The sequence below is a fragment of the Idiotropiscis lumnitzeri genome, chromosome 7 (genome assembly GCF_059441095.1).
Source record: "Idiotropiscis lumnitzeri isolate Australia: NSW breed Sydney's pygmy pipehorse chromosome 7, RoL_Ilum_1.0, whole genome shotgun sequence".
Taxonomy (NCBI): Eukaryota; Metazoa; Chordata; class Actinopteri; order Syngnathiformes; family Syngnathidae; genus Idiotropiscis; species Idiotropiscis lumnitzeri.
The window spans coordinates 9206274-9276709 of NC_142397.1; the positions used below are offsets into that span (position 1 = coordinate 9206274).

At 41.4% G+C, this 70436-nt stretch overlaps 5 protein-coding genes and 1 long non-coding RNA gene across 10 annotated transcripts; 2 read left to right on the top strand and 4 right to left on the bottom strand.

Moving 5' to 3' along the window:
* Positions 1-1957: 1957 nt before the first annotated feature.
* On the bottom strand, positions 1958-19117 carry eml2 (EMAP like 2). Its single transcript, XM_088300994.1, has 22 exons — positions 18325-19117; positions 13530-13757; positions 12609-12726; positions 12432-12536; positions 9387-9415; positions 9144-9273; positions 8388-8537; positions 8016-8085; positions 7635-7745; positions 7465-7560; positions 7251-7385; positions 6436-6535; positions 6201-6355; positions 5977-6102; positions 5543-5674; positions 5387-5454; positions 5159-5247; positions 4990-5087; positions 4354-4441; positions 4175-4270; positions 3726-3856; positions 1958-3175 (listed from the first exon to the last, which is right to left on the bottom strand). Exons 1-22 carry the CDS (start codon positions 18422-18424, stop codon positions 3050-3052), a joined length of 2481 nt encoding a protein of 826 aa, XP_088157120.1. The 5' UTR covers positions 18425-19117; the 3' UTR covers positions 1958-3049.
* A 1028-nt stretch (positions 19118-20145) lies between these two features.
* On the bottom strand, positions 20146-36780 carry pak4 (p21 protein (Cdc42/Rac)-activated kinase 4). The gene is made up of 11 exons (XM_088301213.1): positions 36618-36780; positions 27469-27706; positions 26587-26759; positions 26108-26318; positions 25271-25504; positions 24638-25087; positions 24031-24164; positions 23507-23633; positions 23275-23400; positions 23039-23173; positions 20146-22870 (listed from the first exon to the last, which is right to left on the bottom strand). The coding sequence occupies exons 2-11, from the start codon at positions 27667-27669 to the stop codon at positions 22715-22717; spliced, it is 1947 nt and encodes a 648-aa protein (XP_088157339.1). The 5' UTR covers positions 27670-27706; positions 36618-36780; the 3' UTR covers positions 20146-22714.
* On the top strand, positions 30902-33562 carry LOC148333448 (uncharacterized). Of its 2 annotated transcripts, XR_015844198.1 has the most exons (3): positions 30902-30961; positions 33137-33294; positions 33450-33562. It is a non-coding gene; the product is annotated as an uncharacterized LOC148333448 (long non-coding RNA). The 2 variants fall into 2 exon arrangements; XR_015844197.1 differs by lacking the exon at positions 33450-33562 and having other exon boundaries at positions 33137-33437.
* Positions 36781-40306: 3526 nt separating the features above from the next.
* On the bottom strand, positions 40307-40950 carry LOC148333449 (putative transmembrane protein INAFM2). The gene has a single exon (XM_088301037.1). The coding sequence runs from the start codon at positions 40686-40688 to the stop codon at positions 40383-40385; it is 306 nt and encodes a 101-aa protein (XP_088157163.1). The 5' UTR covers positions 40689-40950; the 3' UTR covers positions 40307-40382.
* A 1051-nt stretch (positions 40951-42001) lies between these two features.
* Positions 42002-57467, bottom strand: ccdc9 (coiled-coil domain containing 9). 4 transcript variants are annotated; one of them, XM_088301034.1, is made up of 16 exons: positions 57380-57467; positions 55834-55879; positions 55016-55120; positions 54147-54305; positions 52417-52749; positions 52265-52348; positions 51459-51629; positions 50886-51067; positions 50740-50801; positions 50232-50276; positions 47912-48020; positions 47673-47778; positions 47167-47599; positions 45762-45959; positions 45350-45526; positions 42002-42716 (listed from the first exon to the last, which is right to left on the bottom strand). In XM_088301034.1, exons 2-16 carry the CDS (start codon positions 55834-55836, stop codon positions 42712-42714), a joined length of 2172 nt encoding a protein of 723 aa, XP_088157160.1. In that variant the 5' UTR covers positions 55837-55879; positions 57380-57467; the 3' UTR covers positions 42002-42711. The 4 variants fall into 4 exon arrangements, with proteins under 4 accessions (XP_088157160.1, XP_088157159.1, XP_088157162.1 ...); XM_088301033.1 differs by having other exon boundaries at positions 47912-48023; XM_088301036.1 differs by lacking the exon at positions 50232-50276.
* Positions 57468-63343: 5876 nt separating this feature from the next.
* Positions 63344-70324, top strand: bbc3 (BCL2 binding component 3). Its single transcript, XM_088300851.1, has 4 exons — positions 63344-63609; positions 64697-64928; positions 67518-67714; positions 69177-70324. Exons 2-4 carry the CDS (start codon positions 64709-64711, stop codon positions 69270-69272), a joined length of 513 nt encoding a protein of 170 aa, XP_088156977.1. The 5' UTR covers positions 63344-63609; positions 64697-64708; the 3' UTR covers positions 69273-70324.
* The last annotated feature ends 112 nt before the right edge of the window (positions 70325-70436 follow it).

Here is a 70436-nt window from a genome sequence, read left to right on the forward strand (position 1 = left end):
TGGAGATCATGACTTGAAGAAGTCAACAGTAGCACATCTGCAAAAAGCAACGCCTCGGCCACGCCTGGAAATTCTGCCCATAAAAGTTATGAACAGAATCGGTGACAAAGGGCAGCCTTGGCGGAGTCCAACCCTCCCTGGAAAATAATATATATTTGTCGATGCGTGTGCCTTGTAACCATGACAACAGCTCGCGGTGAAAACGAGGCGGACAATTTAATTCGTCAATCGTTTTTCTTTTGAGTGGGTGTCCAAACCCTGGCTTGTAATGATTTTCAGAAGGCTAAAGAAGCCTTTTCTCTCCCCGACTATTACAAGCATCAATGACATGCATAAGATATGACCAACGGCAAATGACGCCACGTTAGCAGGCTTCACGATAAATATGTGCGGCAATGCATTTTGGGTAATCCGAAGAGCTCCAAGCACCTTATTGAATGAACACATGATTATCGCCCACATCCTATTTCCGTAACAACGCGCGTCTTCCTTGACTGCCACTATCTTTTTGTGGACTAAAAATAGTCATATGATGCAACATATTGTATGGGAAGCCTCAAAACGTGATCCCGGCAATCTGCAATTTGCCATACAATGCATACACAACCATCGTCGTGTGCAAGGGGTGAGAATGGTTAATTGTTTTTTTCAAGCCACATAACACGTCCATCTATATTGTAAATTCTTAATCATTATGGTCGTGCATGGACAAATTGGTACAGAACAACATGCATGATGCAGTGAACACGCTCATGCAAATACAACACTCAATCCGCTCTTGTGAAAGAGCTATACAAATAAAGATGGATTGTATTGGGCAAAAATATCGAGATATGACATTTTGGATATACCGCACAGCTGTACAAGATAACGCCAATGGAAAGAATTAAAGTATTTGAAAATTGTAATCTAATACAAAATTGAATTGATTGCCATGTCGATTTGAATTTGATTGCTAAGCAAACAGCGTCGACCTAAACACATGTAGCCAATATGTGTGTGTGTAGGTGTGTGTGTTTGCGTGCGTAAAAAATATTGTCTGAGCCTCGGGCAATTGCCATATTCAAATTAAATGAAATTAAATGTTTCAGAACATTTGCTGTTCCCACGACCTCTTGTTGTCATCCTGAGAAAACCATTTGCATAAACACACAATGAACAAAAGTAATGGGACACTTACAGGACGTCAGAAGTTTTCTAAACACGCAATTGTCCAGAGCCAAGTGACCTCAGGCAGCTGAGAAAATTCAGAAGCGACAGAGAATTAGTAACATTTATGCTTGACATCTAAGTTTACCACTGTAGATATTTAATTTCATACATTCCAAAAAATAAAACTTAAGATTAATGTGTTAAAGAAACACTCCTTTACAAATAAATCACGCTACCAATGAAGTTGTGATGAACATCGGCGCGTTTGCAAGTGCTGTTATTTTGTTGAAGTTGGATATGCTTTTTCAGTCATTATTCATCATGAGTATGCGCTTTTATAAATCTAATTCCATTATGAACGGCCATATTTGAGAATCATGCATGCACACATCAGTGAGGGCCTATGGTCAGAAATAAGCTAATTGAGGCTACAATCAAATCTTGCTAGCCGTTTTAACTCTCTTGACACCCCCTTTCGCATGTCAATGCTGAAAAGGCTCTGTCGCCCTCTAGTGTTACAGACACTAACTGCAAGATATTTGCACTTCAGTCAGAAAAAAATGTACGTAGCTTATCAAAAGTCAATACACAGTTGACAAGGTCTTTGACATTTTGAATTTTTTTGTATCCACTCCAAAAAAAAAAGTGAAAGAAGCTAAATTGCACTTATTGTAACAATATTACAAAGGAGTAAACAGCATCACAGGTTTTGGAAGCAAGGAAAAATATAAATACCTCTTTCAATAATTATTTTTTTTAGTTTTGATTTTGTTGACGAGAAGACAAAAACACAGAACAAATGTCATAATTGGCTAAAAATTTTATTAAATAAGAAGGCCAAACACACAGTTAAGAGTCAGTCAATCACTACGTTTGACACGCCCACATCAGACATGTTCCATGAATATATTATACACTTCAATATTAAAATAGCACGGCCACTCGGGTACACTGCAATACACGTAAATGAATATTTATCATTTGTATATAGTGCATATATTAAATCTATTGACCACTTTAGAAGCAACTAGCTCAAGCACTTGTTGCACTGTAGCGCCACCTGGTGCACATTTTGCACTTACTTATATGAACAGCATTACAGCAGGTTGTGACATCTAGACAATCATCATTGGACCTGAAGGAGAAGGGGGGGAAAGGAGGAGAAAGAAGAGGAGGAGCGGGAGGAAGAGAAGGTGGTGCGGGAGAAGAAGGAAAAAGAGGGTGAAGGAGAACGGATGGAGGAGGAAAGGTCTTCCTCTTCCGTCTTCTCTCATCCTCACCCTTCACCTCCTCTTCCATCTCCTCCTTGACCTCTTGATCTTTCTCCTCCGCTTCCACTTCTTATCCTCCTCCATCCCCACATTCTCCTCAAGGAAAATGGAGGAAATGGAAAACAGGGATATGCAGGAAAAGGAGTGGAAAGACGAGGAGGGAAAGGAAAGAAGAGGGGAAGGAGAAGAGAAGAAGCATATCTCCGTGGAGACGAGGCAGCCGGGCCAATCTTAAAGGGACATGACGCTGTTTGTGTTGTTTACATTCAAAATTTTGTGTGTGACATCTGCGAGGTCCAGCTTTAAGCACAACATTAGCATCTACAATGTGTCAAATGGAGCCCAGCACAACCAGCAATCACATATCTTCATCTCCTCATAGTGACAAAGAAACAAAGTCCACATTTGGATCTTACACTTAATATACGTCATCCAGGCACAGCGCGCTAATGCTGTCTTTTTTGGTTACTTTTCACATCCTGAAGCTCTATTAAACACTAAACACAAGTTAATGCACTGTAGTAAACATTCATTTCATCCAGCGTATGCGTGTTAACGTGCAGGCACGTAAGGAAAGAAAAGAGCGATGCCCCCCAGTGGACAGGAGGCCACTGAACAGACATTATTTAAGCGACCAACCACTGAAGGATGCTTGCGTCCTTTCCTCCGGTGGAAATGAGGCGGCTGTCATCGTGCAGGAATGCCACACTGGTCACATGACTGCTGTGGCCACCATACTCGTGGCCCGGTGCCTGGAAGATGCCATTTATAGCAAGGCTTCAAAGGTGAGCTTAGCACTTGGCAAAAGTTGAACGCAGGCAACTGGTCTGTCTCTTCTTGGTTGATGTTTGAAGGAAGGTGCCTTCTTTTTGAAATGCAAATTAACTGCTGACTCTGGACCCGGAGAAACTGCTCTTCTATGTAGCATGTGTAGGGGTTGCTTGGTCTCATCAATGTAGAGGTTACTGTACCCCTCGCTATGTTGTACATATTTTCCCCAAGACCTCACTAATCTGCATTTTAATCGTTTTCAACGGATTTTGCAGCTTTTCATATAACTACCGTACAATATTGAAACCATGGTTGAAATCAATGTTTGAAGTGCATAACAGGACCACACCTAAAATTTCAAACTGAAGATGCCTTTTGGATTAAAGCTGAAACATCGTCAACAACCAAGAAAAGTCTGATTGCCTCAGTTCAACTTTGTCAAATTACCAAAAACTGGATGACTGAGAATCGGCAAGGATGTCAGCGTATCATCAAGTTAGCATGGAAAATTATGGAGAGGGGGCAACTGACCCTGGGCTGAGAGCACGGGTACGAGAGCAAGTGCACTTTGCCAAAGTCGTCAGCCGACGCCAGTAGGGAGTCGTGGTGTGACCGGCACACACCGTTGATGTCTGTGCCATCCGCGCCATCTGGCCAAATTCCTGAAAAACACAATATGGAAAATTGTAAGCGGAATCCAGATTTTGGAGGACAGCAAGTAACATTCAATTATTTTCAACAAAAAACTAGGCTGTGTTGAAGTACTTACTGTTTCAATCTTTCAAATTTTCAGCCTCAAACTAATTAAGCGCGCTGCCACCTAGTGGTCAAGAGTAAAACTACAGCAAGATCTAAATGAGACTGAAATAAGGCTGTTAACTGTACAAAAAAAATATCGGCGGGACTACAAATCTGAAAGTCGCAATCGACTCGGGTCAACTGGATATCGATAATTGTGAATACAACATGGTCTAACTTGCCAAAGGTGTTGAAGCTCAGAGTGCAGGTGGACGTGGCCCACGTGAGGTTTCGCACGGTGTCCATGTTGGTCACGTGTTTGCCGCTGGGCGCCTCCCCTGAAACATGCAACACTTTGAGTGTGTATTCACGTACACACAATACACAAACATTGGAAGTGGTGGAGGAGGAGACAACGCACAGAAGAGGATCTCATAGTCGCCTGAGTTGGTGACCAGGTAGCGGCTGTCACTGGACCAATCCACATGTGTCACGAAGCTGGAGTGACCCTGAGGAACACGTTCGTTCAAACAAATCATAAAAATAATCATCACAATAAGCAAACCGGTTAAAAAGCTATTAACACTTTTGACAAAAGTATTTCCTGGTCACGTGACGTATTTTCTACTTGTTAAGTTGAATTTGTCCCTGCAAGACCCTACAAAAAAGGTCATAACGGTTTTGAAAGAATTAGTTTTCAGAACACAGCAATGCGTTATGGAGGTTGCCACTGATGGTTAGACAGCACGAGCAGAATTACAACATAGATCCATTTGCTCGTCCACGACAAGATCATTCGTATATCGAAAATAGTACATAAAGAGGTCATTTTTATGCAAAAAATTTGTATGGAACTCAAATTTGACGTAAAAAGGAGCTTTCATAACAAGGCTCCACGGTGCAGAACACAGATTTCCTCACATAATGTTTTTTCTATGAATTTTGTGTCTCTGAAACCAGTAAAAAACAAATTCCAAAGAAAAAAAAAAGTATTTCCTGATCAAATATTGCATTTGTTCATTGTTGCTAGGCAGATTTTTTTTTTTTTTATACTCACAGTACATTTTCCCATGCGGCTGTACTTGCGTCCGTTCTCCATCACGGCGTAGATGTAAATGAAGTTGTCGTGGGAAGACACCGCCAGGAAGTTGCCGTCTGACACACGCCCACAGACATTGTGGTTAGCATCAAAAGCTAACAATCACAAAGTTTTGTTGGTGTCTCACCTGGAGAATATTTGACATTGGAGATGATCTCATTGCCGTCTGTGTGCACAGAAACAAGGTCACGAGTGTCTGTGTCCAACACTAGCCATCTGAAAAACACACACACATGCACACAAGGAAACACACAAATAATACTACTTTTTTTTTTAACTATTTAACATGACCACTAATTAATTTAAAACTTTAAAGTGTGCCTTATGCTTGTTAACATATGTTAAGTTTGCATACCTTCCAGTCATTGTGCCGACGGCGAGAACTTCTCCGTTTGGATGAAAATTTGCACATCTTCCAGGATCCTGCGAGCAACAAAAAATAACTACTTTGTGAAGTCAAGGAGACATTTTTAATACCCCTTTTTAATAGTATAAACTTTTTTTTAATGACCTCAATGCTCTTGCTCCAGATGGGCTGGTGGGAGTTGGTATCCCACAGGTGTACTTGTTTATCCTGACAACAGGTGACAAACTGATCCAGACGTGAATGCGCAGCCAGACCCCAAAGCTCGTCCGTGTGACCCTGCACGCAGAACACACAACAACACAATATTTAGCGGCACTGTAAATACATCCCCAGGTCAGCAAATCAGTAAACAAGTGGCATGTTAGCTGCTAGCATTTTAGCCAATTGTGCCATTTAGCCAAAAAGGTAGTTAGCATGTTAGCTGTCAAATAGTCAGTTTAGCAGGTTAGCTACAACCATGCTAGCCAAATTATCTTTTTAGCATTTAGCAAGTTCACCACATAGATTGGCATTTTGTCAAAATATACAGTTTAACTTGTTAGCATTTTCTATTGTCATGATGTTAAGGATGGCTTTACCTGTACGATAGGTGTCAGTGTGTCAGGGAAGGCTGCTCTCAGGATGGCGTTCTTGGTGGTTCCGATGAAGAGTTCACCCCCCTTGCCTTCTGCGATGGCCCGAACTGGACCGAACGTGTCACCCACCTGACAGAGTAACACAGTTCATGATTCAAACCACCGCTATATAGAATGAATCAAGTGATAAACGGGGCTTGCCACTGTAATCTTAAACTCATGCTAACCTCCATGTCCACCTGCTTGCGGTATTCGCGGTCCCACAGCGCCACTTTGCGGTCCTTTCCTCCTCCAGACACCATGGTGCCATCTTTTAGGACACAGATGGAGAAGATGCCGCCCTCATGGGCCCCCGGTAACACCTGGCTGATGCGATTACCGCCTGTTTGTCCATCACAATGGAACTGATGACACTTTGCTCAAGATAGTACACGTGCTGCATGGATATATATTGTGGTGTACCTTTGGCCCAAACGGAGATGTTTCCACTGGAGTCTCCGGTGATGGCATCTCCGTTCTCGGCAAACGCCACGCATAACACATACTTGGGTTTCTCATGTTTCTGTATTGAAAAGCATTTATATAAATACATATTATTTTAGTATTCACTTTTTATTCAAGCTGACCACAGCTAAAATGAGAAAAATATAAGTGAGCTAATACATGAGGAGTACGACAAGGCTCAGTACTTGACATTTTTACCATTCATCTTGAATTTTAAGTCATTAAGTAGACTACATCAAAACAACTTACTACACAGCTGAAAGCTCAAACCACTTTCATTTTCAATTCACATTAAAAGCCAAAAATTAATTGACAAACAACTTGCCATTGTACTGATAAGATCTAGAATAAGAAAAAAAAAACTGAGTAAGTCCTGCAGTGTTCCTTAATCAGAATCAGAAATCCCTTTATTGTCATTGTACTCAAGTGTGCAACGAGATTAGAGAGCTCCCCTCTCCAGTGCAATACAACAATAATTCAGATAAATATATAAAGGGTCAACTCTGTCGCTGAAGCCACTTTGATTCTTCATATTCCACGTTTTAAATTTGTTTTATTTATTTTTTTTTTCCATCAGTTTTCATCTTCTACTGTCAACTGAAAGAATTCAAAACATGACGAATCGATGACAAAAAAAAACAAAACATACATGGAGTACCTCAAAGCTGAATACACACAGTACCAGCAACATTTCACTTCTTTTTAAAATAAATGCCAAAAATAAATATGATATCATATATTATTTGCTGCAATAAAAACAACAGCAATGTTACCTCAAAGAGACCTTGTTTCTTGGCCAGCGTGTTTCCCTCCAGGCTCCAGAAGTTGATGTGCGACTTGCCACAGGTGACAATCAGGTTAGCGTCCATCGGGTGGAAGACAGCTGCCAGCACTGAGTCGTTAGAGCACTGTGAAGACATCAGAACCCAGTCAGCATTCCGGGGAAAAAAAAAAAAACAATATCAAGATGGACGATTAGACACTAACCTTGACGTCGGCCAGTTGCTTCTCCTTCTGCCAGTTCCACACCGACAGGATGTGGTCGTTGGCATCATCGACAGCACACAGGAAGCTGCCGCCGTTCTGAATCGTCATGATACATCACACTTCGGAACTTGTGACCAAAGGGAAGTCGAATACAAAGTAGCGCTACTTACAGACTTGGAGAAGGACACGCAGGTGACGGCTCGGTCAAATACACCAGACCCCAGCACATGAAGCGTGTTGAGGCTCACTGAGTCCCACACACGGACGTGAGGTGCTAGCAGCTGAACACAAATTGTGTATGTTAGCCTTTAACATTTTAGCTGAACGGTCAATTTACCATATTCGTGACCAGCATTTTGTCACCATGTCCTGTTTGTGCAGCATGGTAGGCATGGTAGGCTAAAGTGTGTTTGGTGGGAAGAAACGTCTCCAACATGCATGATAGTAGCCTTCAACCTGACACTTTTGCCATGGCATGTTATCCACTAGTGCAATTTAGCATCTACCATGTTAGCGTGGTATCAATTTTAACACGTTCGTTTGCCAAGTACCTTTCCATCTTTAGTATTTCCCGCCACTTGTCCTGTTGCTATGGTAACCATGTCAGGATGCACACTCAAGCTGGAAAGACAACGGTTTTCATGTTAACTTACTGTACCGTTTAGCCTCTAGCATGTTAGCCAAAAATGTTTGAGTAGCATTTTATGGTTCATTATACGCTAAATGAGTAATTAAGCCTCGAACAGGTTAGCGCAACATATTGTATATCATGTTAGCTTCTAGCATGTTAGTTAGTTTGTTTTGGCCTCTGGCATGCTAGCCAAATATGCATTTATAGCATATTCAGGTTAAACAAAACGTGTAGTTTAGTTTCTATCTTGTCAGGTTAGAATGTGAGACAAACTTGTAGTTTAGCATCTCACCACTTGACATCGTCGTTGTGTCCCAGGTAGTGTCTCTGCTGCTGTTCATCGGTGTTGTACAGGACCACCACAGAGGCGTTGAAATAGACGATCTCTCCGGTGGGAAGAAGGTACAAATTGGAGCGGCAGTCCCGCCCGCGGTAGCCGTAGCTGTAGTTGCGCCGTCATGGAAAATTAACACTAGCATAGCATAGTAGTATTGTAGGAGGTACAACCACTCCGCTCCTAAATTATTAGTTACGTAGATAGCCCTAAAATAGCTTAGCATAGCATCTAGGTGAGAAGTTTTTTTGCTAGCTGCTATGGGGTATTCATGTACTCCACTTTAAGGCCCAATCCCAGTACTCAAACTACACTATAAGGTCTTCATTGAAGTGTATGCGTACAAGAAGTGCACATAGTGTTCGAAAGCGCAGGTTACAAGCAAACTAAAATTGCAGAATTAGAACAGTGTGTATGATTTCATCCATTTACGCCCCCGCATCATTAAGCAAGTTAGGGTATTGGGATGAAGTGGTAAGTTATGTGGATAGCCTAGCATAGGCCACGTCACAATTTGTAAATGATGTGACATCAATGATGGCGTGTGGCTTAGCTGGAGGCAAAAACAACTTGCGTGCTTGTTTAAAGACAGTCCCCCACAAAATAATGAATAATAATGATAATAAGTTTCATTTGCCTGCAGCAGACACCATGACATCATCGTGACGTAGGCTATGAACGTGTATATAGGTTAGGATGTCCATTGAAGGATACACCCACTCCAGCTTGAGCTTGTGGTCTGGTAATGCCCCCTTTTGGTCCAAGCTGAAGCTTTCTCTCAACTGGTCGGGCACATGCATGGTGACAGGACGGCCACGCAGGAACATCCTCACGTAACCATCCTCTGATGTAGGAAGGAAGGGGGGAGGACAAAGAGAGAGATGAAAATTTTAAAATATAATCTTGCTTTAATAACACTATGAAATACATACTGTAACACAAAGCAAGGCCTCTTACCTGCATTATATGTGCATTCTTTGGATTTACTGGGATAGGGAAAAACAAAAAAAGCATGTTAGCGTTTAGCATGTTAGCCAAACATGCTGTTTTAGCATGTTAGCCATGAGTGTATTAGTCCAAGATGTAGTTTAGCTTGTTAGCCTAAAACATGGTGACCAAATGTTTATTTTAGCCTTTGGCATATAAGCCTCATATTCAGTGACACTGATTGCCGTGTTTTTCTGTTCCGTGTCAGGGTTGGAATGAAAGTGTTTGACTTTTTCCCGGCGCTTTCAATGGTAATGCCGACTTGCCAGGAAAAGAGCAAAACAAAAAAAAAAAGACTGAGGAACACATCAAACACACAAAGACTTGTTTTGTCTCTAATAATGTGTGTGTGCGTGGCTCCCAGTCCGAGCCAACGAGGTGAGACGTTAATGAGAGTAGTGCATGCTGGGTACTAGACCAGAGCCCATCCAAATGGGCGGGACCAGCACTAGCACCAACTTGACCAGCACTTTTCACAACCAATCAGAGGTTGCCGACTGATGAGCGTGTTTGCGCTTCAATTCCAATTCCAAATCGGTGAATAGATACCGAAGCATGTATGCGCTAATGAATGCATGCACGCACACATGCAAATCAAAATTTCCAAACAGACACGCACACATTGACCACACGCAAAGAAACACGCAAAAGCACACACACACACATTAGGAATAATCAACATGTCCAAACACACACACACACACACAGACCGACGTTTGTGTTGAGTTTGCACTAAACAGATTAAATTGATTAAAGTTGTGTGCCCTGCATTGTTTATTGATGTTCCTTTTCACTCTGGGTTGAACCAGTTCTTGTATGCGTATGAAGTTAACTTTCAGCGTTGATGAAATTCAGATTTGAAGGGTGTGATTGACTTGATGTTTTTCCTTGTCAGCTATGTGGGAATATTAATGCGTTGTTACTTTGCTTCTAATGGACTCGAAAAAAAGACCACACAGTGCACTCCATTGGATACTGTTTGTGAGTGAGTGAGTGAGTGAGCGAGCGAGCGAGTGAGTGAGTGAGTGAGTGAGTGAGGTAATCATCATATTGAAATGACAAAACACTGCAGTAAAACTATTTGCAGACGATTAAATACAAAACGAAAATAATATATGCAATACATGCAAGGAGGACTGTGCACATAATCAATAAAGCTGCATAACACATAATTTTCTGCTGTATAAATTATAACCAAACAATATATGCGAGGAACACTTGGACGCTACATAATCCATCCTAGTGTGTCCAGACGGACGCCTTGCAGCATTTGCTCCAGTGAATAATTAAAGCCACCAATAATGCAAACACGCACACAGACAGACTGATGTACGAGCGTGAGCACACACACACACACACACACACCCACACACACACACACACACACACACACGGCTTCTACTGACTACAACACAACTTGTGAGACAACTTTGCAACACGAACACTTCTCAAATGTATGCGCGCGTGTGCGTGTGTGCGTGAGCGTGTTTGTGTGTGTGCGCGTGGGCGTTGCTCCCCCCCCCCGCCCCAGGCTCAATAAATAAAAGTTCAAATTACACTCGACAACCATAAAAAACACAATAAGACCGAGAGGGACTGGAACGCAACACTTGCAACATCCCACGTTAAAAACGCGACATAACCTTGATAAGCTGCACAACGATGCAATTGATTGATTATAACATTGAATTGAGGTTTTTTTTTTTAAAAAAAAGTATACCTGCTTGATTTCTTCATGTCTGCTCGCGTCTGTTACAACAAACTCCGACCGTTGCTGAGTGGGTGCGTGCGTGCGTGTGTATGTCTGGTGCTCAGCAACACTTTTTCACTTCCCTTCTTCCTTCAGCCTGCCAACTCATTCTCAATTCTCAGCCAATCAGCAGTCACTTCCTGAACTCAGCAACCCGCCCCTCTCCCCTGTTTCCAATGAGAAATATGATGCCATTAGCGGCTGCTACCCGGACCACTGCACCATCTCATCATGTTCACTTTTCATGCGACAATAGGATTAATTATTGTTAGAAACGTACAAATGCATCGTATTGGAGGATGTTCCTAATATTTTGAACATCTCATGTAGCTATGTAAGCAAGCTACAAGCACTCAAATGAATAATGTTGAATTATCACTGAGCTTCCAATCCAAAATGTGAACGCGTGCTGCGTTCGCTAAACCTGGGACATGTGGGCTGACCATAGAAGAACACCATTAAGTCATGCTGCAGTTTCTCTCTCACCACTCCTCTCCAGCTCTCTCACTCTCTGTATTGATTAACTTTATCTCTTTATGACAGGAAATAAATGGTTAATTAAGTTATAAAGTCGAGCCTTCCCTGCTAAAACTGCTTCCCCCACAACCCAACATTGGTTTACAAAAGAAAATAGAGGGATGAAAGAGGGTTATTTTAAATCATTAAATAAAATATTAACATTTTAACATGTAAGTTTTTTTATTTGATTAAATAATCGGTTAATTGCAATTAAATTAATGGTATATCCAATGGGAGTAAATTACTATTATTATTATATTATGACAACTTAAATAAATACAGTTGACATTTTGTAATAATTTTATGATACACTTATGATCCATCCATCCATTTTCTCTTCCGATTCTCCTCACAAGAGTCGCGTCAGCTGTCTTCGGGCAGTAGGCGGGGTACACCCTGAACTGGTTGCCAGCCAATCACGGGGCAGACAAAAACGAACAACCATCGATATGGTTATTGTTAAATTTGATTTATTTGATCATAATTCGGTTTTCAATTAAACCTAAATTTATTGTAAATAATACAATTTAAAAATGACAATTTACGGTATTAGTCCCCCCCTTCCCTCACGTGTTTCCATTATCATCAATGCTTTTTATGACACATCAAGAATTTTTAAAAGTTACTTAAAACATTGTCAGTAAAATATCCCCCGGAAGTATTGATTATAAAAAAAACATACATTCAGTTGTTTTAAAATGCTAGTTTGTAAGGGTAGCGTGTGATAAAAGTCAACAAGCGTTTACCTTTTCCCGCCTGAGGAGCTGCTGGATGAAGTTGTTCGACTACGACTTTCGGCCGCTGCCGCTTCCCTCCTGACCAGCGTGAGGCGCTCTGTCGACATGCTCTTCCTGGACAGGCATCACATAATATAAATCTTTTATCTAAAAGTATCTGTATACTCACATATGTACATAATCTACCTCTTGATTGAGTGCAGCACATCCTTCTTGGGCGACGACGGTGATGAGAGAAGGCGTTTGTGCTGCACATATCCGTTGCTCATCGGCTTGGAAGGAAGAGTCTGAAGTAACTGACGAACTGAACACAGATGACACAAAAATTGGACTTAAATGCACTTTGCAAATCATATTACACTGTGACAGTAACACAATTACACTGCTCAGGCCCCTGAAACATGGTGCCCCACCTTGGTCCTATCTACTGGATTAAAGAGGAGCAACAGCGCATTTCAAACTTTTAATGAAACTCAATCTGCAAAGATTTGTGTCGTCCTAACTAGAAATGCACGCCAAATCATAAAACAGAGATAAATTTCTCAACTCAGTGTTACAAAATATTGACATTTACTTATATTATTTACCTAATTTCCTTTATTTAGGGAAAGTAATGTAGTGACCACAGTCACAGGTGCAGCGGCTGAACATCCTTTAGTGACCAGCAGCCACTGCTTGAAAGTGAAATACAACTGAGGTGTACTTAGAATAAAAATACAGTAAAAGTTGAATAGTAAATAAATGGGGAAAAAAAGTACTGTACTAGATTTCAAAACATATAATTGACGGTATTGCATTCCATGTTTTGAATGTTTTTGAGTAATTAATTCTGTGATTCTTTTACATAAAGGCTCTTATCACATTTTGAGAATCATTAAGGCAAAAATAAATTAAATTTAAAAAAAAAGAACCTAATCTTAAACCCCTAACCATCGCACCTCAAACTAACCCCAAATCCTAACCCTAACCCTCCTGAACCCAACCCGAAACACGAACTACCCCAAATATGCCACTCTTTTTTTTGGGGCATGATCTTGAGTCATTTTCACTGCCAAAAACGGGCATGTGCGAAGAAGCTAACCGAACACAGAACTGCATCGTACTCACCCTTGGCAGGCGGGGCTGTGCCGGGCATCGACCTCCTCCCGCTGGCATGGGTGCCCCCTGCCTGCTGCGAAGCCACACTCTGCTCCTCGCAGCAGCCGAGGCGCCGCAGGGCGTCGGCCAGAGCTGCCTTCAGGAGCTGGATGTCATCCTCCTGCAGCTGAAGACGCTGCTCAAGGTGAGACACGCGGTCCTCCATTTCCATGTTGCTCCCCGCCGACATTGTGTCGTCTGGTAGGGAGGAACACGGATTTGAGTTGGAAATCTATGGCCAAGTCATTAAGCTTGGAAAGTGATCAAATCAGCCTAAAAATGGCACCTTCAAACCAAAATGGTGGACTTCTTGTTTCCCTTTGGGTGTGGGTTTTTGCTGTTAGGTCAAAACTAGCCTTGGGGTCTAAATTCTTTTGAAAAGTCTGGAAAATGGCCTACTTAGCGTGTCTTTTCAGGCATGGTCATTAGAATTTTTTGTGAGTTTATTCATGGGAGGCATTCCTACAAAGATATTTGCTGTTAGGTCAAACAAGCTTTGGTGGCTGATTTCTTTAAGAAATGCGGAGAGCACAATTTATCCAAAATTAAAAAAAAAATTTAAACTATTTTGAAAATTTAGGATAGCGAAACTAACATTTCTGCTTCAAAACATAACATCACACTTCCTGTGTCTTTTCAGCCATTGGTACTTGAGACTTTTTTGTGGGTCTAGGAACGATAGATGTGGCTGCCAAAATTCATGGTACTATATCAAACTGCCGGGGGCTGTATTCGTTTGAAAATTACGCAGAGGGCCAAATTGAATGCTTTAAACCAAAATGTCAAGACTTCCTGTGTCTTCTCTGGTATAGGTTCTTGAAATTATTTTGTGGGTTTATTCATCACAGACATGTCTGTGTGAGTGAGTGGGAGGTTTTAAGTTTTCTCAAAGGCTAGAGGAACAATAAGAACTGACAGGGAACCTGATCGCGTTTAATAATTCAGATGAAAGACAAAACAAAGCAACTCTGCTGTTCTTGAAAGAAACAGAGTGGAGTAAGTTATAAAACAATTTATGAATATTACAAAATTTACTGTACTAAACAACATTACATTTACCCATCAACTCAGCCTTCCCAAATCTAAACCATCCTCTTTGTTATGCAGTAGATTAACAAGACCAAAATAAAAATACATTTTTAATCTACGTTCTAAAGATGATACTCAAAAATGCAACCTCATTTGACACACATCCTTTTCACAGCAGAGCACTTAACACACATTTTCAAAACTCTCTGAGCATCCGGTTCAATCACGTCACCCATAATGTCGACAGGAAGTAGCCGGAAGCCTCTTTTGCATAAACCACATCAAGATGGTCAACGTATGCAAGATCAACAATGAACCAGTCTATTTAAAACATCTCACTTCCTCAACACAATCGCTACAATCGTTGTTTTGAATATTGTGTGCACAAAATGGCTTTTATGACTTACTTTAAAAGGATTTAAAGGGTAAGTCAACCGCAAAGTTTTCTTTACAATCCGTTCCATATGCATTGACTTAAGTCAAAACACGGCATTCTGATTAATATTGAGTTTGTGGAATATAAATTAAGCAGTAAAATCCACCCTTGAATCGTGAATTGTGATGTAATTTTCAGTCAACAGAAAGTGGCAAAATGGCCGCCCCTGAGATGGCTAAAAACGTGTGGATTTTTCTCTTAACTCTTATTCCACAAAAGCAATATTAATCAGAATGCCGTGTTTTGGCCAGTGGGGACTTCTAAAACATATTATTGTGTTGAACACTTTTGAGTAGATTTCCCTTGAAACAGATTCTTGGCTCGAGCCAAGTGTTTCACACCACGACTGCTCATGTGATAACATCTACTCAATATCTACCACATTCAAAATGACACTGCAAAATATTAAAGGGACAGAATTCAGTACTTATCTAGTGGTGAACTAATAGAATGCAGGGATCTAAGATCAAGCACGTGCCTCAGAGAGACCACACTTCGCAATCCTACCACCAATTTGTTTTCAGCAGAGGTGCAAGCAAAATGTCACCACAAACGACTTCTAGAATCCCTGAAGTAACAAAGTAAGTGCATTGCATTTGTGTGCACGTGATGTAGTCATCGAGCCAGCATTTTTGTCATCGGGTGATTGTAGCCCACGGGTTTAAGGAACAGAACCTGCATATACTAAAATTACACTTGGGCACCCAAAATCCTTGTTTCTTGATTGCGTTGGACTTTGCTTTCCTCGGTTGGCAAATACTTTTATTGCACAGCCGCTGGTGGCCAGAAGGTGGTGGTAGTAGTAATGCACCAAAAGTATTTGCCAACTGCCAAAAGACAGAAAAAATGGAGGCAGAAGAAGTAGTAGTAATGACAATGATCGAGTAATGTTCCGCTAGTTTAGTATGGGGATTCTTTTGATTTTTGTCAACTCTGGGTGCGTTTGAGCGCTTAAAAAAAAAAACTGTACTTGGGGACTTTCTCTGTTTCTTAATTCAGCGACATTTCGTCCAGCATAGCTCGGTGCTGCCTGGCATGTCGTAGCAAAACGTTTTGTTATGCTGAAGGTCCATTACGCTAAATTGGCATTAACCTGTGTGCAATAAACACCTACCTCAAAAATTGTAAACATAATGGGGGTGCAATCGACGAAACTTAATAAGGGTACACTGTACATGAAACCGTGCCGCAAATAATGGTTGAGAACATCTGATTAATATTCCCTTGAAACACACACACACACACACACGCACGCACGTAATATCTGTTCACTATTCATCCAACGCCACAGATTGCACCAGGGTGAGGTGAGAGAAGGTCACATGGTCACTGCTAGGAAGCACAAACGAGGAAGCGGAAGGAAGACATAAATGATGATGGTCATGATGTTGATGACGATAATGATGAAGACGGTGGAGCTGATCCGGCCTACCTGCCATCTTGCCAGTTTTCTGGCTGCTGTCCATCAAAGAGTCCGCAGAGCAACAGACAGGGAGGTGGTGCGTCCACTCAGCGCAAACCCCTCCCCCAGCCCCCACCACACCCTCATGCTCCTCCATCACCCTACACCCCTCCCACCTCCGCTCTCTCTCTCACTGGGCCATTCCTTGGGACCACACCCACTAAATGCTTCCATCCTCCTATCATATCGTCCCACCTCCTGACACACACGAGCATCAGTAGAACCTGCCACCACAGAGATGCTGTGGGGAGCATAAGATCAATGACATGCACGAACACAAGGATCAAGGCAAAAACAATGAGAAACACACGCACACACACACACACACACTTACAGAAGCGTCAGTACAAGATCAATGTGACAGACAGACACACACAATTTATTTACACATTCGTCATCCACACTCTCACACACACACACACACACCTACTGACACACTGGCAAAGTCCAAACTTCTTGTTCGTTTGGATAGGTGGCTATAATTGGTGCCTCTTAAGGAGGGCAGAGGTAATTGCGGCATCATCTTTCTCCCCAAATGAACCCTACAAGACTATTTGGACATGACAAAATCTCATACTGTTCGCCTCATACTAGCAGGTCTGTGATTACAGCGAGAACAGATGTCACATGAAAAAAAATGAAGAAGACAAGGACGTGACCGGTGCTCACCACACTACACACTGCCCTAAACGTAACACGTAAAAAAAAAAGAAAAAAATCAAAATAATTGCCTAAATGTAAGAAACACCCTAAATGCCAGACGCATAAAACAGCACAGCCAATGGGGAGTAATCATTTTTGACAGGCAAACACATTTAAATGCATTCGAAATTATTTGGAAGTACGTTTCAACAGCCTTTGAAATACGTTTAAACATTTTTGCAAATACCTTGTATACTGAATACTAAATGCTGCAAGGTATTGAGAACAAAAGTGTTTTTTTAGCATTTGGCCTTCATTCTGCCAATATGTTTGAAAATGAAGTCAAAAAACATTGTTTATCCATAATTCTTGTGATTTCTTTTTATGTCTGTAGTACATGATTTCCGTTCAGCATGTTTTCCCACAATGCCACGGGCTAATGACTTGCGCATGCAAATACCCCGTGGCATTATGGGAAAAACGGCAATCGGAAATTGATAAAATACATTGCAATTTTTTAACTTGCACATGTGCAAGTCAAAACCCATGGCATTGTGTGGAAAAGATGCTCCGTTTTTAGCATTTAGCTTACGAGTATGACCATACGTAGTATATAACATCAAGACAAAAAAAAAAATCCTAAATGTAACATTCAAACCAATCATGTTCATTGAATGTCATTTTTAAAAAGAATACATTAAATAGAAAAAAAGCACAAAAAAAAGCAAAAATGTAACATTAAAGACAACAAAGGTCGTGTAATGTTCAAAACAAAGCGTTTAATGCTCAAACCCTTTAAATGTAACATTATGAAAATATTTTCTTCCTCTGGTGTGATTGGCTAAACCTTCACAATTTGGGGCGCCTGCGACACACATTTTGAAAAAGACTCCTTATGTGAAAAGGTAAAAATAAAATTAAATGACTGTTGGCTCAAATACAGCCAGCGACGATTTAACTGAGCGGATTAACTGACATTCATAGATTGTCAAAACATTTCAGTGATATCTGAGATGGGAAGCAGCATTTTAGAATCTGATGAACATTTTCAATATTTGGTAGGGCGTCTGTTGCCAAGTTAAACGTGGGAAATTCAAAATATATGGCCAGATGTGTTAATTATAGACTGCTGTATATTGTGTTTCAGCGTGTGTGCGTTCGTGCGTGCGTGCGTGCGTGTGTTTGTGTGTGCTGACCGTTGTTGCAGTACTGCATGAGCAGGTTGTTGCTGTCGTACAAGCTACCGCACGAAGACACCAACATCTTCCTCTTGTCCGACTCTCTTCGTCCGTCCATCCTTCAATCCTTCCTTTCCCACTCCTTTCCTTCCTTTTTCTTGTCACCTTTACCTGCAGGCGCCGTCTGGGACTGAATCCAAGTCAAACTGACACATGGATCCGGACTTCCGGCTGGGGCCCTTTCAAAGTAAAATAATCCTAAACCAAAACTTTTTAAACTTTGTTTGGAAAGTCTAACCCAAGATTGAGAGCAGAAATATCCGAAACCTTGAATTAAGCGATACACTCGATTTAAAAACGAACATTAAAACCCCAATGTCCAAATTCCATCCTCTGATTGTGGCATGAATCAAAACTTGAAATATTACTCTAAAACTCAGGTGGGAAAATATATTCCAAATCCAGCCCATTGTTTGCAATTAGAATCAGCACATGTAACTATAATTTCCAATATTCAACATGTCTCGAAAACTGACTTTAGTAACCTCACACGAGGCCTGGAATCTTAATTTGAAAGACTAATCCCGGGATGAACCCTTAATTTGAACGTCCAGCACCGTAGCCTTGAAATCATAAACTTTGTTTGGAATCCCAATGCAGGTTTAAAACGTTCATGTGTTTTTTAAATAATTTTCAGAGTTGGCGTCCGTATTTCTTTTTAATTTGAAAAGCACGCAGTTTTGTGGTTCTGGGTTACTCTTCGTTATCTTGACGGGTATTCCTCGCGTCCATCTGCCTCGTGCAGCACGGTCCTGCTGTTTCCATAGCAACACCAGCCTTCTCATGTTCACTATTTGAGGCAAACCGTGTCATGTGACAGAGAAACGATTACCAACAGCAGAAGTGTCGCGAAAACCAATCTGATGACGTCGGTCGTGAATAATTCACAGGTGTTGCTAATTGAGCCCAAAGACCACGTGGGCAATGCAGGCAAATTACAGCAACGTATTAAAAATATTTTCTTTTAGTAGCGCAGTCACCTTTAATTACTTTAAACGTTTTTTTTTCTATTCTATTTTGACCATCTACTTATACTATTGGAGCGCAGTCGACCTATGTTGCAGTTATTCAATTTAACACCGGAGGGCAGCAAACGTCCTTGTTTGGAAATAAATTATATTGCGTTTTTTAACTCCTTAAAGGAGATTTTTACAATACAATACAATTTTATTTATATCACAACTCGTAAATGACTGTCAAATTATTTCAGTTCTTAAAGCAATTTTAAAATATGCAGTTTTTAATGTCAGTGTACTTTAATGCAGACGGCAATGTTTTTTTTCCCAATGAAAATTCTTCAGGAGTCTTTCCAGGAACTGAGCAGATGCTCACCTACTCATGCTCTGCATTACGTCATTGATTTGGTCACGTGGTGCATACTCTTTCCCAATTCAGCCCTTATTTTTACCCTAATGGATACGATAGTATACACAATCAGTGTATGTTAAACTAGAAAAATATTTATAAACAATTTATTGATTTATACAGATAATTTTTGAGGGTGCTGTAACATCTGGTACTTCAAATGAATCAATCACCATTGTGCTGTGCACTAAAAGCAGATGTTTTGGATGCAGTTTTTCTTCTTCGTCAGTTTGGTGAATTCTGTGCAGTTTCCAGTTGTTTCTGTGGCGGCTCTACAAGAACTACATACAGGATAGGCATTTGAACTACTTATTTTGAGAAAATAGATGGACAGACAGATGGATGAATGGACAGAGAAACACATAGGCAAATTTACAGATTGACAGATTTTGTTCAAATAAGAAAACATCACAATCACATTTCCAAAGCGAAGTGTTTTTATTTTCTCGCAAATCCCAGTGACAACACAGACAGATGCTGATGATGTCATCAGCTACCAAAGTGGAACTATTGCTCTCTCTATTTACACTGCATTACCCATCATGACGTCAAAGCGTCCATGCAAGGCAAGGAAGGCACTCGAACCCCCAACAGCAACATTGCTGTGACGCTGACAACGGAAGAAAACATTTGGTAACAAGATCTGTGGGGAATATTTATGGAAGGTCGGTCACACTACAAAGTTAAGTCCTGCTTCTCAGATGACAGCTTTTTGCACAAAACCATGAGGAAATTATTTTCAACCTGTTATGTTGTCATGCGTGTCGCAGAATCATAGGACATGAAGTAAATTTAGCTAGTATTAGCTAGACTAGTCAACTTGTCATATGTAGCCTTCTGTTGACACCAACTTGTCGCACTAAACATGAGAAAACATTTTTGGAATGTTGACACACGTCGCAGTATGTGACGTAAAACTAGCTAGGTGTAGTTGCCAGTGTTAGCTAGCCTTACTCAACGTTTGACACAGCGATGCCAGCCTTCTTAGATGCCAACTAGTGACTAAAAAACACGAGTTAACATTTTCTACGTGCAAGAAATTATGTAACAAACAAGAGCGGTCTAAAATGTCAAAACTAGTTAGTCGCCAGGGTTAGCTGGCCTTTTTTGGCGACATGTTAGCAATGCAGCATTGAACAGTATGATAACTATGTTCTATTTCTTAGACGATATCGCACAAAAAGCTGAGAAAACGTTTTGAAGGTGCGAGGAATGTCATATTTGTGTTGTAGTGTTTTAGATCTTGATATAAAATTAGCGAGTCATCGTCGTCAGTGTTAGCATGCCTGGTCCATTTGCCCAATGTTCTGCTTTATGAAAAAACATTTAGTAAGTCAAAAATGTGAAAAAAAAAAAGTTTCAAATCATGAGGAATGTCTTAACAACAATAATGGTCAAACATTTCATAAAACTAGCTTGTTGTAGTCGCCAATGTTAGCTAGCCTTTTTCCGCGACACTTTAGCATGCCAGCATTAATCAAAACATGCTCCTTCTTGCACACCAAGTTGGATCTTTTCATGTTTTCATATGTTCACTACGACGCTCCAAAGCGTGATGTAAACTATTCAAGTTAACTTGTCTTTCTCTGTGACATGCGACACACCATCACGGAGCAGGACTTAAGTTATCTCATTACGTCCACACCAAGGATTTTTTTTGTCAATATTTGCTTCAACGGAACAGACAAAAACAACTTTTTTACAAATTTGTGCTGAAGGGTAGCACTTTCATTTGGGTGAATTGAAGATTTGTACTTGTATTTTGAGGGTAGAGCGTACACATTTTAATGAAACAATTTTGACACACATTCAGATTTTTGGGCATTAGTTGAGGTTTCAGCTCTCAAGAGTGTCTTATTTTGTTTTTAGTGTTACCGATTTCAAGTGCACCTGATTGTCGCTTCACTTGTGATCTGTCACCCCCCCCCTTAAAAAAAAAAAAATCTTAATAGCAGACCCGCTGATTGGTTAGTGTTTTGGAGCTAAAATCAAAAGTATAAATAAACCAACATTGTGTTCCAGTCAAGGAGAAAGAAAGGAAGGATAGGTGTGCACGTTGCCCCCTGTTGCTTGGGAGGTGACCCGGGACGTACCAGCTAGTTCCTCTACCTGATAACCACATTTCTATGTATAAAAATACCACATGTGTTTTGTGCTACACGCCAAAGCCACGCTTGCTACTGTTTGGTATCAAATCGCGTTCGTTGTTCACGTCAAGGAGGGAAAAGAAAGCACCGTTTGTAAAGTTGTAATAAATCATCATTGCTGCATCAAATATCAGCTTCATCTATTTTCGGGTTTTTTTTGTACAAACCTTGTGCAATCTAAAAAGTTAATAAAAAAAAATACAGTATGTATGTACACCCAGCAACCACAACCTCTGTGTGTGTATGTGTGTGTGTGTGTGTGTGTCTGCATGTTTGAAAGACTTTTTTTTTTTAAACCAAGTCATTATATTGCAGTCATGTTGTGGCTTGTGCGGGTGGGCGTGTGTGTGTGCGTGTGTGTGTGTAGCTTCTAGTGTTGACAGTGCTTGAATATCATCATCATCATCATCATCATCATCACATCAAATTATCAAACATTAAAATCAAATCAAGATCACATGACAGTGATACTCCTCATACATACACACAGAAAAGCAATAAAAGCAACTCCAGTGTTTACCTCTGACTTCATGTTTTTTTACCCCCGCCCACCCTCCCTCGCTGGTGTGCGTCCCTCAGTAGTCAAAAGTCCAGGCGGGACCGGGACCAGGCCCAGGGTCTCCCCTCCACTCTCAAAATCCAAGCCGGGTCCAAATAATAATAAAGGTTCCAGGTTAGGCAGGTTACAGGTGTTCATTTCATTAACAGTAAGAATCGTGCTTGAGTTGTGAACACACACTCACTCACCCCAAATTATTGCTTTGTATCCAGGGGAGAACAGACAGACGCATGCCCCCACCCCCACAGTAGAAAAGCCCAAAATGTACAAGTAGTCCTCATCTGATGCGGTTCTGCCTCATGAGGGGCACGATACAGGACGGTGGGCCGGCCTTGCTCAGGAAGTTGTGCTTCAGCAACTCACTCGCGGAGGCGCGCTGAGACGGGTCACGCACCAACATGCGGTCCAGGAAGCCCTTCAGCACAGGTGACACCTGGAAAGCAGTAAACATATTAAAAAAAAAAAAAAAAAAAACTAATTACCATGATATCACAACAATAATAATGTCAATTACAGTTTACACACCATAAGCCACAGCCAAAATTTTGACTTTAGAAACACAATTTCCCCACGTCTACTCTGTATTTAGTCGTGACAGTACCTTGTGCAAGTTCTTGAGTTTGGGTGGGAGGTTGTCTCGGATCATCTTCATGGCCTTGAGCGGCGGCTCGTTGAAATACGGGGGCTCCCCATCCACCATCTCGATGACCATGATGCCCAGGGACCATATGTCCACCTAGATGGAGGGAGGGAACAGAGAGAACAAAAAGTGGAACATGGGTCTTCTAGAGATCGACACAGGAAGTAAAAAAAAAAAAAAGGAGGTGGGAACAGTACCTCTGGTCCATAAGGAAGTCGTGATATAAGCTCGGGCGCCATCCAGTAGGGCGTGCCCACCAGAGACTTCCTGCGTTGCACTTCTTTCGACACCTGAGCGCAAAAACCAAAATCGGACAGCTTCACCTGGACACATGCATAAACACAAAAAGGTAAGCAACAGACATTTTATTTTCTCCAGTCAGCGTAAAGGTGACACATTAAGTAAATGTTAACATTTAAAGTATTGTACCCGGCCGTCGTGCGTGAGAAGGATGGAGTCGCTCTTGATGTCGCGGTGGATGACACCCTGCGTGTGCAGCACCGATAAGGCCTTGAGGACGGACAGACACACAGTGGCGATCTGTTCCTCGTTCATCCTGAAGCACAACGGGAGAATAATAGAATAATAAACAAGAAAACAGTCAAGAGGAAAAAAAACTTAACAGGATTGTTTAACACTATGCAAGAATTTTACTGAACTTTATGTTTAATGAACTCACAAACCGTGTCTTATGAGTAGTGGCTGAACAATTTTGCAACAAGTCAGCCTTTTTTATCTGGGTTCTTATTTTGAAGAAAAAAAATAAAGAAAGAAATTATGGCGTAGTGCTTGCTTATGATGAGTTCAGTTAGTCTCTTCGTTTGTGAAGACACTTGTGCCATAAGTAAATTGCCATTGAAAATTTTGTGGCGAATTGGATAGAAACAAAATGAACTTGACACGGCTACTTGTAGAGTTCCCTTCCAATTTGCAGAGGACTCCTCGTGTCTCACCTGGTGTGTGTCACAATGTCTGTGAGTGCGCCACCTTCCAAGAACTCCATGACCACCCAGAGCTCATCACCCACCAGGTAGCTGTTGTACATCTCCACCACGTTTTCATGGTGGTAGTCACGCATGATCACCACCTGAAATTGACACACAAAGAGATGGTGAAGAGAAACATTTTAAATATACAGTGCAGCTGGAACAGTTTATACATTTTATGTTAAAAGCCTGACCACAAAATGGAAGGCAATTCATTTTTCTATATTTTTTTTATTTTTGCCTTTCTGTTGCCGGTCCTTCTCTTTGGAATGACCTCCCGCTAAACGTTAGGCAAGCTCCATCTTTAAAACTAATTTTTATTCTTTGGTTTTTCACTCAGCATGAGACTTACTTACTTACTGTTTTTGTGCATTTTATTGTCTTTGTTATTCATAAATAAATAAATAAATGTCATCAATTTGTTTTGTTTGTTGTTGTATGGCTCACTTTTTCTCCATGTACAGCCCTTAGCATATGGTTTTTATCTTTAAGTGCTTAATAAACACAGCTGAGTTAAGTTGAGTTGAGAATACTTTCTATATGTCTAATAAACGTTTAGCATGTTAGTCCTTACCTCATTGAAGAGCAGCTCTCTGCGCTGTTGCTTCCTCAGGTCCATCTTCTTCACAGCGACCAATTTTCCCGTTGTCTTGACAGTGGCGATGCACACAATGCCCGTGGACCCCTCACCGATCTTGATGTAGTGGTCCAAGTAGGTGCGAGGGTCGCCGGGATCCACCACCATCTGCAGAGCTGTCCGGAACTGCTCGTGTGACACCCTTTGCGGCTCTCTCTGCGGCGAGCGGGCATCAGGCGGCGGCGGTAGGCCAGAGGGGGCTGGCGGTCGTGGGGCTGGCACATTGGGGTGAGCGGTGTGCGGGTGCTGGCCGGCCTCGGGCATCAGGCTGGGGTGTGACGAGGTGAAATGAGGGTGTGTGGGGCCAACGGGGGGCTTGGAGCCAGAAGACCCTCGGAGGGGGACGGAGGGGCCATTTTGAGCGGACGATTCGTGGGGACGCACCGGCTGGAAGGAGGACAAAGCCAAGCATTGTCTCAATCAAGAAAAAAAACAAGCAAGGACCATGGGAAGCAGGACAATTTAAGGCGAAGAACATGGAGGCCACAAAGATAAAGACGACGACAACGGCCAGGATTATGGAGGAGAAGACCTTGAAGGCTAGATGTGACATTCAGATGTCATGCTTACCGGCCCAGTGGGGCTCCGTCCCCCATCGCTTTCCGCCCTGGGATACGTGTTGAACGGCCGCGTTGTCTGCTGTGCGGTCTTCATCACACCATCGGTCACCGGCATATTAGGGGTGCGGATGTTGGGCCCTGAGAGGGGTCTCTTTTCCCGGGGGGACTGGGGGCTGCCATCCCGCACCTGGTAGCTGGACTTTGGCCTGTTTTCACCATTCGGGTCACGGCGGGCAAGCTGATCCTGAAGATAGCAAGGGTAACAATTTAGAACACAAATATCAGAAAAATAGAAAAATATTACATGAAGTACAGAGAAAAAAATTGAGGTCTGGGAAAAGTTGAAAATTAAGTTAAAAAAAATGTTTATCGACAAATATAGGGAAAATTTAAAAATATTATAAAAAAAATATAAATATTGGAAAGTAGAAAATATTGAGAAAAAAAAACCCAACTAAAAACTGCAAAATGACAATTTCAACAGCGCTTTGTTACAGCTGCAGCTGTTCTGAAATGAGCTATACAAATAAAATCGCATTGTATTGGTATATATTCACAGCCAAGAAGTATTTTTCATACAAATATTTAACGGAATATTTAAAAGAAAAGAAGAAATAGACGAAAAATACTCCAGCATAATGGAAAAAAATAGGAATACAAAATATTTAAGAAATAAATACACAAATATTAGGGGGAATAGACATGTCTAGGGAAAAATAAAAAATATTTTGAAAAACATATACCCACATATATTGCAGAAAACTAAAATAAAATAAATGGCAAAACACACACACACATACAATTACAACTAGTCAGGTGTGGCATGCGTCTCCTTCCGGTTTCTAACCTGGTTCTGGTCCCGATGCTGTCTATCTCTGTGAGGTGGTGGTGGTGGGGGACCGGAACCCGGTCTGTCTCGGTGGCCCCGGCCTGGCTCTTGGCCTCTGGGCTGCTGCTGAGGCCGAGCATGGATCCCGTCTTCTCGCTGCGAGCCTCGGAGCGGGTGCTGATTGTGGCGGTGATCATTTATGCCCTGGTGGTCTGACCCAAGGCGCTCCCTATAAAACAAAAGACAGAAATAGACTTCAAGGTTCGTTTGAATTTAATGTGGAGTCCAGTGGTCCAGTTCACTGATGGTGGAAAATGGTAGACAGTATGTCGGAATTATTTTGGAAAGTAATCAAATTGCCATTGCTTCAACACATACACAACCTGCCCCCTTCCCTCAATACTACAATTGGGATTTAATATGGCATTATTATGTTTGTTTTAAAATTCCCCAATTTAATAATTTAAGTCTGATTTGAGTCATATTATGTGGCTCACCTGTCTGACTGCGAAGGCAGTCGTTGGTGAGGGTCTCCGTTCTCCTGGCGAGGTTGCACGGGGGGGCTGTCCCGCCGGAGTGAGTTGGAGCGAGTCACTGACATGGTGTCAAACTCGTCCAGAAGCCAAGTCAATGAGCCGTCCACCCCTAACTTCGTGCCACGGACGATGCTCTGAAGATAAAGAAGAATTAAACAATAACGAGCTGCCTACAAAGTGGGTCCTCGGTTTACATCAGACCCGATATGTAAGGTGTTGAGATTAGGACTTGATTTGCTAGTTTGGTCATGCGACGACAAGACACGCTAAGTTAATGTCATACATACCGAAAACATAAGAAAGTAAGTAGAATAATAGTAAATATAGCAGAAGACATTATTATTAATAAAATATAAAAAATTAAAAATATTTTAAAAACATTGACAAAATAAAAAAAAAACATTTGGAAAATAAAAAGAAAATATTAGCTATAAAATGAAAAATATTAAACAAAAACCGTTTGACAAAATAAATATTAAAAAGATTTAAATAATATAGCACAAGAACATTAAAAGGTTTATAATACACAAAAAACAAATATTAGAAAAGATATATAAAATCTAAATATATTTTGGGAAAAAAATGCTAGCAAATATGAAAAAAAAAGGAAAAATGTTAGATGAAACATACTTGATATATATTAAATGAAAAATATACTAATGGCCAAAAATATTACGAAGAAAATGAAATTTTTAGAAATAGAAAGAAAAATATCAAAATATGAACAAATTAAAAAAGAGACATATTTGACATTTTGCCTACAAGTGGTGCTCATGCAAATACAAAATTTACATAACTTGGAAGTCCTCTGCAATACATTTTAAGCCTCAGCACTCATCCCACCTTGTGCGGCTCCATGGTAGTGATTACGGTGGCATCGATGAAAGGCTTGGGCCTTTTGGCCGTGTCCTCGATGAGCGACTGCCATTGGCGGGGCAGGCCCACAAACTTCTGCTCCTGCTCGTCAAAGTCGGTATGCACACGGTGCTCAAAGTTGGACGGCGCCGAGATCTGGATGCGCGACTTCTTTTTCTTGGAGAACATGGCGGCGGCCGGGGCGGCAAACAGCCGAGCATCAGAACTACAGGGAGAGAAATGATGACGTCAAGGTGTGTAAATCTTTCTGCAGCGGAGGAACAACAACAGATCAATATGACACACAGATGTTTAGCACATGCAGTGAGGATAAAGCACCTGCATGCTTACTTTGCCAGAGGCATGTTTTTTTGAAACTTTTGTTTGAAAAACAAATGTTACTCCCAACAGAGATCCGTCATTCTGGAAAATAAAATAACTAAATTGAAAACTCCACAACAGTGGAACCGGAGAACAACAGCATAAAGACCAGAACTCCATAAAGAATAAAACAATAGAGGCTAGGACAGTGAAAGAGAGGACCTCAGAGAACAGGGGCCTGGAAGATAGGCTCATGAAGGAGGGAAACATGCAGGTTCAAACAATGCGAGGCAGATGCATGGCGCTTAAAGTGGAAAAGACACGTTTTTTTACACATTTTAATGTTATATTACACAATAGAATAACAATGTTGCAATAAACGATTTCTCGGCTTGCTACACATTAACTAAGTATTTAATGGATTTAGCATTTTGTTTTGAAACACTTCCGGGTGGAGCCAAGGCCAAGGCGAAATCGTGAAGAGGGGGATATGAGGTAATCGAGCCAAATCTCTGACTTGCTGGCTGTGAAGTGTACTCTTTGCGGATTTTTCTTCTGATTCATTTAGTTGTTGTTTTTTTTTTTTACATAACTTGGATTATGCCACAATGTGAGGACGGCGTGAGCTTGTTTCCGCTCCCCCAAGATGCGGTTTTACACAGAAAAGAGGGAGGCAAGTAATTGCACCGGAGCTGATCAGAGGACATCTTTATTTATCTTTTTGTTTTCAATTTGCTAACAGTGGGCCTCTGAAACGCTTTGAGACAATTTTGTGATTAGTAGCAATATAAATAAATTTGACTTGGCTAAGATCATGATGAAGGAGACTATGGCAGCCAGTCACATGGTGACCAGGACCATATGAGCTAAATTTATGAAGGAGGTGGTATATGTCGTCTCAGACCAAAGGAAGCATGATGACCACATCTAAAAACGAACCAAAGAAACTGGTAGGCTACGGCCCTGAAAGGGACAACTATGGAGGCGAGGATCATTAAAAAAGGGAGACATAACAATAGGGACCAGTCAGCTGCTGAGTCATACACTGACAACATGTGAGGTTTGCAGCAATTTGATGACACAAACTGCTAAAGACATGCCAGCCTGTTGACAGTACAGAACCACAAAGCTTCTTTATAATTAAGTTGAACGTGCACAGCTCACAGTGAAAGTGTCTGGTGGCTCTCCTGTTACATGCCTCTCTCCTCAGCTAATGAGTGTGTTGACAGTTTACAAACACCCTTCGCTACCTCCATTTACGATAAAGGCTCTTTTAAAACGAGGCACCAACACATATGCAGACAACATACAACAACACTCACATATTTTCTCTCCTCTGAAGGAACGACAATTACAGGAGCTTAGTAGGGGATTTTAAAATGTCCTGATTTCAAAACCACTAAAACTTTCCATCAGTGGAGCTGGGTTATTTTTTTTTGGAGTTGTCAGTGAAGGCAAGGTGACACAAACCTTCCCTCGTCTGTTGTTGTTGCGAGCAGTCTGTAAGCCCAAGGATGACTCTCCTTGTCGAAAATCAACTCTTTTGGGTATGTTTGACCTTTTTTTTTTCTATGAAGGATATGCAAAATGTGAGTCCAAACAGTGGCTGATATTGGTGGCAACATTTCCACACAATATCATATTCATGAGAGCCCCAACCATCACTCTTGGGTTAATTCAAACTTCAAGCTATTTTCAAATGAACTGTAAAACAAGCTCTGGGTTTACTTATTTTAAATACTACACACTTGCTTCCTAGACTGATATCAAGGCAGATAACATGTCTAACGTCAATTAATTTCACGAATGATTGCGGCGCAACATTGTACTCCTCATTACCCATAATGCCCCTCCTCGAGCACCACAGATACCTCTCTCACGCTCTCAGTTGCATGTTCGCCTGGCCGAGCAGTGAGAAAGGGTGTCTAAAATCATCTGAGGAGCATGCTGACCTCATTCCACTTCTATACATGGATGAATGAAGAGGTAGGAGGTCCACAAAACATCAACATAATACACTCACTGTGCTCTTATTGCAACACATGGAAAATATTGTAGGATCTCAAAACAGATTGTTCTGAGGGTTCAGTGTACAGTACATTTGCAAAGTACTCTTTCACACATGCCCTTTTTCACATTATGCTACAGCCTTATTCCAAAATTGATTTCATTTTTCCTCTCTAATTCTATAAGTGAAGCCCTTAAAATATATTCTGGATGCACTACAGCGCTAGACCTTTTCAATTCAACAATTTATTCAATTTTCCAATATGGTTGTGACATCACAAAATGTGTGAAAAGTGAGATGCTGCAAATGCGTCGCAGATGCACCGTACTTGCTAATTATCTAATAATTAGTGCATGAGCTCGCCTGTCACAAACTTGAGGTTTTACCATTCTGCAACCTGTCATCAAGTGTGGTAAAATATTTATCACACATTTCCTTGCCAGCATGTAATGTGATTTTTAGTTGGCGATTCTTCAGAGACATATCTGACATACCTACACGTCTGAATGGCATAATCACACTCAACACATCTGATAAGGCCGACATAAACCACTCATTGCACTTGTCCTTGTTAGAGCACCATCAAGGATAAAGCCACGACTTGACTTCCAAAACCAGACAGTCACTTGGTGAAACCATGTGTGGAAGTAACCTGCACTCTAAAAATGGAGAAAATTGTATCATAAACAAGAAGCAAAAATAAAATAAGCAATCCAAAGGTAAGTCTCAAGTGATGATCTCAAGTTAATCTGTGAAGTGTCTATGGATGTCACAATTGCAATCGTAATCATTTCCATCACTTGACAGTAATAACACATGTCAGTCACGCTAAAGAGTTCACATCAATTGCTTTTTTTTCTCTCTTTCAGCGGCTTCTAACTTTTCAAAATTGGAACAACAAAGGAAGGAGGACTGACTAAATACCGCAATAAATGTGTTTAAAAAGCCCCCGGAGCAGGATATTCCTACACTTTCAAATGTGGACAAGCAGGCAATGTCAGTGTCATGTAAAAGTAAAGTAAATACACTTGAGGGCAAGAAGTCCAAACTGCTCGCCTTGGTTAAATATGCATAGGGACAAAAGTTAGACAACTTGTCTACTACAGCAGTACCCTGTGTTCAATATTTTGACCCTCTCGTCTAGCTAATAAGGTAAGAGGAAGTCATTGACAATATGCTGCAGTATTATTTATTAGGATTTGTTTCATAGAGGAGTTGGATACTGTGTCAATATTGATGAGCCCTCCTGGTGAGTTTTGTTAAAAAAAATGTTCAAGGATCAAAGGGACCCACGGAACGTGTTTGTTGTTGACCCATAAAATAGCGAAACAAAAACAAATATATGCTATGTCAATTTGAACACATTTTAAAAAATACAATTTAGTCAACATTTTCTGAATATGTTTGGAAATATTTTTTATACAGGTACAGGTCAAAAGGACTGTTGTAATATTTTAAACTCTAGAATAAAAATACTGAAAAAAAGAATTTAAAGTTATTCCGATGACCTTTTAATTTCCTTTTGTATATGCGCTATATAAATAAAGCTGTATTGCATTGTATTTTTTTTTTTGCTTTTTTCATTTCATCATATTAAATGATGTTTCTTTTAAATATATTTCAGATGACTAAACTGTTGTCACACCCAAGAAACAAACATGAGCGTTACATTTCAAAACAGGTCAATTTAACCCCCCAACATACCAAGAGTGTTTAAAATAGCCGCCTAATATAATGACATGATTGAGGCTAATGACAAGTGGCTTTTGTGAACCATTTAAAAGTTCAAACTAGATACTTTGGGCAGCTAAGCAGGTGAGTGTGAAAAATAGCATGAACACGCTAACACAAACACTTCAAGTACAAGTCAATTTCCTTCAAAATAAATAAACGAGTGACACTTATTCAAAAAACACAAGCACAAAAACAAGGAAGGCCTCAAAGCATCCAGGTTGGCTTAGAATCACCCAATCACGATGCTTCTTTAAACAAAGGCATGAAGGGCCGTGGCCAATGGCCACGAGCTTCCAGCGGCAGGTTGTGGAATGTGGGATAACCAACTACACACGCACACACACAAACAGTTCACAAGGTAAAACTGCTATGAGGAAGGTTAGTATCACATGCTAGCGTCAACGCCTCATCACATGACAGAGCAACAATACAGTGACTCATGAATCCTCAAGTAAGACAACTTTCAACAATAATGGGCCGTAAATTCCTAAAATATGCCGGGTCAGTTTTATCTCGTCGTTTTATCTCGATGCAATTTATGCAGTAGGTATATACAGCACACGTCGGGCTTAGACCAGATCCTTGATGCAGTCCAGCCCTTACTTGGAAACTTTTCATTGTTCATACTCTGCTTACCACTCTAGGTGTATCATTCCTATAGGATTTCATGATTATCCTCACATACTTCTCTAGTACTCCTCTCTCTTGCAATCCTCTTGCACACCATCATAGGCCTTCTCTAGGTCAATGAATGCCAGATGCAGGACTTTCTGCTTTTCCTTGCACTTTTTCATAATTTACCTTTGGGAGGATATCCCATCTGCAATACCCAGGACTTTGATGAAAACTAATTGTTTTCTGCAAATGGCAACTTGTGTTTATACAGAACAAGAGCAAAAGGAAAATGTTATTTCAGTAAAAGGGTTGACAGACTCTTACAACTGTCATACTACCACTGAAGCCCGAAAATTATTGTCTTCACTTCATATATTCTCACGACGTGGCGGTTTAGAACAGAATGGCTACACATAAAAAAGGCGAACAAATGCCGGATTTTAGGAGGTTACAAACACTCTTTCATGGATGTGATAAAACCTTTTTTTGTAATTATTAGAGTTGATCAGTTATGCAAGTCAATACAGCTGTTCCACCACTGAAGCTCAAGTCGGACTATCGAGAACTTTCTTAATTTTTGTGTTGTGTGTTTATATAGAGCACGTCCAAGCTTGTCTTTTTTTAGATTGGCATTAAAACACTCTCTTCTAGCATTATTAGCACATTTGAAAGTTGAGGAAAAAAAAAAACTGACAACACGAAGGAATGCGGTGGGAGCGCATAGCGCCCTTGATAAGGGTGCCGCTAGCTCACTCTCACTGTAATGTTTTTGTGTACCTTTTGTGTATATTTGCCTCTGTTCCTGAATGTCCATGGTGGGGGTGGGGGAGGGGTAGTGATGTTGACGTTGGCTCCTGTGGTCATTCCACTGAAGAACCCCCGCAATCCGGCCCTTCAAAGGCAACAAACCTGGCCGTCCCTCCCTGCCTTTGTGCTGCTTACATACTGACTGAATTTTCTGTGTGTTTATTTCATCAGCTTAACTTGCCGCTTCATGCCTCTCCGGTGCTGCAGGCCAACCTTTGCACGATCCTGCGATTGCTGTGGACGCCGCAGTGCTCCAGCTTGCACTCGGCAACAAGTCATGAGATTAAAAACACAAGATAAATGCGCACAAATTCACCCTCTCACACAGGGTAAGGCGGTATGAAATCTCAGATTGTTATTCACAAAAATCTCATTTACATCAAAGCAAATGAGAACGATGTTATTCAAAAAAAGTTTTGCTTCTCTGGAATTTGCTTAATTTCTCCTGATATTAAACTAGCCTTGAAATGTATTTTTCTTTCAGCATTAGCGTGCCCGGAAATAACATCCATCCATCCATCATCTGTACTGCTTCTCCTCATGAGGGTCGTGGGGGGTCTGGAGCCTATCCCAGCTATCTTCGGGCAGTAGGCGGAGTACACCCTGTACTGGTTGCCAGCCAATCGCAGACCACACAAAGACGAACAACCAACCACGTTCACAAACACACCAAGGGGCAATTCAGGGTGGCCAATCAACCTACCACGCATGTTTTTTTGAATGTGGGAGGAAAACGGAGTCCCCGGAGAAAACCCACACAGGCACGAGCAGAACATGCAAACTCCGCGCAGGAAGGCTAGAGTAGGAATCGAACCATGCACCTCTGTACAGTTCGGGGTCTCTGTCGTCATATTTTACGCTTCAGAATGTGCAACGCAAATTCAATGGGAGACAGGCCTGTCTAGTACACGCACTCTTTGACTACAAAGCCACGCTGTTGCAACACATGCAGAACGTGCTTTGGCTTTTGTCTTGCCGACATAAGCAGGGGGTCCATGAAACAGACATTGCTTGGATGGCAGCATATGTATCTCCCAAACCTGTATTTACCTTTCAGCATTAATGGTGCCTTCACAGATGTGCAAGTAAGCCATGCCATTTGCACTAAGATAGCCCCACATGCTCACAGATGCTGGCTTTCGAACTTTGCGTTCATAGTGAGAAGAAGCGGTACAGATGATGGATGGATGGATGAAGTCCTAATGGGTCTTTTCCACTTTAGCCAGGAGGACACGGTGAGCACTGTTTCCAAGAACATTTTTCCACTTTGTATCAGTCCACCTTAAGATGAGCTCGGGCACAGAGAAGCCAGCGGCGATTTGGGGCGTTGTTGATAAATGTAGTAGGGTTTTAAGCTGCACTTACGGATGTAGCGCCCAACTTTATTTACTGACTTTGGTTTTCTCAAGTGTTCCTTGATGCAGTGCCGCCTCAGGGATCAAAGTTCACAGGCATTCAATGTTGGTTTTCGACCTTGCCGCTTACATGCAGTGATTTCTCCAAATTCTCTGAACCTTTTGATGATATTATGGACCGGAAATGATGAAATCCCTAAATTGCTTGGAATTGTATGATCAGGAACATTGTCCTTATAATATTCGACAATTTGCTCACGCAGTTGTTCACAAAGAGAAGAACCTTGCCCAATCTTAGCTTGTGAATTACTGAGCAATTCAGGAAAGCTCCTTTTATACCAAACATCGTACCTGTCAGCTCCAAATTAGCCTGTTCACCTGTAGAATGTTCCAAACAGGTGATTTAACGTTGGCAATAATTTGCTAAAAACAAAGTTTATCAGTTTGAACATGAAATTACATTTTCATGTATGTTCAACATAATGTCCCAACTTCACTGGAATTGTGTTTGTATTGAAAACTGAGTTTTTCCTCTACCAGGTGTCAGAATTCACTGGCTTAGATACTTTCTGTGTGTAACAAATCTTTAAAACTGCATGCTAAAATCTATTTGAGAGACTGTTAATCTACCCCTGCTGTTCTGGTTAGCAACAGCAAAGGGCCTCAGTATTCAGAACATTACCACTTATAATGTAAACTGAGATAATGAAACATTACAACTAGTTTTTCTTCCTGAAAAGGATATGGGAAGGCATTACTGTGTCTTGAACACTTCAACAGGCAGCTAATTAAAGGTACAACATCTGATTTAAAGGGATTGCGAAGAGACTGGTCTCTGAGACACAACACTGGACGCGGATATTCATCATCACGCAAGTATGCATTTTAATGTTCTTCTGGTTTCATAACATCCATCCATCCATCCATTATCCAAGCCGTTTATCCTCACGAGGGCCAGCTGTCTTTAGGCACTAGGTTAACTTTTTTTCCCCCCAAATTGTACTGTATTATTTGCCTGGAAATTTTCATCAGGGACTGCAAGGGGTAGCTCCTACCTTGCAGTCAAACAGCAGCTGTGTTTGCTTGGAAGCGACCCGCGACTCAGTTGACTTCAAACTAACCACAACACAGCACACAAAGACATTTCCAGCAGGTCCAGCTTCCCTGCTGAGATGATCCTTAATTCCCATGGACCCAACGAGCAAAGTTTGATCCACTGAAAAGTGTAAATAGTAAAATGGTATAGACATTTTTTTTAAATTACGATGAACTTAAAAGGCAACATGATACAATCTCTAAAGCGGACGTTGCTGGGACGACTGTCTCCCCATCATTCCAAGTCAATGCCTTTCACACAGCATGGCAACAACCCTCTCTTTTACATACCCAAAGCCGTAAAAATGGCAGGTCGACTTTGTACACCTATTCCATGTTAGTACCATTTAGGGGTGTAGTTCTCCAATAATTTTAGAATAAAATTCTACCAGTGACCAAACCAGTTAAGGAGATTAAATTGGATCGGGCAATATGAAATAATACCAAAACAAACTATGTATGTAAGGTGCAGTTGATATTTTTATCCATGTGGGGGTCACAAGCCTCACAAGCATTTCACAGTTATATTTGTGATTTTGAAAGTGAGAGGCTTTAAAAGACTTTTGTAATACTCAATTAATTATTTCAGTGACATGTAAAACAGACAACAAAAAAGCCGGATAACTGTCGTGTTATCCTGGTTCCAATAAAAATTAGGGAGGCTTTCATGATTTTCGGGACTTCTGAAATACTCAAGTGTGCTACACCTGTTTAATAACTATCATACGAACATGCAAATATAATAGGCAGTGACCACCCGCTCTTGAGGCATCCCGGGAATGTGTGATACTCCCAACACGCGCGCGCGCGCGCGGACGGACAGGCACAAGATGAGGGAAGAGGAAGAGATTTGAAGCGTTTAGCTTCGCTTTTAACCCTGGTGGAAATTGAACTGCTGAAACTGTAACTATTATTGGTCCGACAACTCCACCAGGAAGTGCCTCGTCGATTTTATTGAGTCAACTAAACCCGCTTCGGATGGTGTAAACATCACTCATATTACATTTTTGTGACATCATAACGCGGCACAAAGTCGGGAAAAGTGAGCGAGCAAAGTCTTGGCGGAGAAGGAGGAGTAGTAAGCTAATGTTAGCAATGGCTAGCAGGTAAAAGGAAAAAAGCGCCCCCCCTCAACTCAAAACTTGGTCACAACAACCAGCTGAAGTTGTGCTTTTTAGAGAAAAAAAGGAGCGCTTACTCACCACGTAAGATCCCCCGTGAACCGTCCGTGGCGCCGCAGGCAACGCGAAAGAGCCCCGCGGTGACTTTTATAGAAGAGCCGTGAACTATTAGCCTAAAGTCTCACTTTGCCGACGCCATGTTGGAAGCGTCAGGAGGGGGCGGGGAGAGGAGGAGTGGGTAGAGATACCACATCCGGGAAACCGCTGGGCCGCTGCCATGGTAACAAGCAGTCATTGGGGTGGGAACGTCATGCGACGTTTCAAGGTTACGACGGCACAAAATTAAAAATAGGAATAAGAAATTGAGATTACAGGGGAAACACACACGCACGCACGCACACGCACATAATCCGAATCAAAATGCCTTTTATTGTCATTGCACTCAGTGTACAACGAAACTGGAGAAAACATTAGAAAAAAATAAATAAAGATGCCATAGAAAAATTTGAAAAATATTGAGAATGGCGACCAGTTCGGGGTCAATTGCGCTATTTCGCTCAAAGTTTACTGGGATAGGCTCCAGCACACCGTCTCTGTCTCTCTTTCTCTCTCTCTTTCTCTGTCTCTCTCTCTCTCTCTCTCTTTCTCTCTCTCTCTCTTTCTGTCTGTCTATCTCTCTCTCTCTCTCTCTCTCTCTCTCTCTCTCTCTCTCTCTCCCTCGTTCCATTGAAACTATGACGCCCCTATAAAATCAGAAAAAAGAAATTAGAAAAAATGCAAATAAATTGTCCCGATACACACCGTTTGGAGGTTACGATGACAAACAATTAAAATCTAGGCAAAATGAAAAATACTGCACGTCATATCATTGGGGGGCTGCTGGATAGGTCACCAGCTCGTCACAGGGTAGAGATAGACACCGTCGCTGAGTGGGAACTGAAGCCACCTTGCCCGTACACAAGTTAGGCGGATGGACCACTACACCATCGGTGACTCAAATCCTGAATGTGTCTTTTTGAAATTGTTCGAGTTCCCTGAGCTCACAAAAAGCGAAATTTGGTGATAGACATCTCTGCGGGTTCTTTGGTTTAGGTCTTGTTCCAGCATGATTTTGTTTTATATAAGCCAGGACTCCAGATACAATAGATGAGAAACACAAGAGCACAGGAATCCAGCATTACAAGGGGCTGTGAAATAGGCTCAACATGACATTTCTTTGCAATTAAACTATTTTTTTGCTTGTCGAATGACTATTTCTGACTGATTTTTGGCTTTTCACGATGAAGGCATTCCATTTTCGTCTTTCTGTGCTACAGCTACAGCAAAGAATAACGCGAAAATCCATTAAGTTTATGATAATGCAACATATTTGAGAGGGACAGTTCCATAAGTGTTTTCCTTTTGAGGTTTTTTGAAGCAAGTAACTGTCACTGGTCCAACTGTCCAACATCACCACACAGTGTTCAAAACATGTACTGCATAGTAAAGTAATTCATTCAGTTTACTGTAGATTAGAAAATTGCCCAGCTGTAAATCTTGAGGCATCATATTCAAATTATAATTGTCACTATAAAATTTTGATGTCTTAGTTTTTAATACATTTGGGAAATATGTGAAAAATTAAGCTTAGTGAATATTTTCCAGATGCACTCATAGTATTCACGGTGCTACACTTAATTTTTTTATTGTTAATAAATTACCATGATTAAATAGCTTTTTTCAATTTTCAAAAACATTTTTAAGATTTATATTGCAAACAAATTAACAAACGTATTGAAATTAAATTTTTCAAATTGACTATGTGGTGTTATGTGTATAAAAGGCTGCACCTTATATGTGGAAATATTGAAGCAATTACATTGAATCACCCGCTATTTGCGGGGATACGGAGTGAGCCCAGGCGTATACAGCCAAAATCCATAAGTAATTGACGATGTCAAGGCTGCCTGTACCAGCCATTGATACTTGAGGCCAAAAAAGTAATAAAAATCTGACATCAAATAGGTCTTCCTCGCCAGTAGATAAAGAATGGTTGAAGGGCTAGGTTCCTCCCTTGTAATCGGCGAATGGTCAAACTTGCAAATTCCAGATAAAATGTACATTGCCAAAGTATAAACCCTTCGGCCTATTTATTTTATAGTTTAGAAGGCTTACCTAGGCATTATGGTGAACCAGGCTCACAGTGACATGACAATAATCACACCCACACAGGAATTAATGCATAGTTTATCATCATAATCATTGTCGCAATCAACAAACCAGTCACTCCAAGCAAAGGAAGTGCTGTCACATCGTATAGTGAAGCTCTATCCAAAGCGGCGAAACAGCAGAGGGGTGGTTGCCCATCCCCCTGCTATACAAAGATGTTAGATTATAGTGAGGCTATGTGTTCCGCTACACTGGAGATAATACCTGAATAGTACGACCAATAAGTCTTTAATCAGTGCACAAAGTGAGACAGAAGAGACAAGCTAGGTTCTAAAATGGTTCGGCTATTAAAAGTAAAGGTTTCCCAAACTGAGGGCCCCGGGTCCATTTTGAATGGCGGTTTAGCCATTGGCAAGATCACAAAGTCAAATTATCCAGAGATGCTTAGATTACATTTCAGACATCATATGAAGAGAATGTGATTTTATGTGTGCGATATATAACAAAAAATATTTGGAAAAATATGGCATTTAATGCGCTAGGTTGACTCCCACTGCAAATATTACCTAGAAATTTGTCACATTTGACAAAAGAATGTCTGTAGCATTTTTTAAAAAATGCCAATATTAAAATACAGTGTGTAATTTGAGGATAATGCCTTAATTTGTTATATATTATTTATAATATATTGTTTATGTACCGAATATATAAATATGACGCCGCTAAAAAACAGATTTCCACCAACATTGGGCGGGCGAGGCTGAAAAAGTTTGGGAAAGCCTGATTTTAGCATTCTTAATCCAATCTTCAAGTTACTGGAGGTATTGTTAAGGGTCCACAGGAAGGTCCTTCAAGGTCAATAAAGTGTTCAACGATTTTTGGGGTGGTGGGGTGTGGGGGCTAGGTGTTTGTTAAATTGGAATTTGTAATGATTAAAAAAAACCTCTTTGGGTGGGTCAATCTAACCCCTTCCTAGTAAATAAAGTCTCAAACAACCTTTAGGTGGGGCGACTTGGTTGCAAGTAGTCAAGGCTTGTAAATATTAAAAGCGAGTGGGGGAGTCAAGTGCTAGAGGCCCTTCAAGGACAGTAAAAGGTTCAGGCCACTTTCTTGGCGCAACCACAAGCAGAACTGAGAAATACTGCTCAGAATATTAACTATAAAGTCATTAAATAAGCTAAAAAAATAAAGGAATAAACAAATATGTTAATTACGCTAATTTGTATTTGTGGCATTTTTATATGAACGCTATAATAGCACAAAAAATACATAAATAAAGGTACTAGAGGTAGTGGTAAGGGTCCACAGGGAGGTCCTTCAAGGTAAATAAAGTGTTTAACTATATTTAAGGGTGGCTACATAGCTGCTGAGTCAGGATTTCTAAATATCGAATAAAAATATTTAGGAGTCAATTCCTGGAGGTCCTTCAAGGTAAATATAGTCTTTAACTAGCTCCAAGGGGGACTGCAAGGTCAAGATTGAGTCCTGGACGTCCCTCAAGAGCAGCAAAAGGTTGAGGGCACTTCGGGGTCTTTTTGGTGCAGCCTTCAGCATCACCCCCATCCAATTAGAACAGGACGACCCTCCCCCTTTCCCTCCGCTGTCCTCCATCCTCGCATCCATTTGTGTGCGCTCCTGCCGCAGCCTCCTCACCTCACGCGAAGCTCGTCCGCCCACATTCGGTCACCTCCAGCTCGGTCATCCGAATTTCGGCGCGCAGTCGCTGCGGTTGTGCGGCTCCCTGATGCCAGAGCCGCCGACGCCGCTGCTGGTACTGTTGTTGTGCGGGTCAGGCGTCCAGAAGAAAACGTAATAGATGACCAGGATGAAGGCGGACACGGACACGCACAGGAAATAGGCGATGGCCATGGCCACTTTGACCCACACCTTGGCGGACATGCTGGCGTGCTTGGCGCGCGGCTCCCCGGGGTAGCTGGGCCTCCGCTTGGGGTCGCCGTTCAGTTTGTCCACGGTGACACTGGCCCCTCCGTCGGCTGCTTTCATCTTGCAAGTGGAGCCACTTCCCACACCGGCACGGAGCTCATGTGAGGTGGGATGGGATGGAGCAGTGAGACGCCACCTCGGTTCCTCTATCTCCAACCCGGGTCGAGGCGCAGTGTGGGCGGCGTGGTGAGACGCTGGAGTGCCGCCAGCTGCGTTTGACTACAGCTGCCTCGGCCGCTTGTCCTCTGCGCTTTGCGGGACAAGTGAACTCAAGCAGGATATCATCCGCGGGACGGGACAGCTGTCAATAGTGACCTGTGATGGAAAGTAGTTTCCGGAACGAGTTTCAAAGTAAAAGCAAATACCGGAAATGAAAAATAAACTCAAAAGCCGCATATACGCACGCACAAAAACGATGGGTTGTTTAACACAATCACTGCTTTGGATTTTGTGCAGATTGGGTTACTATTTTTCCCAAAGTTGGTTTAATTATTTTAACGCAGCAGATTGGGTTGAAGAATCGATTTTGGGTGTCACAATTAATGTTTATCAAGCAGCATGGTGAGCACACCTCACAGAAGTTGAGATAAAGTAAGCTTCAACACTTACTTGATCACTCCGTGACGTTCTTGGCAGGGCAGGGAGGTGTCCATACGCCAAAAAAAAGCATCTGTATCTGACCAGCCTATCTTTCCTTTCGTAAAAGTTGATTAGGACTCAGGAGTAAAAATTATGTAAAAAGTGGCTTGGTTGCAATGAGGCACATTTTCCTGAACTGGTTGCCAGCCAATCACAGGGCACACAAAGACGAACAACCATCCGCACTCACAAACACACCTATGGGCAATTCAGAGTGCCCAATCAACCTGCCATGCATGTATTTGGAATGTGGGAGGAAACCCACGCAGGCACACGGAGAACATTCCAACTCCACACAGGAAGACCAGAGCCAGAACCAAACCCTTCACCTCTGAACTGTGAGGCAGACGGGCTGACCAGTCATCCATAGTGCCGCCCTGGATAGAAACGTTCCTGAGCAAAATTATTTCTCTGAAGAGAGAGGAGCATCATTTGCCGCCCACTTAAACTTGACGTGGGAGAGGGTAAAAATGAGGGGCTTAAAGTGTGCAACGATTGTGTCCTAATTATGCCTGGCAGGTTTTATCATTAAACGTGCAGAGCAACATAACACAAGATGGATGCTGTCATAAAAACAAAAATAAACACTGCACTGATGAGTCACTTGCTTTGTTTCTGTCCTGCAAGGTCAAAATGGTCCACTTGCAGCAGCTTCAATCATGTCAGCACGATGGACGAACAAATTGTGAGTAGTGACAAAGGTGGTCATAAAAATTGACATTTTAGAATTCTCATCAGATCTACATTTTAATTGATAGCATGACAAAACAAAGTAGCTTCTAATCATAATGAGTACTTAGAACATATCCACGATGACAAAAACATTTCTATGAATGCACAGCTTGCATTATTTTAAGTTCAATTTATATTTCATGAAGGCATTTTTTTTTGCCAATCTTACAAAATCCATTTAGAGCAGTGATATGGGCTTGTGATAAACATAAAAAAAAAAAAAAAAAATCTAAACCTTTTTGGACGGCAAACCTGAAAAATCAGTCTTTTTGTTATATTTTCAGGCATTAAATCATGTACAAACCACTTTTTTGTCGTTGTACGTCAGAAAACATTTGCTCAGCAGTGATAAAAAGTTTTAAAAAAAAGTCTCTTGACTCAACTGAAGCCTATTAAAGGGTTTCTGCAAAAAAAAACTCACTACAGACCGATTGGCTTCCACGGCTTTGTGATTGGTTGATCTCATGTGAGGTGGAGGCGGGGTTTCAGCTGATTCCAGGACCTCCATTTCATAAAGTTTTTTTTTTTCCCCACCAATGAGGAGGGGGGATAACAAAGTGAGAGACATAAAAACAACAATGGGGAGATAACCTCTGCAGACAAACTGTTTGTAACAAATATGGCTATGAGGCCTCTCCTGCCCTTTGTTTTTTTTTTTGTTTGTTTGTTTTTTTTAGAAATGGGTGACATCACTGCAGCGATGTTGTCGCCTTCAGACTGTTGACAAAGAAAATGAGAAAAATGGTGTTAGTCTCGTGGCAGTGCAGTGGACCATTGGCTAGCACATCTAGCTCACAGTTATGACATTCAGAGTTTGAATTGAACACTTGAACATTAGGTGTTTTGGTGGCCAGAACAGTGTTAGCAGCGGTTTGGTCCTGGGTTTGGGTCTGGGCTCTGGCCTTCCAGAGTGTTGTTTGCATTTTCTCTGTTGTTGCGTCTCCTTTATTTCATTTATTTATTCATTTTAAGAGCCATCTCCATTCTAAACTCTCACACACACACACACACACACACACACGACCGCCCTTACCTTGCAGAACAGCAACGTGATGTGTTTGTATAAATCCTATTCAGTATTATTTTCCATTGCACTAACTATTCTCTCATTTATCTAATTTATATATTTATCTGAATTATTGTTGTATTGCACTGGAGAGGGGAGCTCTCTAATCTCGTTGCACACTTGAGTACAATGACAACAAAGGGATTTCTGATTTCTGATTCTCTCTCTTTAACAATCCCACCCATAAAAAACGAAACAAAAAAATACTACAGTGAGTTGAGATTGTTTTTGACCAATTTAACACAAACTAGTGTTTGTGGTGAGGATGTCTATGTCACAGTTTTGAGGTTGGGGGTTTAAATCTGGGTTAATTAAGGATATTTGGACATGTAACCATCTCAAAATCTTGAGACGTCATTTCAGCCATCTTTTTGTTTCCTTTCAGCTTGCTAGGACTCTATTGAAGCAACTTTTTGTGCCGAAAAAAAAAGTTTCAAATGTTCTAAAAAGTTCAAAAATGTTAACGAGCAGTGTTGGAAAATAATTTTATTTACAATATTATTGTCTTTGCAGTGTAATGAGTTACTATGTAATATGTTTTTTTTACGTGTTCATAAAAAAAAAAAAAAAAAAAATTCAAAGTTCAGTTAGTTGTAATTCTCTTTGCTACACAGAAACAAATGTTGGAGGTGAATTGAAAAAAAAATGTAGAAATAATAAACAAGCACATCACACTCCCCGTCTTTGGCTTTGGGGTAGACAGATTTGCATTTCGACTGCTAGCCAATCAGAATGTCCACTGTTTAACAATTGGCACAAAATTCATTAAAAATCATATTTGAAAAAGCACAATGACTCTTATGTCTTCTTTTTACTTTGATTTGTTGCGGCTAGTATTTGAGGATATGCTTTGTATTTTATTTTATTCATCTATTAAAATTTGACGTAAACATTGCCTGTGAAGTTATTGAATTATTGTAAATGCGTCTATTCAACCAAATGGACGTTCAGAATTCAGTTTTGATGTCACACTTATTTTATGAAGAAGCAGTAGAAATGTTCAAATTAAAGTCCCTAATCTTAACAATGAAAGTCTGCTGTAATCTTACAACACGGAGATGCCTGGCGCTTTGGTGTTGGTGTGTCATCCATCGTGTGACTTAATCCAATCACGCTTCAGCACTCTGCTCATTTCCTGGCAAAAACCTAATTGTGTCTGTCATCTTGAAATTTCTCTGGTTTCCTGTTCCCCGCCCCGAGGCAGCACCACCACCACCACCACAACAACAACGACGACGACGACAACGACGAAAAGGAGACACTGCAATTAGGTCATGTGACTTCTCAATCAAATGAGAGCTTTCAAAGAAAATTCGCCACTGGGTCCCAACGGAAAGAATTTAGTTATGTCAATCAATCAGCAAATCAACAGCGGCAAGGGTGCTGGTGTGACAACTTCTCCATTAGCCACCGCAGCCGCAAGCTGAGTGCTGGTAGCAGTGGTCACTAATGGTTGGTCTCAAAGGGCTGGGAAAAACACATCATGTGACTTAAGTGACTTTGCCACTTTAAGATTCCTGCCCAATGTGGCTGGACTTAGCTGATCAAACAAGAGTTGGATCATAGTCCTTAGTTGAACTTGAATCATCTATTATTTATATCACCAAAGATATTTTGGTCAATTCAAAGCTTCCGACTTAGTGGGACCACTTTGGAGAAGTTCTTTTTCTGTGCCAGTTGGTATCCTTTTTCATCCTACATTAGAGAACTCAATGTAAAATTGTAATAAAGAGCCGCGAAAACCATGGAAAACTTTAGTTTTTGTGAGCTCCCTTTAAACAAAAATAGTGTACTTTTTTTAATCATTTATGAAGTTGATTATAGTTTACAGCTGACCAAAGCCCCGAAATTACATATATAATGAACACGTTTGTATTAGAAATTTGGCAAGAGACAGTCTTGTGAAAATTATTTTCCCTTGTGTTTAATGTTTCACTTTATTTAAACTACTGAAATCAACTTTTCGACCATATCCAAATTTATTGAAATGCACCTGTACCATGTCGTAAAAAAAATTCCCATTGGTGAGAATAAAGTTACAAATGTTTTAGAAGTTTTTAATTTTTGAATTTAGAGGTGCACACTGTTGGAGACAAGAAATTTAACGGAATTTCCATTAAATCCAGTAGTTTTGACCTACTAAAAACATTAGAATTATAAAAGTTATTGAGTCTATTCCATGGAATTGAAGATGTATGGTGTCTTGAAGAAACAGAGACAAAATGTAGTCATATGCCTCATTCCAGTGGCCGTGTGTTGTGTCATTGAATCAGCAGTAGCAAACCTGAGGAGGGCTGCTCAGAGGACGTCTCTGTTGTGGTAGCGGAGTCTGTATTCACGTCGCTTGTGCCGTCCTCTTTGTCATCCTTGTCGTCTTTCTCCCCTTCTGCTTCAGTTGGGCTTTCTGCTTCAGTGGGCTCGCTCACCAGGACGATGGGTTTTGATGGACTATCTGTTTTGTCTAGAAAAAAAAAAAAAGAAATAAAATAACTTCTTTTATTTCCAAATCAGCGAAATAAATAAATAAATAAATGTCTTCTGCTTTTTTTTTTCTTTTTTTTTTACTTTGTTTAATAAAAATAAAAGAAGAGCTGTTGAATGACCAGCCGGGCACTTGAACAATTTGAATTTGATTAATGGTTCATCCCAAGTCGGATGAATGATGTCACTTTACCAACACACACACACACACACACCTTGCAAGGTGTCAGGCACATCCTGATGGTCTTCAGCGATGTCCTGGGCGGTGGTGTTGGACACGTCTGATGGCGCGTTTTCGACCGGCGATGCGTCTGACATGACTGTGGGAACAGCCTCTGCCTCCGACGCCATAACGATCTGCTGGACTTCTATTGAATCTGGAGGCGATGGAACCGCTGTGGCGTCAGAGGGAACTGAAAAGGAAAGGTAAAATTAAGTCTTTACGTGTACCAGGTGTGACAATTAAAAAAAAAAAATCCTCAGCACCGACTCAATGCCAGTAGGCCAACTGCTTATGTCATGAGGAATATCTGGCCGCTATTTTGCCATCATATGGTTGACTTCTCTCACTGTGTGATTCTTTTTCAGGCTTTTGTGAAGCACATTGCTGTGCTGCTTTGACTCTGTGCTTTTTTTCTGGGAGTTTGTGTGGCACGCTTTATCATTTTTCACATTGTTATAGAAAATGTCAGTCACTCTATGTTTCTTTTTCAGGCTGTCATGTCGCACAGTGGGGTTGTGCTTTGTCACGCCCCTCACTTTGTTGTATTTTTTTCGGGCTTTTGGGTAACAAAAATTGTCAAGCTCTCAGTCTGCGTTTCGTTTTCAGGCTTTCATGTAGAACACCGTCATGCTTTGTCACTTTTTTACCCTGGCCTACTTTTTTGGGCTTTGGTGTGGGACACTGTTCTCGTACTGTCATGTCTCTTGTCGCTCGTTATCAGAGTTGGAATCTGTGCTTCTGTTCTGGCTATTATTAAGCAGATGTTATGACATTCCGTGTACTTCCTTTTTCCGACTGTAGTGTGGCACATTGTAGTTGTGCTTTGTTCTTGCACACTCTTGTCCCACTTCGGAACCTTGATTTTGTGCTTTTTTTCTGGCTTCCGTGTTGCACACTGTTCTCAAGTTTGTTTGTTTTTTACGCTATGCCTCTTTTTCAGGATCTGCTTTATTGCCGACTCCCATGAAGCACACCACAGTCACGTTATTACTTTGGCCTTATTTTTCAGGCTTTACGTAGCACACCGCTTAATTCCTATTCCATGCGGTCCTTGGGTTAGAAACGAGTGCCCGAAGTGTGAACCTAAAATGCCGGACGAGATTCGGGCGACGTAAAGTTGAAACGGCGTAGGTTGAGTAACGCGTAACCCGAGAACTGCCGGTATGTGCTTTTTTTCTCAGGCTTTTGTGTTGCACACCGCAGTGTCACACTTTCACCCAGTGTTTCATTTTCAGATTTCCAAGAGTCACACTGCAGTTATTGTCATTTCTATTATACTATGCTTTATTACAAGCAATTTTATTTCCATTTCACGTGGCACACTGCTGTCACTCTGTGCTTGGTTTTCTGACTCAATACTAAATAGAGAAGAGTATTCAGATGTGTATTTGAAGTACCTGTGCTTTCCTCGATGGGTTCGGCAGTCTCCTGCTGCTCCTTTTGTGGAGGGCTGCTCTCAGCACTGGGAGGTTTCAGTGGGCTCTCTCCCCCCATGCTGCTTCGCGGCGACAGCATCTCCATCTCCTCCCCCCAGTCCGACACGGGCTGGTGTCCGTCCAGCAGCTGGAAAGGACTGATGGGCTTTCCCACCTCTGGGGCATTCTGTAAGGCCACCTGGGGCGAGGGGATGTGGACCTTGGGTCTCGGTGTGCGCTGCTCCCGGGGGCTTCCAGCAGATGATGGCGAGGGGGACGTGGGGGAGCTTTGGTCTTTGTCGGCTTCCTCTTTGCCTGTATCTTTCTTCTCGTCTTCGTCGGACACTTCCTCCTCGCCCTCGCTGGCGTCCTCCCACTGGTCGTCATCCTGCTCTTCATCATCTCCCTGCTCCACCTGAGAGAAGATGCTAGGAGAGTCACAGAATGTACAAAAGCAAGCGTGTCATCCCTCGCTTCCTGTTGCCCACCTTCTGTGTTGGCTCAGGTATGGACTTCTTCTCCTTCACTTGCTTGGGTTTGTCTTTTTTCTCCTTCTCATCTTCCTTTTCTCCTTCCCAGCGGTTGTCATGCATACTGCAATAAAAAAAAATGTTTGTGTCCATGTAATGACATTGTACGTGCTATTCTACATGTACTGTTAAATATGTAGCTAAACAACCAGTGTAAACGTGTTTTTAAAGCTCAAAGCTTAAAATCGGTGTTCTACCTGTAGCTGGGCTTCCCTCCTCTGCCCTTCCCTCGGCTCCGCTCCCCTCGGGACCCCTGGGACAGGAAGTCCCCAAATGTGGGCACCTTGGGGGGACGCTTGCCATCATCTGCTGGGGGACACATTGTTGCAAAATGTAAGATACAAAGTACATGTGTCAGTAGAACACGTGGCAACTTAATAACGCATAAAATAAAAATATTCCTCGATAATGATCTGTACTTTACTATAATAAGATAATCCAAGATAATGAAAGATTGTGATTAAGACAACACAACCTGCAACATAACACCTTTGAGATTTGTCGCTTCTGACTATAGGTGGGAAACGAGGAAATACAGACATAAAGAACAGTATAAAGAAACAAAGTGGGAGGTGCAGGAGAGAGGAAGGTCAGAGCCTGAAAGCTTTGCAGGGATGGAGGAAGAGAGGCGGGATAAGTGCTTGAAGAGCGAGGCGGGCGGTGATGAAAAGGTTACAAAGAGAAGGCGGGAAGCGGGATCAGCGAAGAGAGGGGAAAAAAAAAAGTCCCAAAGAGATGGCGATGAGGACACTGGAGTCATTCAGCCAATTAAGAGGCAGTGAGTGATGTAATACAGACGCCACTTCTTCCACTTAGTCTGGCAAACACTCAGAAAGCAGCAGTCAAGTGGCGCTAAAAATAATTCTCAGCTTTGAACCTTCACACCTCTCATGGTGATCCCAACTACTCTTCACCCACATCCTCTGTGCGTGTGTGCGCGTTCGCGAGAGAGTATGAGACTAACAATGCTGTGAGTGCGTGTAGACAGTAAGAGAATGAGTGTTTGTTATCGTGAAGGACTGTGCATTAGGGCCGGTCCGAAAAATCAGCCATTAGCTATTTTTTTACCACATTAACACATTTCAGCATAAGAAAGATAACGTTCAAATATCCATCCATCTATCCATTCTCCTTTGCATGCTTACCCAGGACAGGGCAGCTTTAGCAGAGAAGTCAGCCACTTCATCAAGCCCTTCTGAGGGGGATCACATTGCAAGGCCAAGTGGGAGAGAAATGGCTCATCTCAAGTCTCGTAATTGCAACATTCCGGGCTCCTTGATGCTCAAAACACTGAGCACGACCCTGAACTTCTTCTCACGATGTCACATTGAACATCCTCTCAATTGTCTTAAACACGCATTGAGGTGCAAGGATCGACCATGGCGGTTTCATGGATTAACTTAAATCAAGGGACATTTTACGTATCCGCTGCGGGAGTCTTCGAGCGCCTTGATGTACAAAAGTGGGCGTGTACAAGCTGCACCGTAACCAGCGGAGGACTTCAAATTAAATGTTTGTGTCATTTCTTGAATACTTCAGTTTGAAGACACACATTTTGCTGAGTGTCTGTTCTATTTAGGGAAGTACTTGATACCAAAAAGACTTGATTAAACTGGCTCATAGTTACTACACCGAACCAAGGTTTTAATAGTTAATCCTTTGACACTGGTTGAGATGAGGCTGAGTGAGAAGCACAAAGAAGATATTTGCTCCTGAAGGCACCACTGAGTTGGATTCAAACAGCCGAAGAAGATTTGACGTCAGACCACCAGGCTGCCAGGATGTGTAATACAACTCAACTCCTCATGAGGAATCAACGAGTTAGTGTTGCGTGAAGGGAGGAACTTAATTACAGCTCGAGACCATATACGTGATGAGTGCCACTACTTCCATTTGGCTGCTCGGATGAAAATGTCACCCTCAAATTATAAGAAAATGGTGCTGTGTTGCCCCATGTTGAATTGGGGTGTAAAATGAGACAACAAAATAGAGGAAAACACAAAAGTGTGGTCCTGCACGCACAACACGCACAAGCACACCCTTGAAACCCAACATACACATTAATGAACACACGAAATGCATGCACCACACACACGTTATCATTCTCACAATACATGCAGCAAATGTGTCACACACGAAAGACACACACACACCAGCTATACACTCACAGGCAACGCAACACACACACGCACGCACACACCCCCACACGCATTACCAAGACATACACTCCCAACACCCACGCCTACACAAAAGACACCACAAAAACACACAGACAACGCACACCCACATGCACACACAGCCACACATGAAAGACGGCAGGACTACTACCAATGCTTGAACACACACGCGCACACGCGCACACAAACAAACACCAAAAAAATGCATGCACATGAGCACGTAAAAGGCCGCAAAGACACTGAAATTTTGAACACACAAACAAATGCGTGGACACGCGTAAGCGCGCGCGCGTGCACATACACACAGTGCAAGCGTCAGTGGCCCACACTTGTGTCTAACCTGAGGCTCTGCCCCGAGGCTCGCTGCCAAAGTTACGCCCTCGGACTACAGGGAGGACACACAAAGACACCGGCAAATCACTCATCAAGGGAAATGATGTCACAGATGGATTGTGAGCAATCGGTCATTTCTCAGTATGGACCCCGGTTGCTTATGAGGTCTCCAGTGAAATCTTAAAGACGCGCTAGTGAAATGCAGCCAGCCACTTAGCTAATGAGCGCAAAGAACAGACGCTCAAATGATGGCTTCCATTGGTACATCCTTTTGTATACACAGATCCAAATCACACTAAACCCACAAATGCTGTTCACGTGAGGACACTAAAATGGCTCCCAATTGGAAGAGTTGCTCTCATTCCTGCTAATTTATATTACACCTTTGTTACAGCTCCAGCTGTTGTGAAATGCGCTATATAAATAAAGTTGTACTGTATTGTATTTTTAAGAATGTCTCAGTGCTGCTGTTCCAAAAGCATATGTATTGAGTTACCACGGCAACAGTAACATACCTCTCCTGCCACCCTGTTCTGGCGTGCTGCCCTCTGCCGCAACACTTGCTTCCTCCTTGAACCTGTCAACGAAAAAGACACATTTGTGGTCTGTTCATAGATGTATTGACCATGAGAGCCCAAAGGGTCACAGTTTCTTGACGCACATGTTCTCTGTCTTCTGCGCATCCCACTCCCGCCTCCACTGTCCAGTGGCGTTGCGATGGCGCGCCAGTCGCTCCTCGTCAATTTGCTCGCGCTCCTTCTTCCAGCGCAGGTACTCGGCTCGCTCGCGGCCAGTCATGGACATAGTCATGTCCATTGAACCTTTCGGGCTGGGACGCCGACTCTGGAAAGGAAAGCACAACATTGAGTGTATTCACTCACGGTGCCAGGAATCATTGCATACCGCCGGGATTGGTTTGGAAAATTCAGTCCCCCCCTGGATTTCAAATAATTACATCTCTCGAAAAATGTCATTTTAGTTTGAGGTGGCTATTTTATTTATTTTTTTTTAATTCAGCCCCAGGAGGTAGTTTGACTTCTCAATGGGTAGATACAACATAATCTTTATTTGGAACAGTTTTTCATGTTTTCTGAAAAAAGGACTTGTATCATTATTTAAGGAAGGGGTCGATGGGGACATCGCACAGCCGACTGGCCACAAAACAGCAAACAAATAAATCCACAGCTAAAAGGCCAAATTTAGTATGCAGCTGAAAGGGGATATATTGACTCACAGTCCACTCTTTCTCCAGATCGCCGCCAGTCTTAACATTGTCAAAGTCCAGCCCGCCCCAGTTGCGCACATGCCTCCTGCTGCCCTCCTTGCGGTCCATATCAGGGACCGGGGCAGGGCCCATGCGACGTGGGTCATCTAGGAAGTTGCGGAGGGGCTTATCGCCGTCTGCCTGAGGAGAACAAATGTCAGCACTGTAAATATAAAGGGTGGGCCATAAGTTTCCACACACAAGCTTTGTATGCCTATGATATCTACGATACATAAGGCATCTGAAGCAAAAAAAAGTGCACATTATAAATCTTTTATTGATTAGAGCTTATGGTTCACCTTGTATGTTTGGAAGACAAAAAAGCAGTGTGGGCCCTGACGGATACGTGAGGTCATACATGTACGTAGCAGACCTCAAACATGTTTTTCATATCCACAGGTTCAAGGAGCAAGCAAATACGGCAGCAAGAGGGTATCAGGCCACAGCAAGGCGTCAGGAGAATTATTAAGCCTCGGAGGAACTGTTTTCCAACTAGGCACCATGTGGTTGCCAATGTTCTGCCTTCCACCGAGCTCTAAATATAGCAACCGAATTGCAACGGTGCAAACGCTGACTCTACTCTCATAAGCTGACGCCTCTCTGTTCACAGCCATGTCGGTCGTGGAAGCAATTCACATCAGCAGAGTCCTCCTTTGAACTACAGAAGCCGCTAAAAAAAATCTCCTGACTAATAGACTCAAATTTATTGATAAAACTGATTAATCGTCCAACACTAGCAGAAATGAATATGTATGTAATCCAAATGTGTTTGTTACCCGCTGTCCTCTCTCATACTCTGCTATTTTCTCCATTTCCTCGTTCATCTTCTCAATGTTCTGTCGCCTCTTCTCCTCCCATTCCTGCTTGAGAGGAAACATGTCAGATCTGGTAAAAATAAATATTTACATTTTTAAAACAGTATAAACACCTTGGACTTCCTGTCCATGCCGCCGGGTGTCCATCCTGCGTCTCCTCCTCCTCCTCCATCTCCTCCTCCCGGTCCCCCTCTTCCCCTCCTTCCTCCTCTACGTCCTCCTGCTTCACCCGGCTCTCCATCTCTGGGCGTGCGTGGTTCCCGCACTCTCCTCTCTTGGCGGGCCCCGCCTCCTCCTCTGGGGGTTCCCCCCCTTGCCAAACGACCCGAGCCCGTCCTCCTGGGGGGGCTGTGGCCGTCGCTGGGCCCTCGGGGACCATCATTGTCCTCCGACACTCTCCGATTGCGAGGTGTGGTGGGCTTCCAGTCTTCCACCACCCGCTTGTCCTAAGCAAACCAAGTGGTTGACCTTTTAGTGCAATTAGCTCGGAAGTCAAGTGTGGCGTTTTTTAAATATTTCAATGAGGAAACAAAAATAAATCCTCCCCTTTAATTAACTCGTCTGACGGTGAGACAGATTATGTAAAAAAATGTAATGTGATTTGGAGAAATGTAAGGAGGAAGAGATCAAAAGCTCATAAAATGTTGCTGAATATTTTAGTTGGCGCTCAAGCCCTTATATAATGGGACAGCAGCAACTCCTGCCAGGGTCGCAAGTGCATCACTGGGCTCCGTTCAAGCCACCCCACACCCTCAAATTAGAAATTAAAATAAAAGAAAATGAGAACATTTTAATACTTTATCTCCACAAGTGAATACCACATAATTCTTACTTACGTTGTATAATCAGTATTGACTGGCATAAATGATATAAATAACGAATAAGGCAAGTTGTAGTTGTGCAGTGTCCCATTTCGAAGTTAGCAAAAGTAGACGCGCTGCAATGTGGATGAGTGAAGCGCCATATTTGCTCATGAATACACTCATGAATATTGATATGCACACCACAATTGTTCTACCTTTGCGCAGGTGAGTCCCTCTATGGTTTCGACTAAAAGCCTTTAGTGGGTTAAAGATGGTTTTCTTGAAGGTATCGTTGTATTCTTAGTAGATGTGAAAAATAGAATGCATTTGATGAATGAAAGTGTTTCAATGAGCGCCAAATTTCTGGAAGCTCAATGTCCAAACTGGCGATCAAATAGGAAGTGTGGCCTACCTTCTGGCGAGCGTGACGCAAACAGAACATAAAAGTGAGATATAAACAGATTACAGAGCGTGTGTGGACTTTTATAGCATCATGTTGATGCTGCTGCTGTTGTTGTTGTTGTTGAGCAACGAGATAATTCGGGCCAATTGTATCTCGTTGTTGCCAGGAACTCTTCGTTGGGCCCAACACCTCGTGAAGGTGGTTCCTGTAGTTGGGCTGATGCTGCTGCTCTGGTTTCCAGCCACTGCCAGGGAAGGTCGTTTTGTCTAATGTTTATCTTTTTACAAGGCACGATGACAGACTCGCAAGAACACAGGCTTGGCTCTCCATGAAGTAAACGGCAAATCTGCTCCAATGCCAGGCAGTATGATTTAGCAATTGTTTGATGCATCGCACTAGGCAATGACATATTTCATGTTTTCCCCTGTTTACAAATTCTACAGTCAGGCACTGCCTGTGCCGGGTCTTCGTTTAACACGAAGAGTTTTTGGGGTTTAACGTTTGAAAATGTATCTGTGCAGATTAGAAGCAATCTCAATAAGGGTGGAAAGTTGAAACACAATCTGTAACATGATGAAATGTGTTTACGTCATAAATTTAAGTAACTGTCCAGACAAGTTGAACATTGCAAACTTACCCCCGCTGCCGGCGACTTGGAAAGGTCGACAGTGACGGTGAAGTTTTCCTTCTCCATCCTCCTACGGCCCATCTCTGCCGGCTCGTGGGCCCGGGGCTTCCGTGGTGTGGTGATGGCGATGCCCTCCTGCTCTGCCTTCTTTTTGTCTTCTTCTATTTCCTGTTGGCAACAAGAATGCAGGCCAATAAGGCAGTCAATACGCGATGTGAATCGTGCATGCGCAGAAGGTCGCCTATTTTTGATCGCTAACTACATTAGGACAAAATGCCAATATAAATAATAAATAAAATTTCAAATAATAAATAGCATGATGATTTTATTTTCCGAATAGACCTTTCTTTGTTGTTAGAATGCACAGTTCGGTCATGTTGCTTATGTGCTCAGTGTGTAATTCTCAAAACTAGGACAGGATGCTGGTTTTTATTAATAAAAATTAAAAATATCTATCATTGTAACGATTTTATGAGACAATATTTTGAGCTTAGAACGTATATTTTTATTGTCACTACACCAAAATGTTTGTTTGCTCAGTTTTGTATTTTTTAAACTTAATTTTGCAAAAAATTATAAGATGGGTGAATGGATGGATAGTACCTTACTGTGGTTAGTTGCATGCAAACTAAAAGTGTAAAACACTTTTACACTGAAGCAAAATTATATTCAAGTATTGCATTTGTCATTCATATATAATTCTCTCCGTGGTTTGTCTTAGTGTAGTTGACGGAGTGAGCGATCAAAGATAGGTGACCCGCGGCGCTTGCGTGACTCACATCATGCAGGGGTCACATATAGTCTCTTGACAAAGTCAACGTCAAAGAGCCCCAAGGCATCAATTTTGTTTCGAATAGGAACATTTGTTGGCCACGTACTTGATAACGCTTGACCAGAGCTTCGTTCTTCTTCCTCAGCGCTTCGATCCTTCGGTCCAACTCTGCATCCTTCTCCTCCTTGGTTTTGAGATCCACTGTTGAAGACTTACACACACAAAAAGAATAAAAAAGTGAATAAGTTAGAAGACAGAAGAATGAAAAAAAAAAAAAAAACAAGACCGAAAATGAAAAAGACCTTCTGTCCGCAAAACAAAAGATGTTACAAGACAGAAAAAAAATATATAAATAAACACAAAAAAGAACAAAACAGAAAACGATAGAGGACAGAAGAAGACAAGGAAAAAAGACAAGACAAAAGACAGAATAAAAAAGACAGGTCAAAAACTCAGGCCAGAGATTCTGAGATACATGTCACCAGTGAAACAGCACCGACTAGTGGATGGGAAAAGCACGGCAGGAAAGCTCCCATGGCCCAAACGGACAGCAAACTTTTTACATCAAGAAAAAAATAAGCTTGTACAAAATTGACCTCAAATCACGGACACTATAATTCACAAAGAGTTAAGTGCCAAGTTCTTTTGAAACATGTTGCTAACTAAAACAGCACCACCCACCAAGGTACGTAGGCACTAGGTAGTCTGTTAAATAAAGTGGAGCTTGCATCACTTGACATAGATGTTGTTTCGCTAAAACGATCCATTCATAGTTATCCATAAAAATTGATGTGAATCTAAGTTTGAATGCTTGTCAATATGTGCCCAATGATTTTCTGGCAGCCACTTCATGCAGAGCCATCTGGAGACAGGTTTCAGGAATACTGACTTTAAAAAGAAAAAAAACCCCACGGTTGTACTCACCATGACTGCTTCTATCTTGCTGCTGAATGCTTTTGAGATGAATGCACTGAAAAAGAGACATCAGTCCATCAGTTTCATTGTGAAACATATACATTTTCCTCTTATGCAAAGTTTCCCCCAATGATGTAAAAACCTGGTGGGCGGCCATGACTTTCTTTCCCCCCTGCCAGCCTAAGGGCCGTATCTCACTGAGCAGCAAAGGCTTGCGAGGGTAGTGAATTTTGAGACTCGTCAGGCCTCGTAAAACAACGCATACATACTCACATATAGTTTTCCGCATCGCAAACCATTTTTCTTGTTGCAAGGATGTTCTTGTGAATCGATTGTTTGGCTAAAAGCAATAACACCTTTGTAAACCGTGAATGATCTTTCCTATATGACAAAGTAGAAGACAAAGACCCATGTCGGTTTTGAGAATGTTGTGGACGTTCATGCAGAGATCCAGGCCGAGGACAAAATACCGTCAGTTTTAAAAGATGTTGCAGACCCCATTTTTTTTCCTGCTGAACTTGCAGGTGATTCGTCTTCCTCAACCTCAGATGAGAGTGTGGAAAAATAAGTGGTCGAGCAATCCTTGGACATCGTCCAAGAAAGAAATGTTGGCTGGCTGTTTCACAACACGTATGGACACATTGAAGGACAGTAAATAGCAAAAGAGAGGGTGGCGATGCAGGTAGTGAAAGAGAAATAAGATGATGCGGGCAGCCATGCGCCAACCTGGAAGAAATGTTTTTTTATTTATCATCGCTAAATAGTCTTGACTTTTTAATCGCACTTTCAACATGCCGGACGAGAACTCTGAGGATTGCAGTCATTATTAGCTTATTCTCTTAGCTGCACGAGTTATCTCATTAAACCATAGTCTTACTTTTGGCTGCATCATTTTTAATGGAGCCACAGAATCCAAAATATTACTACCAGAAGAGTGGAACCAAGAGCTGAGTGCATCTGTGTTTAATGAGTTAATACAAAGCTTATAAAAGGCTTCAAAGAACCAACTGGCAGGCCGGGGGTTAAAAATCCAGTGGCTGCATTCACTGGTAGTAGGTTTATTACAGTAACACTAGTTTATCCATTCATGACGTTTCATACAGACGCAGTAGTTTTGTTATCTGGATTGTGATGGAAGTGGAAAAGGCCATGTGAAGCTATTTTAAATCAAACTATCCTAATCCGAGCTCAGGTGAGTTAAACACACAAATTCGCGCATGCGTGGAAACAAATCCTTCACGAGGACCCGCGACCAGCGAGACAACGTGGGGAAAATACGAGTCAGCAAATACACCATTTAAATAATTTCACACAAAATTTTGAAAACCAACGTGTTGGGAAAAACATCGTCGTCTATATAGTCCATATAGCGCTTTCCCAGACTCTTCGTGGGACGAATGTCTGACTTTAACGAAATGTAAGCAGGAAGAGCCATGGCAAAAAGCGAGCCATACGGACATCGCCACAACGGCGAAACGGACGACATGCAGTTAATCAAGCGAGTTGAACAACAACGGTGGCGGGTGTAAAATCGCGCTTTTTGCAAAATAATTACCTCGTCTGGCGACGAGTTTCTACTGGTAGCTCCCTGCCACTTCCAGCACCTCTGAGTCCTCACGTTATTTGGATTCCGGTGAGGTCAGATTCTTTTCCTGCCAAAAAGTGAGCCAGACGGAGTGGATTTAAAGGGACAGTGTCGCAATTCTTTTCCCAAATGAGATTATTCCCATATTTTTTTAACATTTAACATATAATTTTACCTAAAATAACATTGGTGTGTTTTCATTTTTTTCCACAGTCACTGACAAGCAAAAATTTATTTTAGAAACTTTTTTTAAAGACACAAAGGAACTGTAGTGCGGGGATTTTCCAACGGATGGCGCAAGAAGGTTTCAACGCGTCGCAGCTTGACTGTCTGTCCGTCTGTCTGCCTGTCTATCGCTCTTTATGTAGGTATCTATCTGTCTGTCGATGATGTCATGTGTCATGTCAATTTCGACACTACCGGAGTCTATCCCTGCCAACTTCGGGCGCAATGAAAACTACACCCTGAACTGGTCGCCCGACGTATGACACACACTGACGAACAACCACATACCGTCACCCAGCGGATATTGATGCCGCACTGCTGACAAATCAGCCTATCGATCGTTCAATCGATCTAATTAAACCCAGATGTTGCATTAAGGCACTGTCTGAAATCATTTTTCTTTTTATCGTCTTACCGTTTACCTGTCATCTCACTATCAGTCTGTTCATCTAGAAGGAATGGCATGAATAAACACGTGGTAAAAGCACAGTACCCTGTAATAATTCGTTAATTAAATTAAATATTTTTTTTAAATAATAGCCTCCACATTTGTCTTCAAATGACACATTTCATTGAACTGCATGTGAGCATTAAAATGTCAATAATTAGTCAATCACTGCAGTTTTTCTCAATAGTTTTGGTACAGTTCTCAGATCAGAAGTGAAACAGTAAGAATTTCTCAAAACACTTCCTACAAATAGCAAAGCATGATGGATTGGTATTTTCTCAAAATCCTTTGTTCAACTCTCAAAAGTAAATATTTGTGTCACTGGACATGTCAGTGTCATCAAAATGACAAGTGTTGGTGTCATTTTATACGGCAGTTAAATTGCTTAGTCATGTCAATCTATAATCTGTACTCTGGGACGATGTTCTGACGTGAATTTTGACTTACGTTTTGATGTCAAATTCAGTATTCTAAAGTTATAGTGCACAAATATGAAGTCACACTTTCATGTATCCTGAAGATTGTCGGTAAGAGGCTGGGCAAGATTCATATTTCACTTTTCACTTGCATCAGGCCATAACTTTGCATGTCAATTTTTTTCTCTTAAATTGGTCAGTCAAGCTCACAATTTTTATTCATTTATTTATCTATTTATACAAATTATTGATCAATCTAAAGTGTTGAAAATGGCTTCATCTCTTAAATAGCTTGACATTTTTGTGGTCTCCTATAAAGTGATGACTTGGGCGGTACGAGGATTCTGCATGACACAGATGTTTCCCTGCATACACTGTAAAATGTTCACACACCATTGCATTGTGATAAAGAAAGGAAAAGACAGCACTGCAAGGAAAAAAATAATAGAAAAAGTAGAAATGTGAACATGGAACATGCAACATAGTAGGATTTTTTACAATCACGTCTTCCTAGTTCCTTTGGGCATCAATATCTCATCTCAACAGTTATCTTCGCTTTTTATGAGCTTATTCAGAAAATTTGTTGATGATTTGTTCATCTAATATTATGACTTATAACTTGGCCAGACATTTTGCCTGTAAAGACTTATATACGATGAACTAAAGTCAAATTGTTGTTGGTTGTGAGACAATTCAACAGAGACCCTTCATCATTTTTTGGGTGAACATAAGCAATTGATAATGTCGAAAACAGCTGAGACTTCTACATAATGATTGCATGATTGTGACAAAGCTTTTGCAACTTGTTCCCAGAATTGTATAAAGCAGTTATATGTAGCATGTCTTCATTGGCAGGTCACTCAAAGGTTACACCACGATGACACATGGTTTTAGTGGCATGACATCAGGTGACCAATGGGATGACATAATATGTACAAGTTGGACATAACAATATATTTGTAATGGTCAGTGGTCGTCCATTTGTGTCAGTCATGCTCATCACTTCCTTGTGGAAGGTGGAAGAAGGTTGCGGGAGTATGTAGAGTAGGGGGGGTTGTGGATGTTGGGCGATGATCTCATTGTTGAATGAGCCAAACAAGCTCCCGGGAGACAACACCGGAGCCCTTGAGGTTGTGATCATGGAGAGATGACACCAACGGCGGCCACTTTTGTTTATACACAAGGCCGTCTCCAGGGTGGGGGGGGGTGGGTAATGGAAATGGCGGTGATGTGTGTCTCCGGGCAGTTTACAGATGCGATAGCCAACAGTGATACGTTTCCTCCGGATTTAAGACACTTAGTGTGAAGTACTGTATTTGGCTTGTTAATATGATTCCCATTCCCACGCACCTGTAGAAATTACTCAAGCAACGTCACATGCATATTTGACCATATTTTGGCAAGCAATGTGCTAAGGTTGCAACGATTATTTGAATATGTCAAATAAGAAACACCATAGAAGTGCGTTAACACTGAGCCAGAACCGCTGAGTCACCAGAACCGACGTTTTGTTTATATGGCAACAGTTTGTGCCAGTCCGCTTAGCAGAAATGAAAACCGCTAGTAGCAACTGGCTTACTGCCACCTCCGGTGTCTCGCAGGAAGTTGCGTCCATAATCATTTGTACACCAGAGCCTCCAGAAATAAGTCAGATATTGTGGTTTTAAAAAGTCGCAGTTTCCAAAGTTTGAGTATTTAGTTGCCAGTGCAGACAAGTAACATGACCCCTCCCATAAATGATGCCAGTCAGTCAGTCAGCTTGGTAACTTTTCAAAAGTTGGCTCTTTTGATAATACTGTGGCAAAATGTGTCTTGACACACCACAGTGTATAGAAAATAAAACATTAACAAGTTTTATTCTTTTTTTTTTTTTCAAGTTTGGCAGGCCGGATTAAAACGTTTAATGGGCCGCATGTGGCCCCCAGGCCATAGTTTGCCCACGCCTGACATAGACAAACCACCAATTTAGAGTGTTCCATTTCCTACCATGCACATTTTTTGAATGTAGGAGAAAACAGCACGGAAAGGCACGGGCAGAACATGCAAACTCCAAACAGGAATGCCGGAGCCGGAATCAAACTCACGACCTCTAAATTGTGAGGAGGAGATGCTACTCAGTCGTCCACAACATTACTACGTTTTGTATTATTATTTTGAAATGAACTTTTACAACCAGCTACGAGAGTTAGTGTGTCCACAATTGGGGAAATAACATCTGTGAATTAGCAAACTAGCATGGCTAACATCAGTTTGTTTAAGCTCTGTTATATCACAAAACGTAGAAGAGCAGAGAAGTAGCTACTCATTTCCTTAGAATGTTTACTGTTGTAGCCCACTACATTTTAATGTCATTTAGAAAAATATTTTTTTTAATTATTGACCATGTTTACTAATGTAGCCTATCTATGTACTGTTCTCGATTCATTCCTGCACTTAAATAAAGATTGCTGTTTTAATAGTTGCATTCACTGACAAGTAGTTTGTAACAATGGGATAAATTGTAATGGTCAATATATTTCAATGAACAACGCAGAGTCAAACACCACCGATTAAACATGATCTTGTTCGTTTGTGTGAAACGGAAGTGGAAGACAAGACTAGCCTGGGCATGTACCTGACTGAAGCTCAGCATCCCCCCACAAACCCCCAATTCAGCAGCCCGAGGGCTTGGTGGGTGAGGAGGTGGGGTTTTGGGGGGGGGGGGGGGGGGTGGTGTGTGTGGGGGGGGTTCATTTCCAGCTGATTAGACTGCCTTTAACCCTGCAAGAACCCACCCCTTTTCTTCCCTCTCTGCCCTGCAGCTGGGCTAAACAATGTGAGTGGGGTCAAAGGTCGCTCGGCGGGGGTGTCACAAGTCATTTGTGATGCAAATGCTATTCTGTGATGTCACTGTAAACATTACTTCTACTACTACTACGACTACTTCTTACTACTACTACTTATGACTACTACTCCAAGTGACATCATCTTTTTTCCTGCCATGTGGCCCACATGTGTGTCACGACGGTGTAAACAAAACTGAAAAAAGCAGGCTATGGTAAAAGCTACACAGCCATCCATATAATTAGTTAATTACATTTGAATTAGTTAATTACTTTGTAGATTAGCAACAGTAACTAATCAAAAGATCAATGAGATTAAAGTTACACTCTATGTGAGTTTTTCATCCGGTCACATGAAGTGTAACATGACTTCTCCAGGCCATAACAAGCACATGATGGAAGGATGGGAATTAATCCATGTGGTTGGTCATATGGGAGGTAAGAAAACAAAAGGTTTTGTTACATAATACATTTACTGTTGGAAAGATATCATATGATATAGTATGCAGTCAACTATTTATTAATTGTAGGGATGAAGCACTGATGCAAATAGTGGAAATCTGCCAGTCCTGCGATTGAAGCCCTCAACCAATATGTTTAAATTAAATATACTAGTAGTTTAAACCCTAACTGCTGGACTTTTGGTCACATGTATGTGTGCAGCAGACGGGTGAATCCGATTATTTCCGAGTCAAGTAAATGACGTAACATTACACTTGCGCATGCATTGTGATCGTGTGCGTCTTTCAACAAGAATTGCGGTCTTGCGCCTCAAACACAGACATCAGCTGTTTATTATTATTACTACATTTGCTAAGCATGTGCGGACCAACACAGAGAAACCTGACACCTGAGGCTGACTCATTGTTAGGAAGTGGAGGGGAACGCCGGGTGGGGGGTTGGGGGATAAAGCTCAGTATGGTTGCAGGTTTGTTTACATGACGAAGAAGAAACCAACTGTTAAAATGCAAATTCCTGCAGGTCCCATTTGATGACAGTGACAGTTTGCATGCAAGAGGTTGAGTTAATGACATGTAAGTGTGAGTAAATACAAAGAAAGGGTGTTAAAAGAAAAAAAAAAGTAGTGAATGACGACTGCAACTGAAGAGGGGGCGGAGACATCAGCTGGTGTCAGGGAGCATGTCAGCACTTGTTGTGGACTAGCGGAGGACCACACACCGGAAGTTAGGATGATGCGCTGTCAAAGTCAAAGCAAAACACGTGGCGTGCTTGCAGTGTTTGTATACAACAAATCACAACGTGCACGAGAACATAATTCATACAGTAAAATTATTTGATAGAATTTGTATACTTTAAAACAATAGGTTTTGCACTTATACAGATGTGCACAATGCTCTCATGTCATTCAAAGGAGTATTAGGGTCACACTGAAAAGGAAAAAAATAATTACATCGCAGGATTAAATTAAAAATCATTATTTCTAGAGGACGTATTTTGTGTGTCTTTTAAGATTCCAGACATTCATTCCCGGGTATATTTTTTTTTTATTTTTGTAAATGTTGTTTCACAATACACAGACACAACAGCTACATGCATTTACAAACAGTTTGAAGCCAATAAACAAAAATAAGCTCTCGCCAAGAAAGTACAATGACAACACTTACACACATGAATAGAAAACGTTTAAAACGTTTTAGATTAAAAAAATATATTCTAAAATTATAAACAGAAAAATATTTTTGAAATGATTAGAAGACCTTAATTAATATTTCTTTAATAGAATAATTTATTAATATAGGCCTTTATGATTTTTTTGCCACTTTTATTGACAATGTAGTGACGTTGGGGAAAATCATGAAATTATTGAAAATTCAACTGAAAAAGCCTTTATGCCTTTATATTTTCCACACATCCATCCATACATTATCTGAGCTGCCTTTCCCCACAAGGGTCGCGGCTATATTTTTCATATTTTTCTGTTGTCGAGGAACATATCTTATAATGCAAACTTTTATTTTGAAATTCCATACCGGATGTTGCTGTCCAGTATAAAACTGGGGGAAGCCCGCTAGGCGGCAAAGACTCGAAAAAGACGAAGACCAGCAAGCATGTCAACCACTTGTCGGTAGCGGCCGCACGAATGGACTTGTAACGATCTTCGACTTTGCCACCTCAAGTCGCCTGGCGAGCTCGTTTGACATGAAGTGACACACTTGGACCGACCGCATGACATTTATTTCCGCTGCGGCCTCTCTCTGATGTGCCCGGGTTTGCATCTCTACTCACCGGCTCGACGAACAACTCTACACCGAGAAACTTCACTTACGGGTAAGACAAAACTGTCGACACATGAGAGAGTGGAGTTGTACATAATGCAATACGATACTAATCGTTTTTTAACATGCTAGCCATGCTACTAACTAATGCTTAACAATTATAAATTATGCGTTATCATCATACAAGCAAACCCCACGTGCAAATGCAAAGGTAGGTTTTATAAATGCACATGTTTGCGGTAGAATAATTGGATTTATTGGGAAAAAATACATTGAATGGAATCATTCAAATAGTGCGCGTGCGTTTTGTTTACAAACACTGGAATTGGGTAATGTGCTGCCCCCTTGCGACCAACGAAGTAACGCAAGTCAAGCTTGCATCATCCTAAATGCATGCTGCACGAAAATAAATTTGGATGATAAAAACTCGGCAGTTTGGACGTTTTCTACCATTTGGAACTCTTGAAGCAATTAAGTCATTGGATCTATGGCTTTTTACACAAAGAATCACACAAAACAAAAACAACTATACGTTAATATACAGTGGCATAGTGTTCATAAAAAAACTGTAATTTATCCCCCGACCCCACCAAAAAATGTTTTAATATTAGTGTAAGTGACTGCAACATTTTGCAAAGTTTGAACTCTACTTTTGAAAATAGAACGATTAACAAATAGAGGAAGGTAAATGCACACGTGGTATGTGATTTTTTTTTTTTTTTGTGTGCAAAAACTAACTGAAGTCTTTATTTAAAATGTGTTCTTAGTGTTTAAAACATTATTTTGAGAACACTTGTGAATAATTCTAACATTTGAATTAATATTATTTTTCAAAGAAATGTTTGTTTTCATTTGGTGCTATTTAAAACATTGTTTTTAGCAAAGGCTAGCATAATAGTTTGGCTATCGTGGCTGTATTTAAATACCGGTCAAACCAGACAAGTCAGTATAACAAAATGGGCAAAAATAAAAAGAACTCTCAAGTAAAAACATAGACGTAAATCTTTACAAGAAAGAATAATAACTGCTGTGTGCACACAGAAATATAGTATGCATAATGTAGTGGCACTATTACTATGCGAACTGATTGTAAAAAGGTGTCAAATGTGATTGAATTTGGCTTTGTGCTGTTTTTTCAGGCTACCAGTGGGATGGCACGTGCCGAGACCGTGGAGAGTGTGGGCGAGGCTGCCAGAGGGGCTAGTGGCCCTCTCCCCCACCAATACCACAGCGCTTGTCACTCCTTTTTGCACAACTTTCCCAGAAATCACTACCAGAACCATCAGCAGAACCACCAGGAACACCCCAACCTGCCCACGCCACCGCCTTCACCACCAGGCCAGCCAAACGCCATCTTGGTAGAACTATCAGGTAGGATCATGAAATTCCCCAGGAAATGTGCTCTGAAAGGGCCCCAAAATGCTTACACAAATCACTAAAACTTAATTGCATGAGCGCAGAGGTCAAACGCTAACACGGGGGCCTGACTGATTAATCGGCCGGACCACTAAATTGATTAATTACACCTCTTTTGAAAATCGACAAAAAGCAACTTCTTTTCCGGATTTTAAAAAATATATAAATTAGTTCAACAAAGTAAATTATTATTTGCGTAAATAACCAATATGTTTATAGGCATATTTAATACTGGCTTTATCAATCAGTTTGGAAAAGTGCAACAGTTAATGCAGACAAAGTGTTGCAAATGAATATGAAATATGTGGCACAATGATGGTTATTTAGTTATGCACCATCAGAACATCGACTAATGAGGCACATTAAACCCAAAAGTTACCACAACTACAACTCATAACTGTTTCCTTGACGATATTTGGTCTTTATAGGCCTTCAAATTCCATATGTACCACTGGAAAAGTTTTCCTGGGGATGGCTGGTGTTTCGCATACCACACTTTGAAAACCCAAGTGCTAATTGTTGCGACTCTGCGCTTGGTCTTCCACGCATCGTCCTACCTACGTCATAAGCCCGAGTTAATACTTGTATCTTGAGGTGTTTATTTGTAGATTGACGTACATTGGCGTATGTCGTTGACGCAAATTGAAGCCAAAAGTGCTCCAACCAGTTTGTGGAGCAGATGATATTTTGACACGTGCAGATGGAACAAAAGTTGACACGTGTTTTCTTTTTCTTCACGGAGTTCAAAAATGCAAACCCATCTCATCTTACAAGGCAACAGTTCATTATTTATCATTTTCATAAAATGCAGCAGTCCAATATAAAAAAATAAACAGGTATCACTTTGCACGTTGGACACCTTGATTTAGTACTTGTGTGACGTAACTAAAGAGAAACTAGTTTGTCTAATTATTAATGAGATTTTTATTATGAGGCAGTTGCTACGCTTTCATTAATTATCTTCAGATTTTCTGAGATAAATTTTAAAATTAATCAACCTTTAATTTCACAAAGTTTATTACTAATGTCATTTGTTAATATTATAATAAGTAAATGTTTATGAAAATCAAAAGAAAACTAAGATTATTCTTAGCCTGATAGCCTAATTGCTTGTTATATGTAATAGTCTTAACGTTTACTGTCACAATAGCCACGGAAAAATTGCGTAAAAATTGTGCAGGGCGGGGTTATGTTGGTGTAGATTGTCAGTCGTCCTGATCATGGTAATTTGCAAAGTTATAATCAAGTCAACCATGCAGACTCTTGTTGTTTGTTAAAATAATGTTGTGAAATGATCGGCCAATTAATCGGTTGGGATGAGTATTTTTATTGTATAACCAGTAATTTAATTTGGAATAAAATAACAGCATTATTTAAATAATGTGGTTATTTAGAATAATGCATTTTAATTTTCTGACCATTTAATGGCATACAGGCTACACTTATGAATGACACGTGAATTACAATAAATGTTTTATTGTGTTGTCTTGCGTGTTACAAGTAAGGCATGAGTGGGAACTTTTTTTTGTGTACATTTTTGCTAAAGAATTGACATGTTGGTGGCTCAGCTGGTTGTGTGGGACAATCCCACGCAACACCGCCCCTCTCCTCCCTCCCCTTCCTGTCTCCCTCCTGTCTGTGCTGTGTCTCATCTGTGGGGCATGTCGAGACTTGTCCTGCAAATGCACTCTCGCCAGCAGCCTACACTTCCTGCTACCTCACGTAATCAACCAAATACTCAATTAAAACACACAAGACAAGATACTATCATTAACGTGCTTTTCTCCTTTATCGCAGATAAAATTCTCAAATTAGACAAAATCACATGGCGGCATTGCTCAGTAGTTGAGTGGTCATCGCTAAACCTCCTGTGACCATGTCAAAGTTTCCTTGAGCAAGACCGAACCCCCTTGTTGCTCTTGATGCTGCGTCATCAGGAGGGGAATGTGAAATCAGTGTGAAACGCTTTGACTGCCTTCATAGGTGGTAAAGCGCTTTAAAAGTGAAAGACCATTTAGTACAAGTCCAGTTATTTAATTAAGAAAAATCCGTTTTTAAAGTTTACCTTAGAAGATTTTTTTAAATAATTTTCCCCATTTGATTTCTGCCATATAATTATTCAATAAAACTTTGCAGTTACGGTATTTGTCTGGATGTTGTCTGTTAATGTTCGTGTGCTTACTGTATTTTGTTTGTTTTAAAAAATATTTTGTTGATGATATTAATGCCCACAATCAAGTGAGCCATACTTACTGAACAAAATTTTTGTTAAATGAAGTTAGTCAGGGAGTTGTCCAATCAGAGTGCAGCAATCGGCTCCACCTGCCAATCAAGGCAGAGTGTGCTGGATTGCAGTCGCTGTGACAACAAACCATGCCCCTTTCTCAAAGTCACTTTCTACTAATATTCCCTCCCTAAAAAGCTTCTTGGGCTACTGGGGGCAACCATTTCCATGGCAACCGGGCATACATGCTAAGAAAATGAATCATACGTAATACAAATTTTTTTTTTCAAACTTCCGGTTTGTGGCTTCTTTCTGTATAGACCAGCAGCAACGTCAGGAGGCGTCCCACCAGCGCGGTCCCCTGCCGGACCTACTGCCCCGGGATCAGCGCCCGTTTGGGGGTGGGTCGACTCCCAGAGGCGAAGCCACGCTGGAGGCGAGGCCCGTAGATATCACTGCCGTGGCCCAGAAGCTCCGGACCATCGGGGATCAATATAACGCCTCTGTGCTCAGAGCGGTAAGCTATCTGCTGTGATGGAAATATGTCTGGTTGGGATGGTTAAGTACTGACACCAAGTATCCGTATCGGGCCGATACCGGCCTTATTTTGCTGTATCGGGTTTTAGTGACGGATGCCGATACCAGCCATTGATACTTACGTTTTTATTTTTTTCTTGTTTTTTTTATGCAGCAGTTGTCGCTTGACTGCGGTTATTTGACACTTGGTTTAATCATCACGTGTGTGTGCAAGACCTTTGTTCACAATCAACTGTAATTGTGTTAATTGAAATTTTATGTAGCAAAAGTATTAGTGGTATCTGTACTAATACGGATAAGTCCTCCAGATAAAATACTTGGAATGGTATCGAACATCCCTGATATCATGTCATGGTGTGATGTCAGCATTACATAACATGACACCAAAACAGGACACATGACAACAAAAATGACATTGTTGCATGACGTCATAGTGTGATATCATGTCGCCATTAACTGCTCATTGATAAAGAGAATAACAGGCCAAAGGTCAACATAGGATACTTGTGACTGACTGAGACCTCGCCTCTTTTTTTTTTTGACATCCATGTGACTTTTAGGCTGACATGTGGACTTTGTATTTGTTGTTGTTGTAATCACTATCTAAACATCGCACACGCAGTGTATGTGGTCTTGACTTATTATGAATGAGCTCACTTTACTCCGGGCAAATGTTGAACGACTGTGTTGCCTATCCTATCTCCCCCCTCCCCATCTCTCCTCACACTGGCTCGCGTGAGGACTTGTCAACAGACTCACCCCTCTCACCTCCTCCCTCCTCACACAGGCTGCATGTCTGAGTGAGGCAGGCGATGACATCATCTTTGTTTACACGCTCAAGGCTGTGTGCGTGCGTGTGTGCGTACACGTGTGTGTCCATGCGTGCGTTTGTGTGTGTTCTCTGGTCATTTTGACTGGTCCATGTCTGTGTGTGTGTGTGTGTGTTTTTTTGTTTTCTGTTGATGGCGCCGGGTAAAGACCTCATAAGTCCCATTTTGGTGAATTTCATATCTTTTAAAAAATCTAAATTATTGATCTGGCCACATGCGTAGGAGTTAATTTTACATATTATTGTAGTTGTCCCGTAAAGCTCACGTGAAGAAAGCAGAGATAGTGCAACGGCGACTTGCAATGTGCGCGAATTGAGCATTTGTCATGGCTGCATTTAACACAACAAATTTAATATGACACCCAAAAAACAGATGTGCCCAAAAAAGGGTTCAATGGGGTTAAATGTCATCCTTTATACCTCTTCTTTCTCTTTCCCTTTCCCTTTCCCTCTCTTTCTCTCTCTCTCTCTCTCTCTCTCTCTCTCTCTATATATATATATATATATATATATATATATATATATATATATATATATATATGTATATATATATATGTATATATGTGTGTATAGTAATGTACGTGACCTTATGAGCCTGTGGTCTTCCCCTCAGCACGCCGCCCCCTTCTGGCAGGACTGGATAGACGCAGGCCGAGGCTTCCTCAACCTGGCTGCACGCACCCTCAACGCCCTCTACAGGCTGGCCTAGGAGCCGTGTTCCCACGGCAACCACTAGGCGGCGCAGGGGAGTCCCCGTGTCTGCTGGTTCGGAATGCAGACACACTTGCTGACTTTTTCTTCTTTGTCAACTGTGAAAATGGATCCAAAACCTTTGATAATTGTCCACACTCAATGCTTTAGTTAATGGCTTGCCAGTTACGTTCAATGAGCTTTTTTGGGCCAATTAGTTTTTTTTTTTTTCGGGCCCAAGCATGAAATTGTTAGCTTTCATCGTGTGACACATCCAGTGCCTTTGTACTGACCAATCACACACACGCATGCCCACGACACACGCACACACAGACACTCTCACATTCACATATATGCACTTTTAGTGCAGTGAAAATGTTCACAACACAGACACACACACACTGTTGGTCCTCCATGTTGTGACTTTCGAGAGTGTAAATATTTGCTAACAATCCTCAACAAAAATTGTTTTGCGATGATGATTAGAAAATAAATCCAGTGGATTTGAGATGTATGTCACGCAGAACAAGAACACACATGATTTGAGTCCCGAAATAGTATTTCGCCGCATTTTGAAATGATTGTCTGATATGTAATTTATTTTTGCGGTAGCATATTTGTAGCGTTTTTTCTTTGTTGTTGATGTTCATCTTGTTTTCTTTGATGTTTTTTAATTTATTTTGTGTTCTGGACATTCCTGATGCACGCGACAAAACGGGAAACCAAAAATCCGTCAGCGACGTTAGCCTGGCGGAACTCAAAACGTGACGAAAAGACATAAGTGACATATAGGATTAGCCACTCAAAGAAATCTTCATGTACTTTTGATCAAAGTGCACTTTTTACTTTCTGTTTTGTTTTCAGAGTTTGTTGACATTGCTTAGCATGTTTACCGCTTTTTGCTTTGGTACCTTTTGCTAGCCACGCGTTTGCTAATGACGTGGTCAGTTCCCGTTTGGCCATCTCATAAGCGGCCAATCAATGGAACTCATCCAGTTGTTTTGTTTTTTACCATTGTAAAGTTTCTACTGGAGTTTTCTACTTTGTTCTTTTATATAATAAAGTCAATTGAAAAAAGTTTTGGTTTCTGTTGTTGTTTTTTTTTTACATACACAGCCTGCCTTTTGGCATCTCTGGTTTTCATGTTAATTATACCTAATAAATAAAATAAAATCTATTAAAA

What these genes read in the sequence shown, in the direction of transcription:
- eml2 (XM_088300994.1), bottom strand. Translation starts at nt 18,424, where the DNA reads ATGGACGGACGAAGAGAGTCGGACAAGAGGAAGATGTTGGTGTCTTCG. An exon ending in TCTGGAGCAAGAGCATTGAG is followed by an intron (nt 5,455 to 5,542) that starts GTCATTAAAAAA and finishes TGTTGCTCGCAG; the next exon opens with GATCCTGGAAGATGTGCAAA. An exon ending in ACCCGTGCTCTCAGCCCAGG is followed by an intron (nt 3,176 to 3,725) that starts GTCAGTTGCCCC and finishes GGCATCTTCCAG; the next exon opens with GCACCGGGCCACGAGTATGG.
- pak4 (XM_088301213.1), bottom strand. Translation starts at nt 27,669, where the DNA reads ATGTTCTCCAAGAAAAAGAAGTCGCGCATCCAGATCTCGGCGCCGTCC. An exon ending in TTCTCACGCACGACGGCCGG is followed by an intron (nt 23,401 to 23,506) that starts GTACAATACTTT and finishes GCATGTGTCCAG; the next exon opens with GTGAAGCTGTCCGATTTTGG. An exon ending in GACTTCCTTATGGACCAGAG is followed by an intron (nt 23,174 to 23,274) that starts GTACTGTTCCCA and finishes CCCTCCATCTAG; the next exon opens with GTGGACATATGGTCCCTGGG.
- LOC148333449 (XM_088301037.1), bottom strand. Translation starts at nt 40,688, where the DNA reads ATGAAAGCAGCCGACGGAGGGGCCAGTGTCACCGTGGACAAACTGAAC.
- ccdc9 (XM_088301033.1), bottom strand. An exon ending in CCAAGTCGCCGGCAGCGGGG is followed by an intron (nt 52,750 to 54,146) that starts GTAAGTTTGCAA and finishes TGGTTTGCTTAG; the next exon opens with GACAAGCGGGTGGTGGAAGA. An exon ending in AGAACAGGGTGGCAGGAGAG is followed by an intron (nt 50,277 to 50,739) that starts GTATGTTACTGT and finishes TCCTCCCTGTAG; the next exon opens with TCCGAGGGCGTAACTTTGGC.
- bbc3 (XM_088300851.1), top strand. Translation starts at nt 64,709, where the DNA reads ATGGCACGTGCCGAGACCGTGGAGAGTGTGGGCGAGGCTGCCAGAGGG. An exon ending in CATCTTGGTAGAACTATCAG is followed by an intron (nt 64,929 to 67,517) that starts GTAGGATCATGA and finishes CTTTCTGTATAG; the next exon opens with ACCAGCAGCAACGTCAGGAG. An exon ending in ACGCCTCTGTGCTCAGAGCG is followed by an intron (nt 67,715 to 69,176) that starts GTAAGCTATCTG and finishes TCTTCCCCTCAG; the next exon opens with CACGCCGCCCCCTTCTGGCA.